A 70,420-nucleotide genomic window follows, 5' to 3' on the forward strand; every position below is an offset into this window, starting at 1 on the left:
ACATATAATATTATCAGCCAATATATTGATATCAGAATTTGTTTCACTGCCTAATATCGGTAGCCTACTAGCCCCAAAAACCCAGTATTGGTCGGGCTCTACTTTATTTTGTCATAAGATGTATTGGAATGGATGTGCTTCCAATCATGCCTTTATTAGAAGCTAGATGTTTAATATATGCAATAACAGGCTACGTGTGGTCCAGCAGGAGACATAAATTGTGTCATGTAATTGTTTACACTCTCATTATAATGTTTACTCAAAGAAGAGAGATTAAAACACAAAATGAAAACAGCTCATTGATTAGATATGGAAGTGCAATAAACTATAAAAAATTAACAGACTTTTAATGACTCACTTTGTGTTTACATATCACATGCTGCTTCTTACAGAGACAACAAGAATTTAAAGCTACTATAACTCCCTCTTAAATTCAAAATGTCAGTTTCAATTCAAATTCAAATCAGAGCCGTTATGATCTGTGAGACGTTAGTGGTTTCCTACATTTACCAGTATGACCCAGAAAAGGACATTACAGTTGTTATAAGTACACTACAGTAGGCTATATTGACTCATTCATTCTTTTTGCAGTTGCTGTAAGCAGACAAGGCCCATGCAAACTAAATATTAAGTGTAGGATTAAATGGACACAAATCAAACTTATAGGGTGCAATGTACGGCTAACGCTGATTACATGTGGCCTTGTTATCAATCACTGGAGCTCTATTGTTTATGAAGCGCTTTTCTTTTTACATGAAATGTGCTGTTACGGCCACTGGGTGTCGCTGTATTCAAAGAACGATTTGAAAATGTGATCTATGATTGACCAATGGGAGCACTTTATGCAAATGAGCTCTGAGAAGCACAAGCTTTACTACAGTGAACTCAGCCGGCAGTCAGTCAGTCAGCAGACACTCAGCAGGCACAGTCACTCTGGATATTATCCCACACCAAGTCGCTCGGATGTGCAATATGACTTTAGAAGAAACCAGTGGAGAGAGTTCTTCAGAAAGGTTATTATCATTATTATTATATTTATTGTACTGTTTTTCACTTTGCTTCTCGGTGGGTTTTTTCTTATCGTGGCTGTAACTCCTTTGCGTGTAAACTTCACCGTTAACTGTTTTTAAGACTCTTGTTTGGAGATAACGTTGCAAAGGCTTAACTTAGAGCTATTTTTATTTAACTTGTTATTTTAAGTGAGGTGTCTCATGCTGGTTTCGACTGTCTCTCGGCGTAGTTTGGTCTCACCTCTTGTAACGTTAATTCACACAAGTGCAACGTCTAGCTAACGTGCTAAAATGCTTCGGTCATGCAAGTTAACACTATTGTATGCACTGTATGTAGCTGTGTTGTGTATGTGTGCGCGTGCATGTATGATAACCTAACGTTTTCGCATTGCTAATTTTGTAACGGTAAGGCATGCAATGTTACATCATTAACCTTATATATCATCAACTCATATAAATGATATTGTATATTCTGGGCTCAAATTATTAATTGCGATTAACATCTCAACTCTTATTGTTTTTGTGTGTTTTTCTGACCAATTAATGATAAATGTGTTTAATATGTGTTTCCTCAGGATGGAATCGGTGGCCAAAGCATTAGAGGAGGTGCTGAGCTCTGCATTGCCTCAGGATTGCATCACTGTTGGAGTCTATGAGGCAGCAAAGTCACTAAATGCGTAAGTTTCAATATAACATCAATGCTGGAGGTCCAGTAAATCCACCAGAAAACAATAGTCAGACATGCATCTTTTTTCTTTTTCCTTACAATCTTTATTGTCTTGCTCTTAGGGATCCAGACAATGTGGTGTTGTGTCTGCTGGCCACAGATGATGAAGAGGATGTGGCCCTCCAGATACATTTCACCTTAATCCAGGCATTCTGCTGCGAGAATGACATCAACATCCTGCGGGTGAGCAACATGAGGCGTCTGGCAGAAATACTTGGTGGAGTGAAACCTGGAGGGGAACCCATGGACCTGCACTGTGTTCTAGTGACTGTAAGTGTCATTACTCATAGGGACTGCTACGTATTGCTCACTTCCCTTCTTTCAGTGAGGAGAATTGTTTTACCGTCATAGGCATGTGCAAGATTTTATGGCAAGGCTTTCTCAATGCTATTGTTGGTACTTGCAATGAACTGTTGCCAGATGTGGTTGTGCAATGTGAATTGTTAGAGTGTTTGCACATTTCATAAATGAGCAGATGGTAACTGCATTGTCCTTTCTTCTGCAGAACCCTCAGTCGTCACTGTGGAAGGACCCTGCACTGAGCAAAGTGAATAGATTCTGCAGAGACAGTCGCTGTTTGGATCAATGGGTGCCTGTCATTAACCTGCCCGACCGATGAAACCTGCTTGGATTTTAAATGTATTGTGTGCATTTTGGAGAAAGTTACTGCACAAGGCCTGTGTTAATGTCTGTGTTGGACTCCTTTGGAAGGGCCCCAGAGGAAGAAAGAGAAAGAGACAAGGAGGGGCAGAAAAGAATGAACACAAGGAAGAGAAACGTTCCAACAAATATTACCAGGTCAGGGTGAACTCGTGGGCCAAGGAGTGACTCAGCTGTCTGAGTTACAGGATTTCCAATGAATGACTGCGCCTTTCTCTGCTGAGAAAGAAGCCTTTACAGGAAACTGAATCATGTGAGCAGACAAGCACACGTGGTGGTGAGCACAGGCGCAGGACTGGGAATAAGCAGACAGAGCCTCAGTTGACTAGACTCCAAGAACTGGACCCACACTGGAACGGACCAGTCAGAGATGTCAGCTTGAAGAATTCCTCATGAAAATTAGACCAAATCCAAGCATTTCTTCAACAGCACATTTTATTTAAGTATTTAAGACTTGTCACTTTGATCATTCAAAAGGGAATGTTTTCACAGTTTATAATTATTATTATTTTAAGGGCAACAAAATGTTCTGATTTGTCCACTAACTGATGTTTCTATGTGTTATTAATTTAATGAATTATATTTATTGTGCATAGTTCATGGAATTTGTTAAGTTGAATAAAATAAAATAAAAAGAAACAACAGTTCTCAGGGTTTTGCCTCCATGATTTCCAACAGGTTTAGCATGCTTTTAGGAAGTCACACAATGTTGGGAAGAGTGCGTGCCTCCTGTGCCCACAGTCAGCACATATAACGCTCAACATGTTGCCACACAGGGTTTTGTTTTGTCCAGGCATGTTACTGGGCCGATACCAATATCTGCTCAATACACTTCTAGCTTATTCTGCAGCTTTCATTTCTGAGACAAGACACTAAAGGTACTGCTTTGTTTTTCTGGGTTGTCTTTAGAGGTGATTATCACCACGCTTTATCTTGACCATAAAGTTAAATATAACCACTGTTTACAGCTTAAAATAGTAACCTGTCCTGGTCTAAATCTGTCACCGGCATGAGATTAGTTGGAATCAGCTTTACTCCTACATGGGAACTGTAGTAAAATGCGACCTTTTGTACATTTTTAGGGATCCAGTTACAAAGAGAGGAGGAGAATTCCCATTGTGGTTGAATCTGAGTGGGTCGGGGCATATCGTGACAGCTCATTCTTCACAGCCTGCTCAGTCTATGCAATCAGGGCTAAATTTACTGCTGAGTGGATTAAAAATAGCAGAGAGGCAAGAAGGGGGGAGGGGGGGGGGACATGTTGAAGACCTATTGCAGTCGAAAAGAGAAAACCAGAAATTATTGGTGCTTGCACAGAGTGGGGAGGGACAAAGCCCTCTACACAGAGGTTCAAGAGACAATGGATGTATGAGTCAGGGCTATTCAGGTCTCCATTGCTAGAGCTGTACAGTACTTTGACTTAATGGCTAAAAATAGCCCCGTGAATAGAGGCGTTCCCCATGACCACTGACACACTGACAATAGTAGCATGTCTAATTAACAGGCAGCATGCGCAGAGAGACTGACCAGCTGCAGAGATGTCAATGTGCAGCCAGGGATTTGAAGGGGGAAACAAGCTTCTGTAGTGTTGCTATCAGGTGGTGGATAGCAGATGGAGATTAAGAAAAAAACTAGGCCTAAATGCAAGACAGATGAGAAGACGGGAGAGGAATGCGGGGTGTGAGAGAGCGGCCCGAGGGTTTGTAGTTGTCTTAAATTCAAGTTAAAAAATGCAGTTTATGAGTGAGATAAACAGTGCACTGAGGCTAGAACATGCAGATCTTTGGGAATGATATTACAGTTAAAGGTTAGATAAAGGTTAAGGACAAAAAGCAGCAACAAAGGAAAAGGAGAGTCTGTCTGCACACTGAACTTTGCAAGCTAAGAATTTTTATTGATGCAATGTTTCAACCTGCCTAAGCAAAAAAAAAAAAAAAAAAAAGGGTTTTCCTTTTCCACTGATATTAGAGTCCCTTTAGTTCCACAGGCTGTGGCAGAACACTTTCAATTTTCCAGTGGCTCTGCACTTTTGAAGCTGCAAATCAGCAGAACATTTTCAGTACAAAGAGTACACTTGGTTTGTAGATGAAGCACAAAAAGGCCAAAGTAAAGGTTTTAGATTAGATTTGTCTTGTGCAAGTGGAGCATAATCATACCATAAACATCAGAGAAGAATGAAAGTAAAATGGTACCTGAGATTAAATTTGACCATTAAAAGGGTGAAACACCTTGTTCTTTTCTTCTTCCTGTCACACAAGGAGGGGCCACCAAAAGTAGGTGAGATACTGGAGATACTGGATTATTGGCTTATCCTGGAGCTTCTCAACTGCGCCGACAGGTAACACAATCACTGCAAAACGAAGCTCCGACAATGCTCGTCCTATCCATCATCTGACTCCAGCGAGGGTTACATCAATGTGGGTCAACAAATATGGCCTGACCTGATTGTGAATGTAACATCACACCTGCGGAAACAGGGAAAGGAGAGAAAGGGTTGCTCGGAGAAGCGGGGATTATTGCATAACAGGCTGTCCATGGCTCTTGGCAGAGAAACACCTTTACTGAGAAATTAGAGCAAACAAGAGTGTTTATGTTCTCCTGACCTGATACTAGAGACACTCATCCACTTGTTTTTGAATTACCTGTGTTTTAAACAAAGGAATGACAGCTAGTTAATAAGAGGCCTACTTGCACTAATGTATGCAAATAAGGTCAAAGTGGTTTTGGCTGAAAAGGTTTCTCTTTCTCAGTTTGGACAGGGAAGTGTTACTATCCTTAAAATACTGACTATATGTCGTGAATATAGAAGAAACTATGTCATACTTGTCAGCCACTTGTTCTCAACCATGTTGGATGCTTGTGTAACTTGACCAAAGCCAAAAGACCAAAAGTCTACACACACAAAAAAATGTTTAAAAGAGAAATATATATGAATCAAAAAGCAAGTAGTATGTTGAGTATCAAGTTTTTCCCAAGTGAACACTTACAGGAAGCCATGCCTCAGGGACTGTATACACATTAGTGGTGTAGTTAACGTTGCCAGGAACAAAAAGATGAAACTGGCTGTGTCAGATTCTTTGTAGTCATTTCACTCTAATCAAATGTGATACCTGAACACAATACTCTATTGAAGAAATTCCATTGAAGCATTGATTGATTAGCCATTTATGGGAAATGTAATAAGCTGACAACACAATATTCAAGGACAGGTTCACAGTTCAAGTCTGTCTTAAAACAATGATCTGCACAAAAGAACACTGAAACAGGTTTTTCTTTCCAAAATCATTCCTCCTGTTCATACTGATCATGAGGAGATCCCTTCATAATGCACTAAACAATGTAAGTGATGGAGTTAAAATCCAAAATCCTCCTTCTGTGCAAAAATGTATTTAAAAGCTTATTTGAAACAAGCTTCAGCCATCCAAATGAGTCAAATCAAGTGGATATCTTTCAACATTACCGTCTGACTTAACACAGACTTAAAAAGTGCAAACCTATCCTTTAATATATCACATCACCTTCCAGAATTGCTAAGAGTTCAGCAGTTCTTATACATCCAGCAGACACATAGCAACATTAGCAATCATTGGAATCATGTTTCCTTCCATCCAACAAATGTAGGTCCAATATTCACTCTACTTTTGACTCTGTTTTGGTCTCCACCAACTCCTGATAAAAACGCTAGGCTCTTTAGCTGCTAAATCCTTTTTGTCTAACTTTAGATTACTTAAATAAATCATATAAATGACTTGTTTTCTGTATGTTTATTTGCATTTACCACAAACAGGTAAAGGTAGTATGACATAAGTTGTTCCCTAAACTTACCATGTGTCATAAAACACAGACACAGTAATTATTTTTGAACAAAAACACAACTTTACAGGTAAAAAGCGACCAAATACATCTATAACTAAAAGAACACATTCGGTTAAATTAATGTCACTAAACAGAAATTTAAAGATGAGGTTTGATTGAATCGGTTCAGTCCTGTAAAGTACATGAAACAGTTACAAGCGAGCACATACTGCGGTACATGGACATACAGTGTTTTACAGCATGTATCAACATATGGGAAATATAGTGATGCAATGTATTACTGCACATGAGCCACTTTGAAATAGGAAGTCATACACAAAGTTAATATCTAATAGTAAGATATACTCCCTTCAACTAAAGGGCCTTCATTCTTCACAGTATTAGACAACAGCACTTGTGACTAAAAGGTAGTCAAGAGGTTGAAGCAGGATCACTTCATTAAGGCCCTGGCTGGTAAAATTGCAAAATTAGTTGCTTATGTTTTCCATGAGCACCAACACACAAATGACACACAGTCACAGCTATACACCGCCCGTCCTAATAAACATACTACAACATAATAAAAATCAAGGAAAATTTTAGAGCAGTTGTAAACGTGGAATGTTTCAAACTCAAGAGTATAACAGTCATCCGGTGTTTACACATTTAAAAGTGCCTGAATAATATTACAGTAATAAGCCTCAGCTCTGCAGACAGGACAAGAGAATCTGATGGGAAAAAAACTAAACTTATGTACTGTTGTGAAATGTAAGTGACATTAAATAGGTAGATGTGATATGGTGGCACACACTGTTCTTGAATCTTTTTTTCAGCATGATGGCATCATTGTGAAACATCTAAATGAGGGAATATCTTGTACAGTGATCTCAAAAGTCCATACTGGTACTTTTATGTACTGTATGTTCTGCACATTCTTTTATAAGGTCAATGGATAACAAAATGAGGAAAAAAACGTTCTTACCAGGACAGTTCACTTATCTGATATTAAACTTCACAATCTAGACGTATTGTTTAATAGCTGTGCTTTGGATCCCAGTGAAGTAAGAAGTGATAGTCAGGGGTGTATTTTTGGAATGCAGCTATCTAGGATTGTGAAAAAAGTTTCAGGAAAGAAAACTCCTGGGTCTACATTGAAAGTGCACTGTACTATAACCTAAAAAAAATTCAATCAATATTTTAAGTGAATTGTTTGTCACTGGATAGGTTAAATTATACTTGAAGGGACATTTTGAACTCATTTCCTGTCCATAAAAAGATGAATTGTTTGCACTTTGTGTGGTAGTAAAACATTTTAAGAGCCAATTTCTAAAGACTATTATCTCCTAGCGTAACTGGACAACATGATGTAAAGCAGGAGCTGTGCATCACTGGCAATGGACCTCTGCCCTGTGCATCTATCCTCCTGCGGTGGAAAGTATAGTCTACACGTCCCACGACAGGATATCGTTATCTTGGGTGTTCATTATCAGTACCACACAAACTGCAACAACTGTTTCCTCAAGCAAGGCTGATGAAAGTAAGAGGTGAAAGCTTAAAGCCTGGATCTGATTGGATCAGCGTGATGAGGGGGCTTGTTTATGCCTGCTGTGATAATTAGAGAGTTGGGAAACTCTCCCATCCCCAGCACAGCTTCAGTTGATGTCTTCTAGATCTTGTCAGATAACAGCACAGAGAAACAAAAGTTCCCTCTGTACCTTTATACGAACGTTTAATCATCTTTTGTTTGAGCTAAAGCTTTGATCCGAGGCCTCAGCCGCTGACTTCTGCATGTTCTTTGGTGCTACTGTTATCTGACTGAAAGGCAGAGGGTAATAAACCTTTTCCAAACTACAGCAGGCATTTGTGAAAGTAAAAGGGGCGTGAGGCCTGAAGGCAAGTTGTGAACAGTGTTACTATCAGCTTTTTTTTCCCCCACATAAAAACCAGAATGAAAAAAAGCAGCAAGTGTTCAGGTGTTCTCCTACAAAACAGTGCAAGGCTTCTTGTCCTTGAAAGGGTTTTCTGAAGCAGGGACGCCCATGAGCAGCGGGTCGTTCTTGGCATGTTCTCCACAGTACCGCATCAGATCTGATGATGCCTTGGACACCTGTAAAGAAATCAATGCACACAGTGATCCACCTTGACATACATGTGGCTGAAGTAGGCCTCTCTGAGTAATATGATTATGATTATGAACGCACCTTTATTCTCTCAATGCTGGCCTCTATCCTCAGCTGCTGCACCGTCCGCCTGGCCTGAGCTATACTCTGCATTTTCGATGACATCGCAGTCTGCAGACAGCTGTGCTCAAACCTGCGTTAGGAAAAATAATAATACACTTACTGTCTGTACATTAATTAGTGCAGAAATTGCAGTTGTTATTTGCACAGAGGAAGCCAACAAAGCTGCAGTGTAATAAATCTATTCAAATGCTTCCTAGCAACATGATGTTCCTATGGGATTAAAGAAGCAAAATAAAGGTCAGGCTGCTGCTAAAAATACTGTAGAGGCTATTACTGCCTTTACACAAAGTCAACACAAGTATTGTACCCAATCAGCAACCAAGTTAACTTAGATTTGATGTTGTAATTAGTATTATATCAGTAAATTTAATAAGGACTGCCTCGTTGAGATTGATTTTTCATCTAGCGTAGCACATGCATGTGTATGGTCATGAATTCAGTTCTGCAAAGGTTAATGGTACATACAGGATGTCTAATAATTGGATTGTATACAGAAGAGAGATCACCTTTAACTCTAAACAGAACACCTAGTTCAATCTTTTGAGCAATGCTAGCAGCATGGCTGTATGGGTAGAAATGTAGGTCAGTCCACCACTTTGGTCAAGACTGAAATATCTCTCTGGTGGATGGATTGCCATTAAATTTTGTACAAACATTCATGAGAACCAGTGGATGAAACCTGCTGATTTTGGCGATCACTTTACCCTCCAGTGGCACCACAAGCTTGAATTTTTCTTTGGTTTTTAGTGAAAGTCTGGACATCTACTCATTGGATTGTCATTGAAATTTTCTAGAAGAATTTGCTCAGAAGTTATTCTGATTTATCTAGTGAAATATATAAACATCTACAAAGTTGATCAATACTAAATTGTGTGCAGACATTCATGGTCACCAGACAACGTATTCTACAGACTTGTGTCTGTAGTGCCACTTGTTGACCTTTCTGATTCGGAGTGCAATGTCTTTAAAATGTTGCTATAATTGCTATTAAATTAGGTACATTCTTGTCTCACATGGGATGAATTGTAATAACTTTCATAATACCCTGAGTTTTCCTCCAGTGCCATTATTTCAATATGTCCAATTAATTACCAAATACCTGCAAAAATAATGACATTCTCATTGGTATCAGTCGTACTTAGTTCATTTCATGCAAATTTGCAAATGTTACCATGCTAACAAGCTAAACTAAGACGATGTTGAACATTTCACCTCATAAATGTAAGCGTGGCTAACATGCTTATATTTATGAGGTGTAATGTTCAACATGTGAGCAATTGTGAGCATGGTAGTATACTGATAACAAACATTATAGTGGTGTTAGATAAAAAGCAAGGACATAAAATCATTAAGATAAATTATCAAAAATTATAAGATTGTAGATAATAAATAAATTGATCAATTAAAAGCTGCATCTTATGTTGCAACACTTATGTACAGCTTTACAATATGGCAGTATTTATAAGGAGTGAAGTTACTGCTAATTCTCTATTGTCAATAGCTGTGCAACTTCCCAGCATTGACAGTTGACTTAATCTGGAATTGACCCAATGTGCGTAAAAGCTATGGCCCAACCTAACGGATTCCTGTTTCACAATTCCACTTCCAGGATACAGAGGCTTGCTGTTACCATTTCATTACGTCACTCCCTGATCTACATGTAGGGAAGGCTGCAGTTGCAATTTTCTACCTTTCAGTCCTGCCAACTGCGGTGCAGAGCACAAAGGGGAAGCACCCTTTTGAGCCAGAACCTACTGTTTCTTTTCTGTTTTCTGCACAAATGTAATTTCATAGAGGCATGAGGAAAAAGGAAGTTTCTAATGCCAGAAGAACAACATGTATTAAAAGAAGAGCACTGTGCCAGTATGCTGTTGAGCAATAAATGATAACTTATCTGTATACCTAATAAATGTTCCACAGAAACTTGAAGCTGTTGTTCTTGGAACAATGAACAACACAGTGCAGAAAGTGGCTCTGTGGGGCTAACAAAAATGATCTTTGACATGTGGTGTGGTAAATGTTTGCTCTGTGCTTTGGTGCAGGATATTATGGAGGAGGGGGGCCCCGCTTAAACGGAAGGGAGATGAAACATGGACAACTACAGAACCGACTACAAAAAGGAGACAAGAGCATGCATCCCTCTAATCCCCCCACCCACTCCTTTCCGCTTCCTCCACAGGAAGCTGTATCGCCAGTTAGCCTCTAAAGTATAAATGATTAAATATGGGGTGGAGGCTTTAAAAATAGAAGCCCCTACACAAGAGCCAGTAACCAAGAAAACATAAAGCCTAGTCTCTGAGTGACACATGAATATGATTTCTGTTTTGTTTTTAAGGTAGCTTTTCCAGAGAATGAGGCATGACCACATTAAAAACACAAGCAGATGCAATATTTCACATTTTTTACTGTCAAGACGAGTCAACAAAATCTGCTTTCGTGGTTTTTGGTTTCTTGACCCTGCACACTCATTGTTTAAGGGAACTTAAAGCACTTCATGTTGTGGCTCTCTGGTAAACACAGCTGCAGTTTTCAAGTTCTCAGCTGCATTGGCCAAGCATGAGCAGACACAGGAAAAAGGAGAGCTGCGTCACACGAGGTCTAGTCCTCTACCCCCGACGTCTGCAGAGCCACTATGTGACGCCAGCATTTACTATTGAGAGACTTCTATAGGCTTAGAAGGAGGCTCTAAAGATGTGATTGCTTGTAAAGGATGTTAACAAGGTTAAGTGTTTTATTGCGTACTGCAGCATTATTGTTTCTTTGGTTGTTCTTGTGCCTTGAGAGTAGCACTAATATAGATTAACCTCAAAGAGTATGCACTCCACTTTTATGTTTTGAAAGATACAACAGCGTTAGGATGTACTCCTAAAAATACACTTTCATTCCACGGAATCACTCAGTGTCACATTGTTTGCTTACATACTATTGCTGCATTGCATTTATCCCAATAAGAAATTAATAAAAGTTCACATTTTTGCACTTCTATGTTCTGCACATATAAGCACAATGGTCCATTTTGCAACTTTGACTTGGATTAATGGAAGAAAGGCAGTGAGACAGACAGACAGATCAGTTAAATAGTGGTTCCAGAAAAATATAGCTGCTGCAGCATATTCCACCAGCAGTCACAGAGGTGGGGACTGTGGAGACTCTTCCCCTCAGGCCAAAGGGTGCCAGATGTGGCACACCGTCTGCAGTTGTCAGTCTGGCCGGGGTGAACAAGTTTAGAACACACACTTACAGCAGGACTGGTTCGTCCCCCTGGTGTGGGCGCACACAGACTCTGCTGTGCAGCTCTATTCAAGGAGCTGTCTGATGCAGTGAGGTCTCAAGCCTCAAATGAGGTGAATTTCAAATAATCCTCTCTCTCTCTCTGGGCAGAGTGGTGGCCAGCTTTACTGTAACCCTGCTGGTTCTGAGGGATTAAGATATTCTTACACACTACATTTATCTACCATTAATGTGTGTCACCAATGTGCCTTTTTTTTATTATGCTGTCATAATTTATAGAAAGAGATATAAAGATTCTAACCTTTCCATGGATTTCTATGGTATCAAATAAAATATTGCAAATTAAAGGAATAGTTCAGTATTTAAGGAACTATTCACTTTCTTGTTGAGATTAAGATGAGGAGATCAACACCGCTCTCATGTCCGTATGCTAAATCTGAAGCTAACACACTCGCCTGTTAGCTTAGCTTAGTTTAAGATTTAAAGCAGCTTGGCTCGGTCCAAAGGTAAATAGAGTGTAAATACTAGAAACTCTAACGCTCATTAATTAACACATATCTTGTGTTTAATCTGAGAAAAAACCCAAGTGTTAAGAGTTTTCTCCTTGCTTCCAGTCTGCTAAACTAAGCTAATTATGCTGGCTGTGTCACATTTAACATACATATAGCCTATGAGAGTGCTATCAATTTTAACTCTCAGCAAGAAAGCAAATAAGAGTATTTCCAGAGATATCAAAATACACCTTTAATGTTTAATAAGGGCACTTTCACACCACTAGTTCAATTATTCGGTCCACAGTTCACCAGGCAGTAAAATTGTTACTACTGTATGTAGCATACAGACTGCGGTGTGGTCCGCATTCACACCTGCAAACGAATCAAGATTGGTCCGATTGACGTCAAGCAGGCCGAGACCACCTCTTTTTGGAGGTCTAGGCCCGCTTGATTTGACTGATGCTTTCACACCAACGAAAACGAACCAAACTAAGAGCTTTTGGTCTGAATGGACTGTTTAGTGCACACCAACTGCTGTTGGTGTGAAAGCGACCTAAGTGAAACCTTCCCCCACCACACATGGGACCAGCTTTCTGCAATGACCACTTTAGCTTCACCCTTCATATTAATAATCTGAAACCGCAGAGGGAAAACATGAAAAATATATTTTAAGCCATTGCCTAATTGCAGTATAATTTTATCTTTGAATCAAGACCTCGGCTACTTAATGCACGAGTGAACTCAGTCCTCATGCCAGTAAAACAAACACAAACAAGCTGAGAAAGTTGTCGCTGCAGGATGTATAATACTATGTGGACTGAGCCTTTAAGATCCTTCTAGCCAAAAGAATGTCTGCAATGCCTTCAGCTGTCTGCATCCAGCATGTGTACTTATGTGTGGTGAATGTAAACATGTGGCACACTGAAAGCATTGATAAAAATATATTTGAAGTCTTACAGCAGAGCCATTGCTTTGATGTGGCGGTGGCGCTTTGCACAGGTGGGTTCCCACAGTGCCAACAGAGAGGTTCTGCAGAGTTTATGACAGCAAGTTTTGCCCTGTGGTGTGTAATTCAACACACTTCTTAGATCTGCCGCCTGAACAAATACACTAATAACTCACTTACATCAGATTAAAATTAGTAGTCAAGAGCACTTAATGTGCATTAGTGTGTTGATTGAAGGACAACACATGTGACATTGCACAAATTTCTCTTTACGTCACAATGAGGCAAATGTATGCAAAGTCAAATATAAAGTAGTTAAACTGCTGTTGCTTCAATACACCCTGTTCCATTGTTAAAACTCTTCACATATGAAACAAAAAGGTGAGTGTAGACCTGTCAAGATAACTATTTTTGTTGGACGATATATTGTCTCATACCGTAAAAACCGGAGTATCACATGTCACAGCCTATTTAGGGGGTTGTCATGCTGGGGAAAACACTTTTCTATAAAAAGGCTGGTTTATTAGAATGCACCAGCAACTATTCATTTATAAACACATATGTTTATACTTCAAAACGGTAGCTGTATGTTTACTTGAGTCCCAAAAACTCTTCATCAGTGCTGTCGCTGTGTGCAAACATTGCACCCGAGTCACTGTAAGTCTCACCAAGCTCACTGTCCTCAGACTCTGTGTCAGTCCCAGAGTCAAACAAAGCATCATCCTCTGTTCCATCCAGTGGAAAAACAACAAAGTTAGTGAATCTTTTATTCTTCAGATCTGTCATACTGTGTGTAGTTGCCACAGCTCAATAAAAGCTGCTCATCTGTGCACTTTTGCATATCATGCTTCAACATCTGCTGCTGTCTTGAACTAGTGTCCCAAAATACTTATGATCGACACACTGCATCAACACTCAGCAGTGAACCCGCCTGGTTTCATTTTTTATTTTTCTGCACAACAAACTGCATTAACAGGTCATCAATATCTATTTTCATTAGCTGCTGAAAGCAGCTGGAGCATGCAGCATGCTTTATAGGTCATACTTGTGGACGCTCACATCGTTATCTTTATAGTTACAGTTATAGTTATTGTTCTAAGTGTGGACAGCCTTTTACATACCTATAATCATATGCAGATCCAACCTCTGTCTGTATTTTACTGGTGAATAGGACACACCGGAGTACTTATACTCCCACTTTTAAATGAAAAAAAAATCCCATTTAAGGAGCCTCTTATATACCGTTTTTTATGATAATCGCGATAAATGTTGAAAATTTGAAGATCATTTTATACCACTGATATAATGATAATATAATACTATAATAATGCAAATGGAGACAGGGGGTTGGATTGGAGAGTGGGTGCTACGCTTCTGTAAAAACACAGGCTACCATTATATGCCGGGACAGTTATTTACCTTTAATTACACATAAGCGGTGCAGCTCGCTTCTACAGTCTCCACTCAGGACGTACACAGTGAGGAATGGAGGACACTACTTGCTTAGCCAATGTGACATGAATAGTCTCTTAGCTGCTAAAGTGAAGTGTGGCAATATTGAGGTCTAAAAAATGATCAAGATCATGTCCATGTATCATACTGTACGAAAGGTCGATGACGTAATTATTGTGACTGGCCTATGTCAGTGAAACATTACTAAGGCTGCCACAGTTATTCTTTAAATCATCCATTCATCTGTCAATCATTTTTATCAGCCTTTAATAAATACAATTTCAGAAAATACAGAACAATTGTCACAAGTACCAATTGTTTATCATATTTTTTTATTTGGAATTTGTTGTTTGATAAAAAAAAGGCTCAACTCAAAGTCCACTTACTAAACTTTTCTAGTGCTTTTAACCAAATCTTTATCAGCAGGTGGAGTTTGCTCAGTTGTCGTCACTCCACTTAAGTATGTAGTCAATTAATTGATTAATCAACCTTAGCGCTAGCAGTCACACTTACATCATTAAGAGTAATAAAAGACAAGTAGAGTTGGAACGATTAGTCAACTAATTAATTATGGTCATTAAGATAAAATGAATCAGAAAATTGTACTTTTTCCTGGTTTCTGGTGCCAGATTCTCAAATATGAACTTTTGCTGCTTTTGCTGTTTTATATTATTCTATATTGGATATTTTTTCAGTTTTGTGATTTTTTTTTTCTTCCTTTCTTGTCATTTTTGGCTCTGTGAACTATTTTCTGACATTTAAATGATTACTAAGATTATTAATTGATTAACCTCCTGTCCATACCGTCTGTTAAGGGATCCCTTCCTCCCTTTCAGGTGTGAAAGTTGGAGGACAATATCCACAGACATTTATTCCAAGTCAAAATAAATTCTCAACTTCCCACTATATTTGCCTATGAAGCCTCATATTTGCTTAACTTTAGAATCCATTTATGAACGGAACAAAGACTGTGGATGTGATGTGACAGTGAAAATAAGTGTAAGTTGCAGACTCAGATATTAAATGACATAAACTATGAACTGGTTTCCACAGTTATCTCACCACCAGTGAAAGCACAAACTTCAATAACTCACTGGATTTATGTTATTACTATTAAAAGACGATATGCACAATCCAAGGTGCATTTTGTTCACAGATTACACTGGTGTAATTCAGTAGCTGATAAACAGAAGGCAGACTGAGCGCTGCAGCCTAAATGATTAGTTATCAGCTGTCCACTTCCAAAAAATGCAGGGGCCATGGGACAGTGAGCAGCTCCATTATCTGTCCGGTACACTGCTAAACTGCCTGGCAACAACACCGGCAGGCTCCGCAGTCTGCTCTTGGGCCGGGATCTGTGGCTGCCTCTACAATAAGCTCTGAGGCTTAGGCACATTTGAGAGGCAAGTTAACAATGCAGACATGCTATCAGTATTGTGCCACACTCACGACTGCTATTTGGGCCATTGTGTGGGACAGAGGCACCAGGACAGAAGTCCAGAGCTTTTACAAGTTTAACTGCGCCCTCATGAGCGCTAATCTCAGACAGCCTGATGCTATCTGGGAGCCAGACTGTCCAGTGAGGCGTGCAGAGGAAAGAGACAGGCCTCCCAAAGAGAAACAAACACACAATGTCTCCTCTAACTCTTGGTGGAGACAAACTGCATGACTAACGTGGTAACACTCCAATCTGTGCTGGAACATCATCGATCACATGCTTTGATGGTGACAAGATTCAGGCGTTGTGGGTGATGCCCAAAAAAGCTTTGAAGACCTGCTGTGTGAAGTCGAAAAAAAGAAAAAAAGAAAAGGCACAAGGCGTTGGTGTTTGCGCTGAAGTCTAAAACAGGAGATGAAGGTTCCAAACCACTGAGTCACAGGCTGTGAGTGTCTCTATTGCACTCCACTGTATATCATTCCCTTGAGATGCGTGCCGGCATGCAAACACCTTTGCCGGGAGTGAGGTCACCTGTAGGACAATAGATACTAGTCCAGTTTCTGTCATTCTGTCCTTTCTTCCCACCTGGGCCCCACGTGCAGAAAAACAGGTTCCTCTGAATGTGTGTATGCGTGTATATGTGTGTTTCCCCTCACACAGCCTGCAGACAGTCCTAACCGTTTTAAAAAGTTCAAAGCTCTGAGTAATGTGCGTCTGATTTCCTGCAAAATAACTTCATCTACAGCCCTTCATACACACCCTGCAGAGAGGTAGAGTGAATAACATCCATGGATTAGGGCTCTCTTTGAAGTTTTGGCGACTCTCCTTTCATGCGTTTGGAAGTCAATAGTGAAAGACAAGCAGCAAGAAAGCTTTGAACCAGGTGCTGTGCTCCTTTACTACACATCATCATTATCATCATCATCATCATGCATGCATGTGCTGCTTTGATTGTTTTCCAGAAAAGAAAAAAGCAGTCATTTGTAATGGGAAGACATTGCTTTGATTTGACACACATGCACACGCAGGAGTGAAAGGCTGGCACATAGGAAATGCTCAGCCATGTCTGGAGCTAAATCTGGACGCCCAGATGCAACACAGTGTGCCACCAGCTGCTTCTATTAATACAGAAATGCTGTCGTGCAGATGAATGTGGGTGGGGGTTGTCATGCAAACCTGTTGCATGCAGAACAGGGACGGACTGTTCACCAGAGAGAAGCTCTTTACATTGATGCTTTGCATACTCGTACACATGCAATCCTCTTTGAACAAGGATTGTGGCTTGACATTATTTTTTTCTAAATACTCATGGGTAAATTTGTTGTTGTTATTTCTTTGTGCTGCTGCAGTGGATTTTTCCAGGGAAATTCCTGATTCCATTTCATTGTTTTGCCAGATGTATCTTGTTGACGGATCAGTTTTATGCCTAAAGTGTGTATAACCACCACCTGCATGCGCTCTACAATAACACAATTAACACTCTGAGTAAGGGCTTGGCACCAAACGTCCGAGCATTAAATCATATTTTCTGCATAAGTCATGGTGTGCAGAACATGACTCAGCAGCATATCTCCTTTTGGTTCCTTTTTGTTCCTTACAGGAAATGGACACGAATATGGCAATATATCAACCTCAGTACACATTGTCCGCTTCCTATGTTTGTTCACAACTTGTGTGTAGGGGTAGCAAGGGCACAAATCATGAAGTTCATTACCTTTGCACGTACCCAAACCAAACAAATAATCATCTAGGAGAAGACTACAGTACAGTTTATGAAGGAATTAAGTCTGATAAGTCTTGCAACCTTTAGTTATTAAAAGGAAGGTCTATTTTTTTCATGTTTCACCATAAATTTGTAAAGATTTGAGACTACTCCTTTGGCAGACTGCTTCAGGATTTAAGCCTGTGCAGTGGAGTGTAACCGACCCAAAATCTTAATAAAAAAGAGAAAATTAGGAAGACCGAAATTATATTTAAGGTCTTTGAACCTAAGTAGACCATTTTGTCCCCAAATATCTTTCAAAGCGAGGACACCCTTCCTGCTCCTCTCATTAAAAGTGGGCGGCCAACCACAAGACAGTCATGGGTATTAAATATTGGAATATCTAAGTGCCATTTACTGTTGCTTTTAAGTTACTGGCGTACAAACCGCAATACTATAAGACAGTTATTAATAATGGTAATGGACCTAAACCTAACTGGCAAATTTCAAGGGAGGTTGGTATACAAATTCTTAGAAAGGTCTCAACTGGCATGCAAAACTTAATGTATTTTTTCAGGCAGTAGATCTAAGTAGTGTGTTGAACTACAGTTTGAGACGAGTGGGTGGGAGGGTCGGCAGTTATTTCTGTCTTTTTCCAGACTGTATTATCTTCGGTTAGATATTGAAACACCTAGTAACTCTGCTGTCATCACTACATAATCCTCTGAAGATGAGACTGTCTCGACTCCTGCAAAAGGGCGCGCAGGGCTCTAAGAAAGAGGCCTCAGGGCACGGCTGAGTGTAACAGTTAATGAACCCTTAGTCAACCCTGTCTGCTCCCTGATCCGACGCTGGGCGAGCCGTCATGCCGCCTGTCTTCGCCTTATCTTGCTGTACACAGTCACTCAAAGACAATACAGACACAACAAATGGCACCAGGAGAAGAGAGCTCGAGAGCAGCTTTTTGTATTTTCGGCATCAGTAGGTGAAAAATTACAAAGTTGATGAATAGAGTGAAATATCCCCCAACTGTGACGTGGATCTGCATGTGTGCATCTGTGAATTTGTGAATGTCTGCGTGCAAGGTGGGCCTGGCTGTTATTTCCTGCCGAGTGGGAGACATAAAAGCAGCGAGATTTTTATGCTGTTGATATCAATTCACCAATGCACCAAGCCGTCTCCACCCTATCATGGGAGAAAAACTCCCACCACCACAACAACAACAAAAACCCCTGCTCTCAGCAGTTGACTGCATTTGTTGAAATCCCCCAAGGAGGGAAAAGTGAGCAGGATGAGAAAAAGAAAAAAAAAATGAGCCCACTCTCTCCCACCAATACTTCCTGGAGCCCGAGGCAGTCCTGGATCTGCCTGGGTCTCCCCGACAACTGAGCTTTGTCTAGACAGAAACCAACGCTCTGCTCACCGGATAGGAATTCAGTAAACCCACAGCCCCTCATTCTCACACCACCTTTAGCCTGCCGCTCTCACATGGCACCAAACAACCAAGTTACAGCTCTCATTGTTACAATAATCCAGCATTTCCCTCCAACCGAATGCACCACCCCGCCACTTGGGACAATAATAACAGTCAAAAGTATCCCATTGTGAAAATTGGCACAATTTGCTAAACAGGGTGCCCTTTTCAACTATGTGAGAATGTAAAACAAGCTGCAGAAGAATTCCTCTCATTCCATCACCAACACACGCCAATCATGTTCTGCTTGCTCTCCATCAAGCTTTAAAACCAGTAATATGGGATGCAAACAGTGCTGTGTGAAGGGCATAGGAGAACTGATGCGTCAATCTGGAGGCCAACATGCTTTTTTGACACGGTCTGTTGCTTAAGCATAAACATTGGTAACTACACTCACCCCCCCCCCCCCACCCCCAACACACTCACACACACACACACACACACACACACACACACACACACACACACACACACACACACACACACACACACACACACACACACACACACACACACACACACACACACACACACCTGTCCTTCCAGGCTTACCATTACACATAAAACCAGCTGACATTTTCATGCCATTCCTTCAAGTGCTCTCACCTTTTCCCCACTTCCTCCCACTCACATGCCTCACTAACGGATGCACACACACAAGAATGCATGCACACACACAAGCATTAATTTTACATGCTATGGTTTCTTTGTGTTCGTTCTTTTTTTTAATTTGTTTAGGGACAGCAGGTTTGTTACAGGTTTGTTAGATATGATGCTGACTGCACAGTCTACTAGTCTATAAGTTTTCCTATAAATTCTGCCACTTTTATATTAAAATAATTCCTCTTGCACTACTAAAATACTGTTGTCCATGAAACTATTTACTATCATTTCATTGATTTAATTTTGACAGCAAAGAAAGCTGAAACATAAACATTACTTTTTAATGCAGGGCCATAGCCAAGAGATTTCCAAGAGATGGTCAAGCACCATGGTCCCCCCAATATTCCCCCCCCCCCCACCCCCAGAAAATTACAATGTACCAGTTATATTTTCTGCACATCAAATTTATCATCCCAAAAGATCTAAATGCTGTTTTCAAGTAGAAAATAGTCCACAAAATACAAAGAACCACAGTTGCAAATCTGTAACGGTTGCATTGAGTGAAGCATAACGAAACAGCACTGAAGTCATGCTTCTATTGACTGGTTGGCCAATAGGAGTGTGCTTAACAATCACTGGCTCATTCATAACTGTTTAGCTACTGACATTTAATCATATTCATGTAGGTGTAAAGCACAGACATTATAACCTGGCACTAAATCCCATCATTCTATTGATGCTCGTGCCAATGCTGTTCAGTCCATGCGTCCTGTTTTAGATGACCTTATTAACGAGTGAGTGAGTGATTGCTGTCCACCCTGCTACTGCTGCTGCTACTGCCCACTATCCGCATTCTGAGACTTCATGGTCAGCTGGTTCTCAAACAGCTGTTAGTTCAGATGCCAAGACAGAAGCCATGAATTATTTTTGTTTTCTGCCAGGCAACGTATGTATGCCGACACGCTGAGATCTAAGCCAAGTATCTGCCTCTGAGCTGCTTGGGCCCATCGGCATTTATGACATCCGCATGCTTTGTTGTTGTGTTTGGCTCAGTTTCCTTAAACATTAGGTTCATGTGGCACATGAGTTCATTTCTTGTGGTGTTGTGCAGTATGTACTCAATGTCAAATATGATTACTCCTGTGTGGGCTGAATTGGTTTAGAGCATATTTTCCTCTGGTGGTTGCTTTCCATTAGCTCACATATGCTATGTTGCTAAGGACTAGACAGTAGGCTACTTGGTTTATGGTAAAGCCTTACCGTTGTTGATGTCATTTTTGAATCTAACACTTATACTACTGTTCTTTGCTAATTTGGCTAGCTTTAAGAAAGGAGAGGAGATTTCTCTTGCATCTGAAAGCAACATGCATGCATCTTTATATTCAAGTACATATCAGTTGTAGAATATTTTCCTTGTATCAAGATACCATTAATATGCTCATCTCATATTACATCTCATATGATAAACTTTTACTAGCATTAAAGGGATACTTCAACATGCTGGTTGCATAGATTTATGAGCAGCTCAGTTGTTTTGGCAGTTCTAATGCACACCGTGCCAATATCTATTAAGTTGGGATCAGTCCTTTTGTTTAGAAGGACTAGCTTACTCAGCAAAACCCTCATAGCTGCTTGGATTCTTTGAGATGTGTGTATGCTGTTTAACCTGTTGCTATGAATGGTCCAATGGTCAATACCTTGACATAAGTGTCTCTGACTGAAATTAAATATAGCATGGAAGTCATATTGATGTAGGTGTACAGCACAGACTTTATATCACTATCACTCTGTTGATAACACTCATGCAAACAGTTTGCTACTGCAGCTCCCTCCACAATCCCGAGCTCCTCCTTGTGTGGTATTTCATATTGTTGATTTTAACTTAGATTAACGTTTGTGTATGTTTATATGAGAGAGTTGTTCTCTAACAGAATCCTTGTTGTGGTTCAAATTCTTCAAGAGCCCTCTGAAAGAGCAGAAACCTCTTCTGCTAAAAACAGTCACTATAAATGGTCATTCCTGGATGTAAGTTTAACAGAAATTGCATTATATACAAATTCTTAAATAGTTATGTAACCTAAATTACAACAAAACATACTCTCTCACTTACCACTAGTGGTATGTGTAGCCACGATGACATTTCTATTTTGGTATGAAATAAAGGCAGATATTAACTAAAAACTGCAAAAATAGAAACATCTGCATGCCTCGATACCATGAGAGGTGAGTGAGAAAATGTGTTTTTTAACCTTTGCAAATGAGTTCAGCTGTAAACTGCTGCAAAAAAACTTGAAGCATGCAAACACTGTTGACTGAATCAACAAAATAGGACACTGAATAAGAGGTCTTGTGGTTTCTGTAGTTGAAGAGGCTGATCTAATCAGGTCATGCCCAGCACTGAGTGAAGGTGGTGGTCGGTGATAGGGAGGCTTCTTCAGGGCTGCACCTGACTGCTTATCATGACGGACAAAAGACAGTGAAAGAGAGAGAGAGAGAGAGAGAGAGAGAGAGACAGAATAAAGGGAGGGCTGGGAAAAAAACACAGCCTTCTGACCTCAGTAACAGGAATGATTCTCCCACCTCCCCCTTCTCCTTCCTGTGAACTTTGGAGCACCCCAGAGCTGAGTGAGCACTAAACTACACATAATGAGCAGCCGTGGGGGAGGCAGAGAGGAGAGGGCAATGTGCGTAAGAACTGCTGGGGTGGACACCGTGTCCAAAGTGTCCTTTTAGGGAGGTTCCACAAGTGGTTGAAGCTTTTGTCTCATGACATCTTCTTGTCTGGAAGCCACCTGATTGTAACTCTGCAGTCTTAACACATTAGTAATCTGCCCTTTGGCCCCTTATGTTATTGCCAGAGAGTGTGCATACGCTGTTAGCAGGGAGATTCAGAACAGGTATTATTAACTGAGAAAGAATGTCAACCATGCACCTCACCCAGCCCTGCACAAGGGTCACTGCAACCAAAGTGCACATTTTCACAGGAAGCACACAGGAAAAATTTCCTGTTGTCACTGAATGCAAAACTTTGGAGATTAGATGCATCATTGTATAGGTTTTCAGACATTTTGCTGGGACTACAAGTTCAACTCTGAATACATGCATGTACATTTGTGCATCAAAAAAGCCAATGGAGGATCCAGGGTTGCAACTCATGATTATTTTCATTATCAATGTATCATTTGGTCTATATACTATCAGAAAAAAAGAGAAAAATGCATGTCACAAGTGCAAACTAACATATTAAAAGTCCCTATTATGTCTGACCAAATGTTACCCAACCTAAATATATTCACTTTGCAGGAAAAGCATCATATGTTCACACCTGAGAAGCTGGTACACATTCATTTTTGTGCTTTTTTGTTTTAAAATGATTTTAAACAGTAACTCGATCAAAACAATCGACTACTGGTTTGACCTATATGAGAGCGCACATATATAACTTATAAATTACTTTGTTAGAGAAAATTCTCTGCAAAGCAACAGTGGAATATGACATGCAACACATGCAAATCAATAGTCCTTCATTGGGATTGATTGAAAGTATTAACTACATTTACCCAAGTGCTGTACTTGTACTTTATTGCAGTATGTCCATTTCATGCTATATAATACCTATATTTACATGTGATTCTTAGTCCACTATATTGATTTGGCATCTACAGTTAATTATTACTTTACAGATCAAGATTATAGATACAAAACACGTGATGACCTTAAAACATGATTTTATAGATTAAAAATGCATGAACATACATATGTATATATATGTATAAATATAATTAGCAGTGATAGTAATGAAAGCGGTTCTAGCTAAGAAGTAATTTTACTTGTGTTAGTACATGCATATAGTACATGTTGCACTGTGGTATTTTTACCTGCAGATCTAGAGTCTTTTCCAGTAAACTGAAAATGAAAGTTTCTAAAGCGGGAGGGCAAAGACCTCTCATCTTATGACGAGCTAGAGAGCAGAGAGTTCATCAGACTCTACACAACAGCACAACTCCTACTTGAAGCTGTAACATTTGTGCACAACATTGCAACATTTGTGAAACTCTGCAAAATGAGCAATGAGCAGATGGAGAATCTGACTTTCACGACCTGCACGTGTATGTTCAGTCTACGCAAATGTGCAGGGAATAATTCCTCCATTAACAGGGCGTGACATTGCGGTGTAAGAGCCGACTGTTTGTCCTCTGTGGTGGAGTCACCCGTTCACATAGGCACCAACACGTTCCCGGAAAAAAGTGCATATATTTAACACCAAGGAATGCTGCAAGACATATACGCATTAATTACACTTCAATGGCTTGCATGCAATCTGCATACCAACTGGTATAACCCATGAAATCCAGTCACAGGATTTCTTGCAGGATTTCACAAATTTTGTGTTGAGCTTGTTCGTCTCTCATGTTCAGCTGCTTTCTCAAGTGCCACGTGTGTGCTGACCGGCTGTGTCATTGTCTGGAGGTAACTCTCCGCAGCTTTTCTCCTGAGAGTGCACCAGAACATGGTTTGACAATGAAAGGTAAACAGAACGCTTTTGAATACACATCATCATGTTGCAGTCAATCATTTACATGAGTGAGAGCGTTTATGCTGCCATGAGGTCACGAAGACCTAGAAGAGTCTGCTCCTAAAAAGGGCAGGGATATGTCATTCAATGCGACATTAAGCTGCTTATTATACAAAGTGAGCAACTCATCTTCCCCCAAACCGAAGCTCTGCATCACCTCAGACAACAATGACCTATATTATGTGATATTCAAACCTGGTCTGGTGCAAAGAGTTCAAATGATGACTGAGCCTTTTTCAGTCATGCATTTTGGAGCATTATAATGCCGTATTCATTCAAAGCACCGACCAGGATCTCACAGGGAAAATATGTGAGGGCCGGTTGCAGCGGTTTGTTTTCAGAACAGTGTAACTCCAATGGAACGCGGGTGCAATGCCGAGCAGCATACCACCCTGTTTGGCCCCTAATGAACATCAATCAAAGGCGCATTTCTACAGCGGTACAGACCACCAGCTATACACTCGCAAGGCAATGCAATTAAAAGCATCTTATTTCTGGACTGGAAAATATTTCCTTTGCCACTGTCTGGTGGAGGAAAATGTTTTAGAGAAAAAAAAATCAAAGCAGGAAGAAGCAGCTTGTAGAAAAGAATCCCAGGCATGTAACCAGTGGCTGGGGCATTTTTCTGGGCAGGGTGACATCCCGACTGCTGTTTGGTCTTCCTCCCTTAACTGCCAGACTCTTATGTTTGTTAACTGGAGACTAACATTCCCTGGACGGCTCCTGCAGCAAAGATCAGGGTGGCTGGAATTCTTGGAGACACGTGGCATGGGAGCATCTCAAAGTGGACACAGCAGCACACGAACAGATAAAGCAAGCTGTGTGGACTGTTTATTGTCAGAGCCCTGCGGTCATGATTAGAGGGTTAACAGCAGACAGACTGTATACAGAAGCACTTTCCTAGCAAAGGTGCTCTTTGCACTAGCAAGAAAAAAAGCAAGAAAAAATAAGAACTGAAACAAGTCGAAGAATCTACAGCCATGCTAGCAGCTCTGTGAACATGCATGATTTTAAGCAGGTAATATTTGATGTTACACTGTCTTAATTTAGCATTTTAGCATGTTGACATTTGCTAGTTAGTGCTAAAAGCAAAGTTTAGCTGAGGTTGAAGGGAATGTCACTAGTTTTGGTCACAATAAAATGAACGTATGTTTGGTCTCACACTAAAGTATAATAGCATAATGATATAATGAAGGCGCTCAATGAAAAGTCAGGGATCACCAGTGATTACATGCATTTCTGCACCAATTTCAGGACAATGCATCAAATAGTTTGAAACATTTCACTCAAAACCACCAAATGTCAACTTCACAATGGCAACAGGGAGAAATTCAGGGAACACCAAAGTAACTACGATACATCATCTGGAGAACATGAATGTCTCTACAAAATTTCATGACAATCCATCAAATAGTTTGAAACATTTCACCCAGAACTTCAAATGTCAACCTCAAGGTGGTGCTAGAGGAAAATTCAGAGGAACACCAAAGTGACAATGGCCGAATGACTGTAACGCTGTTGCTGGTATTTAAAAATGCCGGGTTTGATTCTTGTGTCGGGCGGCTCATGACTCTTCCAGTGAAGACTCTCTGACCAATCAGTGGCCGGCAGTCTGTTAACGTCACATTTTAGTATCGGCTCGGCTCGCTTGGAACCTCGCCAAAGCAAGTACTAAAAAAATACCAGGTACTACTATCCCTAATGGAAACTCAAAAAAAATTAAACGAGTCGAGTCGAGTGCTAGAACTGCATAGTGGAAAAGCGCCAATCATCCTCTGGGAAGATGACTGTCTCTACAAAATTTCAATAGTTTTTGAGATATTTGGAACAAATTGGTGGACCTGTACACCAAAATCTGACATGAGCATCCCTGTAGAGCCACAGCGCTATCGTGGCTAAAATAACCTTTGTTGCAATATCCTCCACAGGCAGAGGTGAAGTCAGCACCTGGCAGGCAATTGTGTGAAAACTCTACCCATGGAAACAGGATCTGCAGTGACCCAGTTGTTGAGTGGGTTGTGCTGATAATATGTCACAAGGGGACAACATGGAGAGGAGGGGGGACATGGTAATTACACATCTCAAACTGCAGCAATAATTCATTCACGCTCATGGTTTTGTGTAGGCTCAATACTGGCCAGGACAGATGTGTTTTTTTTGTTCTGTTCCCACGAAGCATCACAGGAAAAACGTTTCTTTGCTAAGACGCTACATTGCACTACATTTATTATATTAATGCATGTGCTTCATATTGTAAATATTGTTCCAGGTGAAAAAAGTTGAATTCAGTAGCTGAAGGAGCCCCAGCTGCGCAAATGTGATACCTTCTGTGCCCTGTGGCAAAAAATTGATGAGGCTGTTTGTCCTACTTCAAAGCCAACATATGTCTGCATTATAGCTGTGCAGATAGGACAGATAATCTCAAGTGGTATCTGCATGCATCCAGGGCACTTAGGGGCCACCGGGTGCACAACGATCCTGGCTTTAATTCTAAGAAGCAGAGGTGCATGTGCATAAATAACATTAAGAATGTAAATCCCTGGAAGTCAAAGATTTATTTTTACAAGCAACATGGACCACATCGTAGTTCCTGTGAAAGAAGCAAGCTGCCAAATCATATCACGTGTGAGAACAGGAGGTCTTGAATGCATCCAGTTCTGTTTCTAGCAGATCAAACAGGTTTTTCTTTTGCTTACATGGAAAAAGAGTGTGACATGTGGGGTGATAGGGAAATAAACAGCTTCACATGCTGGCATATGTGCTATTTCCATCAATCTACATCAACATATGGGTGCAGATGGAACATGCACCCACCCAAAAAAAGAAAAGAAAAAAAAACAGCTTTCTGGTCATGAATGCAATACATCAGAACCGGTGATCAAGTGAGTATTAACCACATTACTTCCTGCACAGGGAAGAGCCACTCCCGCCTCTGCCCATAGCTAACCGACATGAGTAGGAGTGTGTATGTGTGTGTGTGATGGGAGAAGTGGGAGGGAGAGTTGAGGAGTGGAGGGAGGTGAGAATTGTTCAGGAAGCGGACGTAGTGCAACCGAGCAGAAGGGAGGAAGATGCCCATATATGAGCAGACGCTTATGAAACAGGATGGAAGACATGCCTGAGGAGGCCTGGGATCTCCCATGGGTGCCACAATAATGCAGTAAATGTGTACACACAGTACACAAACATACACACCCAGCCACTCAAAAGCTTAAGTTGCAATGAGCACAAATCTTCATTCAACCTGACATATCCATCATACCTGAGACCCTGCTGTTATGCAATGATCAGAACAGTGCAGTCAGGTGATGGCAGCATCCATTCTTGATAATGAAATAGATGCTACTGACCCTGCAGGCTCAGTGTCAAACCATTCTTCTGTTTGTACAAACTGCTCAGAATAAAACGTGGCCCTGCACGCTCACAAAAACAGCCCCTGTTTAACACTTGCATCTTGCCTGGGTCACTCTGACATTTAATTACAAATGTTGGAAATGGAAAGCTTTGTCTCAAACAAAGAAATTACATTTCTAAAAAATACCTTCTGACCTACACACATTATAATTCTTGCTCCTGCCATGTTGTTAACTATTCTACTAATGACACTATAGTTTACTTTAGCATATGATCTTATTTTGACATTAGCCTATGTTTCTTCTCTGGGTGTAATTCCTCCACTTATAAATCTCTTTTTTACCCCTTTAAAAATATGTTGTATTGTTCTCATGAGCAGAATATATCCTGTGTGAAGGAATGTGCATGTTATTTATTAATCTACATATGTGCAGTTCTTTAAGATTCTGCAATGTAGTGATGAACTCTTGTGCTTTATATATTCATACAGAAATGTGCAGACTTACTGTGCATGCAATAGTATGCAACTATGTTCTTGTTTTTGTGTGGGTTGTGCTAAGATGTTCAAGAGATGGAGATGGTAGACTGCCAAATGCTGCCATCATGTGGAGAAAATGTATTATTACAGAACACAAAATTGTGGCTCTCTGAAGCCTGATACCATCCTCAAACTATTCTAAAGATAAAACTATAATTTCTGTTGTGCAAATATTATTCTGTTCTCTGTAGGAGTGAGCAGGTCAGATTTTTTTGATCAGCAGGTTTTTTTGCAGCTCAAGATAGTTCACATGTGCTCAATGGCTTATGAGCACAGATTGATGGTGGTGAAAAGTTGTGATGAAATCCAGATGAAATAACTTTATGATTAACGGGGGAAGAAAGCAAAAAGAACAATTCTGCTTCACTAAAATGTTGAGCTTCTTCAGATTTAATACCTTTTTTGTTCTAAGTTACAACCTAATTTTACATCTTACTACAAAGAAAAAAAACACTCTTTTATTGAAGTAGTGTAGACATTGCTTTCATATAAAGGGATCACTGACTGATCTAATGTATCGTTAATGCTGCAATTCACATCTAGGCCTGTCACAATAACTACTTTTGTTGGACGATATATTGTCTCAGAATTAATCGCGATAAACGATATTATTGTCATTTGAAGACAATTTTATACCACTGATATAATGCAAATATAATAGCATAATAATTCAAAGGGGTTGGAAGGTTGGATTGGAGAGTGTTTGGCACACTTCTGTAAAAACCCAGACTGCCATTATGGACAGAGTTATTTACCTTTAATTACATATAAGCGGCACCGCTCACTTCTGCAGTCTCCACTCAGGACGTACACAGTGAGGAATGGAGGACACTACTTGCTTAGCCAATGTGACATAAATAGTCTCTTGGCTGCTAATGTGAAGTGTGGCAATATTGAGGTCTAAATTATGATCAAGGTCATGTCCATCTATCATACGTTAAGTCCATATACAGACATGATGATGTTGATAATTATGTTACTGTATGATTAGTCGTTAATTATTGTGACAGGCCTAATCACATCAGAACTTAAACAACAGACTCTATAGACTCCTGTAGACCTAAGAATATAGATCTAATAACAATACAAACTCCACATACTCCAGCGATTTAGTACTCTGTTTCCAAGCTTTGGGTGACTCACAAGAAACAGATTTAAAACCAATAGTCAAAATCAAAACAACAGAGGCCGAGGAATCCTTTTAGTCTCTTCGCTCTGACAACACTAGAGCCTACATTTCCCATGATCCCATACCAGCCAGTCCCATATTTTCATCAGACATTCCCTGCCTGCTAAATTCCCTCATATTTCATATTCCAAACCCCACATCTCCAGTTCAGAACAATGTGAAGATGAGAAAAATGTTCCGTCTCAGATCCCATGTTCTCAAACTTGACCAAACTCCTCCAGAGCCACAGAAAACAACTAAACTAAAATCTGTCAATTTACCCTTCAAGGCAACATGGGACACAAGTACTTAAAACAGTCACAATCTACAAAATTCTCATTTAGAATAAGAAAGAAAACTAATATGTTCTTTACCTGCCAAAGTGAGTTACAAAAAATGCATGTGCAATTTCCTGCTTGCTGCCATGAACAACAGCAATGCGAACTCTAATGTGACCACTGGAGGGCAGCACCTTCCAATCAGTTAACAAAGTCTGACCTGAGATATGAAAGACTCTTGGGTGTGTGATTAATAATGCATTGACTGGTGAAGCAGTGTTTGCAACATGATCCTTTTCACAATTACAGTACAGGCTACGGGATGCTATAGTGGCAACAGCTGACTCCAATGGGAGCCAGTCTGCAGACAGAGTCACTGACCTGTGTGGGAATAGATGTCAAGGAGCATGTACCAAGGGCTCCAATCTGTGTGACCAGCATAAATCTGGAATGAAAAGCAAAGGAAATGTGTTGGAATTACACCAAAAAGTCTAAAATTATAATGTAATAGGGTTTCAACACAGGGGAGTCAGATTTTCCAGTAAGCACGGAGATGGAAGGGTTGTGCATGTGGGGGGAAATAGAGATCTATTAATGTTCACAACATTCAAAACATTTTTCTTGAACCTCATCAGAAACACCAACATCATTTTTTCCAAATATAGAAAATGCTTTACGCATTAGTCTTCCAGCAGAGGGCAAACAAAAGCCTCCAAGTTTCAGCTCCCACAGTGTGATGAATACCAGGGCAGTGCCACCAGTTTCCCTGTCATTTAGGGGAAATGTGGAGCACTGGCAGACCAGTTCTGTTGTGGGTGGAGGCACTCAGGCCTTTTGCTCCATTTGCATTCATTACCACATTCCAGTGAAACCAGTTTGATGGCCAGTCCTTTAGTCTAAGAACTCTGTGTGTCTGTACGCTTTCAGTCAGGGCAACAAGAGGAGGCAGGACTTGCTGGCGTGAGCTGGACAGCAGACAGTCACATATACTGGTTCCTTACTGTCTACTGTGTGTGCGTTCACTTTCAGCACTTACATTTCTTCTTCATTCAAAAGCCTAATCCATCATAAACACTTTATATCAATAGTGTATACAAGAGATTTTGGACATTGTATTTGCCCTGAAAGATAATAATAATTAAGAGAAAAATAGTTCTTGACATCAGTGTCAGAGAACGATATGAAGTTGCTTAATATTCAAACATACTATACTTTATATGTTCAGATTCATTTAAGTCTGATGCCATTTGCCATCAGACTGTGTAATGTGCTGAAGTAATGTCTGTGGTTTAATTCTAGACTGTGTGCTTTTAGATTTTGTTTTACTTTTACCAGCACTTTTTGCACACCTGCTATTTTTATTTATTACATATACATCCATATATTTGTTTTATTAGTACAACTATTGGGTATTTTTAGTAATATGTTTTTATTTTTTCCACTGAATAGTCAGAAATGTGTTTTTATATGTGATGTTATATGTGGCTGTCTTAACTGTAGATGTAGCTGCTATAAACCAAGCAATTTCCTGAGAAGGATCAATAAATACATCCAGCAGACATGGAGCAAAATATGTTCTCATTTGAAGTCGTCCATCTGTGTCAATCTGATGAGTGAAAGACCAGTATCCACTCTGTTTTTAGTTCTGCTCTCCACCAACTCCTGAAGAAAACATCTGGCTACTTAGCTGCTAAATGTGCCATCATGTTCAGCAGCTAGTCGCTATATTACTGAGCAGGTGGTGTCCAGTGAGTTTTTGAGCATGCTTTTTTGCTGTAAACTGCTGCTTGCTGCTGATGACAGCAGTAAGATTGAACCAAAGCAGTGAAATTGTGAACTGTGAAACCAAAGAACAATGAGCTAAAAGACTTTACATGCTCAACAGAAGAGGGAGGACCTGCAGAGTCTGCTGATAATTATCTGTGAGTTACATTACACATATGGATCTGTACAGTTTTAAGCACCAAAGATTTATTAAATGCATTATTTATGATTTTTATTTGTAATTTTTTTCTTAGTTTTTGTTTCTTCATTGTTTTTATTCTTACTGTATGAAAGTTGCTATAAAAACAAAGTTTGATTGATTGATTGATTGATTGATTGATTGAAGGCTTTACTTTACTGGTATTCACCTCCATGTTTTATAATGCTGCAAAAGGTTTTTTTTAAACAAGCGTATGTCATTTAACTGTGATCAAATACAAAGCTGTAACTGTCTGAGCCACGCTGGCCAAAACATGTCTGAATGAATAAGAGTTTTTGAATACTTTCTGTCAGTTTGAAAGAATAGTAAGTGTGCTAATAGGGACAGAGAATAACTCTATTATATAGTGACAGTAAACAACCGATTGAATTACTGCTTGTGTGCATGTGTGTGTGAAAATATGGAAATGAACTATGTGCAGCACTGGGAGAGAGGAGACACACTGGTTTTGAAAATGAAATACATTTTCATCCTAAAGTCTAGCAGCACACAGAATGAGTGTAGTCATCAGTCTGTTAAACCAACACTGAGAGGACTGTTATTGTACAACGCTCAGACCAAACATGTTTTATCACCCGCTGTGTTTCAGTTGCTAGGTAACCCCTGACTTCCTTGACTAGTTTATAATTTACCATACTGTCCAGTAGCACTGCAGTGTAGTGGAGGCTTGTTTTGTGTTTCAAGTTAGTACGAACATGTTAATGTAGCATAACATGAAGAATATGTCATTATTATAAAGCTTTATACAAGGAGTATTTATAAATCTGTGCTTAGCTAAAGGTCCTCTAAGGTAACAGACACATGCTGGGACTATATCCAGTTCTACTTCCACACCATATTATTTATTATTCATTCATTCACTTGTGTATGTATTTATTGAAATCAAATTTTACTTTATTTACTTTATTAAAATTGACATAAATGCATATTGATTGATGTTTAACGTTGTGCAGCCACAGTTGTGTATCTCCAGAAGATATGCTACTGTTTAACCCTTACATTACTGTTCATATTATGACTTGGTTTATAATTAGTGCCTATACCAAAATCATTTTTCTTTTGGTTTATAGTGAAAATACATTCTGAATCACACTATATTATGATCAAATGTTATCTAAAACAAGAACATAACAGCCATACTTATTCCTATCAATTTACATATCTTGTTTCGGATGAGATACAAACATCACCAAACTTTAAAATGAATTAAATCATGTGATTTAATTCACATAATCTTAATGTTTAACTTCTATATCTTATTGAACTATCTTAAACAGGAACATATATCTGTGGCATAGAGGTTAATAAATTCTTACTTTTAGATTTGGAGCATTTGCCATTGTAGCTACGGTGACAAGTAATAGTAAGTAAGTAATAACAAGTAGTAATAGTAGTGATGTGTTTGATGGGTCAGACTGAATTAAAACATACTAAGAGACATACACAGTGCATCCCATCCAACTAATTAAAACATCCCTACACACGTCACCTTTTGGGAGGCGAGATGGAAGAGAAGATAATTAAATTTAATAACAATGGCTTTGTTAGGAGACTCACTCCCCCAGGCGCTTCACCGATGCACCACAGAGACCTGCACTGTTTGACTTTGTGCAATTGTGTCAGTTGAGCTGTGTGTTGTCATGCCTATAAATATCTCACTGCAGCAACATGACAAGTGGCACAATGTCAGTGAGATCATTCACAGGTCAACCTCCACCGGTTGACCAAATGTGCACCCTGTCACTCTGAAGAGACATCCTGCCTCAGAGGAAGGCAGAGAGAGAGAGAACAGTGAGACAGCAGAAACAGGTTCTATCAGTGATGGAGCTTCCTGTTTGATCTAATGAAAAGTTATCAATAAAACAAAAGAGATATTTACTTCAAATTCATTACAACCAAACTGTGTCCAGCATTGCTCTCTTGATTCAGACGGCGATGTATGTGGCTCACATTTCTACTTGCTACCTCATTATTGCTTAAAATCACAGTCACATGACCCAAAAAGGGGCTGACAGTAAGAGCTTTAACGTATTAATTAGCATTCAGTATGTGAATGCATGTGTGGCTTCACTAGTCACACAGATATGGACAGCCATGAAAGCTTAATTTTATCTGCGCTGCTAGCAGGTTGCCACGGCAACACAGTATTTGGACTACTTCACATCAGCATCACCCACCCTAGTCAAACACATCTTTGCTTTTATTCCCAAAAACTATGGGAATACCTTCTCCCCATGTGCTAAATACACTTGATATATTGCAAAGCTCTAATATATATGTATCTATAATGAACCAATCTATTGTACTTCAAACAATTTCAGTGTTTAAAAATAGTTTATCTAGTCATCATCTACACAGGAAATGTAACAGAATGTAATATTGTGGCATAAGGCAGGTAACACACACTATCATTCTTGTTATGATTACGTTTTTGCAATATTCTGACACTATTAACAATCTGGATTATTATTTTTTTAACTCAGAATATTTGTCCTCATGCAGACCTTCATAATTGTCTTATGCTACAACTTAAATGACAGCAGTTACAATTGAATTTAAAATGCAGTAAGAGCTGCTTGCTTCTTGAGTGATCAATTTGGACTTTTGTTGCACTAAGACCATCAACTCAACTTGGTTACTATGGCAATAATGTATTGCGTTTAAACTTTTAAAGCTTTCGAAAAGACAAACCATCTACAACAGATACTATACTCTTAAAATAAAAAATATATACTCTTAATTGGCAGAGTTGCTTCAATGCTGATGTATTTCAGTCTGTACTGCTAAAAACACCAATGTGTGTTAATCATTTCTAAATATAACTGAGCATATAATCTAAAGTAATAATACTGCAATATTATATTATTATGTATGTGCAGTTTGGTCTGTGGTTTCCAACATTCATCCTTATGACCCAAAGCCACAATATATTTAATTTTCAATAATATTTTACACTGAAAAGCAACAAATTCCAGATTAATTTTTGGCTTTTTTCCATTAGATATGATTTAAATGATGAATCACTTATCAATTAATGGCAATTCATTTTCTGTCAAGCCACTATGCAATTCAGCAATGAATCATTTCAGGACTTTGCTATAATCTCTCTTTATACTGCAGAGCAAAGGTGCCACAGTGGGAAGGTCTGTTAACATCATGCTGACAAAGACTAAAGTGAAACAAGTTGCTTTCATCCAGCAGTGTTTACATTTCACAGATGAATATGTTTGTTCAGTGCCTGTTTCAATCGGACCCTGAATATGAACAAAGACAAAAAGAAGAGATAATAGTGTGCATGAAATGGAAAGTGTTTGACGATATGGCCTACTGTGAAAGCCTTTTATGACTTGGTGATAAGGAGTTAATGCTTTGTGAAGTAATCATCTCTCCTGAGTGACACACACTAGCCTCCTGATACTCAGTGATGGTATAATACCTTCATCACTCTGATACGCCCCAGTGAGGAGGCTGAGAGATGACGTGTGTCAAGGCAGGAGGACATTTTTCACATATTGCTGTGGACTAATGGGGCTCGAGGCTGGCGGCGGTGGCTCCAGTGTGTTGACTGGAAGCATTCTCTGAAGGTCTTTGTGACCACAGCAGTGACGCACAGACCGGCTCCCTGGAGGCCGAGCGTGGAATTTGAGTCGAGGGATAGAGGGGAGGGAAAGGGGGGAGGCAGGGGCGGGGGGGGGGGGCAACACTCTCACAAGATTAAACAGCGCTAAGGTCTGCACCAGTGACTGTGGTGTAACCAGGCAACACAGCCAAACCCACGTCAGCACCCAAAACCCACTCAGGTGGAGTCACACTGACCTGCCAGAAGCCACGCTACTGAAAAGATCAAGAATTAGTCAAATACCTTAATAACACTCTGATTCCTTTTATGTTCTGGTCAATTATACAATTAAACAATTCACATTATATTTTAATTATGTCAAATAATCCTGTCAATGACTCCTGTGATACAACTGATGCTGTTTCAAGCACAATCACATGATTGGACACTAGTTTATCCCTAAGATGTTTAAATGATCAACAATCAATATCCATTTGATACATACAGTAAATCACATCACTATAGCAACTCAGCAGCCTAAACTTGTACCTAAGGTAACAGAAAACATTTGGTATTTGCCATGTTATTATAAAAAAGTTGTCTTTAAAATGATGTTTTGTTCTCTGATAAAGTGTTTATTGAGTTACGACAGATGTAATATAATATAAATAATCATTATAAGAGCATTTAGATGAAGCTCCAATCAGGATACATTCAAGTCTCATTCAGTGTTCATGTTTGCTGTTGCTTAATCATTGCAGGTGCAGACTGACTGAGAGTTGTTCTACACATTAAACATCTACAGTTATCACTTTAGAGCTGCAACTAAAGATTATTTTCATTACTGATTAATCTGTCGATTATTTTCTTGATTAATCAGTTATTTGTACATTTTGAGTCAATCAAAATGTCAGAAAACTGTGAAAAATGTTCATCACTGTTTCCCAAATCCTAAGGTGAAACATCAAATGTCTTGTTTTGTCACTGACTATCAGTCCACAACCCTAAGATATTCAGAATATATATATATATATATATATATATATATATATATATATATATATATATATATATATATAATCATTACTGTCATAGAAGACTAAATAACAGAACAAATTCACATTTAAAAAAAAAGATATTTTAGTTATTTTCTAAAAAAAAAAAGACATAGCTAATTTTCTCAATCTAATCAATCAATCAACAACTCACTGTAGCTCCTTAACCACTAAGTTATTTGTTTGTTTAAGTAGGTTTGGACAGTAAAAATCATTATTGATTCTGTAAAGATTAGGAGGATTAGGAGCAACTGTCTCAGAGGCTGATGGTGTCAGTGTAGAAGATGAATCCTTATAAAGCCACACACAGCACAAAGCAGCATCAATTTTCTACTACAAAGGACCAAACAGAAAACTTTATTTCAAAAAATTAAAACTAAAAAAAGTATTGAGTTTCAAGTTTTTTTTTCTTCAATAACTAAGCTCAAAGTGTTTCCATGTATGACCTAAACTTTTTATCCCTTTCTTGATTTATTATTGAATAATGATGCTGCTCAGTTCAAAGAAACAGCAGTAGATCTATGAACCTTTTTTTGTAAATGTGTAAATGACTTTGGAGTTTACCATCATCATCTTCTTCTTCTTCAGTCTGTCTGAATAAATGAGAGGCAGACTGTCCCCTCCTAATTTCACCTCTCAGGACCACCTGTTACCTACAGCCACCCATGCTGCTTATAAAACACCTGTTTACCAACCAGAGGATTTGAAGAATGGCTTTAAATTTAAAGCTTTGATATAAAATGTCATGACATTACATGGCAGATTATCACATGCAATTTATCGATCTGATTATATTTAGGATGTTTTACCTACTTTTTACATCCCTGCTAGTTTGGTTAATGTTGGAGGTCATAGTTTACCATCTGATGTTACCTAAACACATCATCATTGTTCATACATCTCCGCTGTCATTGTCATGTTACAGCTGTTACAAGATTATTCATGTAATCTTTGAGCTAACAAACTCACCTGGCCTCTCTCTCTCTCTCTCTCTCTCTCTCTCTCTCTCTCTCTGTCGGATCCGACGGAGTTTTAGTTTTTCCTCAGAGTCCAGCCATGAAACGATCCAGATGAAGCTCCTTCGATTAAGAATTGGTGTTTTGCTTGTGTCGATTGAGAAGTTTCCTCGGGGAGAAAACAAACATTCAGGCTTGTTGGTGTGAAGCAGAGTGACAGCAGCTGCTCCCTGTGGCTTCAGTCTGTGTGTGTGCTGACAGCAGCGCCCTCTGTCGGTGGTCTGCCTGCCTGCAGACAGTCAAGCCTGTGGGCCTTCTCTGAATCCCAGCTTGGAAAAAACTCCCCTCCTTACATTCTTGCCTAGTTTTGCTCAGTTCCTGGATAACTATGAGATCATGGTTATGATATTTGATTCCACAGACACTCAATAACTGAGCCAAGATAGTCTAATATTGCTGTTTGACATAACTTCAGACTACATCAAATACATTAATAAAAGATCATTTATCACTTTGGACTATGGGAAAGTGGGCAACACGGTCAAATTCCCCCAAAACTACTGTACCTCTGAACTCCTTTTATAATAATAATTAATATCTTAATATAATAACTAATGAAATATGTTTTAACTTTCTTTCATTTCCCCTGAAACAGTTTGGAGCCACTCTGGGTAGGCCCCACCTCCCACTCTGAAAACCTCTCATCTACCACATACAGTTTTCAGTGATGGCATGTAAAAGGACAGCAGAGGGAAGTAACTATTTATTCAAGTGCTGTTCTCAAGTACAGTTCTGACCTATTTGAATGTTCTCCTTGAGTATTTCTGTTTGATTCTGCTTTAAAACTTCAACTGCACTAAAAATCAGTTTTTCTTTGTGTTCCTCCAGTTCAATGTTTGAGCCTCACTGTGCAGAATGATGTATGTGCAGAATTTGACACTTGAAGGTTGTTTTAACACTCATCTGCTAAAAGTGGAACGTTTCTGTGCTAATTAAAAATCTGATTTTAAGGGGCAGGAATTAAATTAAATATATTTGCATATTCATAGATTCAAAAAATTTCTGAAGTAGTAATAATATGAAAAATCATATCAGACACGCATTATTATTCAATGTAGCAAAGATTAACTTTGAGATTTTTCATTAAGAAATATGATAAAATTATAAAAATCCAATGCATTGTTAAAGAGTAGACTAGAGGTTCCAAAACTTTCTGGATTATGACCTTTTACAAAAAAGTAATGTCTACATGGAGTATTAATGTCTATGAGCTGTTAGCAGAGATGTACTGTCCACACTTTGTTAGATTGTGTCATTTAAATAACTGTTTAGGGCCAAAAGTGGTAAAATGATTCAATGTCTCTCTCAAAAGATCAAAGGTTAACCCATAAAATGAATGTATGTAGCAGTTTGTTCTTATTCTCTACCTTAATTTAAATCACTGGTATGAACTGTACTTATATGGGATCACATTTGTGTTATAATAATTAAGCAAAGTCTCCCAAGACTTTTTTATTCACTGATTGAGATTTCTCAATCACTTTTTCAGTTTCAGTTCCGAATTGTTAAGTTTCAGTTCTCAAATGATATCATAGATTTTAAACTAGTTTCACCCTAACCAGCCCACACAGCACATCCTGGTTATGCATCAATGCATCAGCATTAACAACATTAACAATGTAATACTGTGATATTAATAGAAAACTGACAGGGAGCATCTTTCTACAAGTGTTTTTACTTTCAATACTGAATTCTTCTTCCACCACTGATGAGTGGTTTGCCCATATGAACATAGTGTTTGTATATCTAATGTTTAGTTGAGTATTGCATGTTCAAGTTTAGTATGAAGCTGTTTTTTTTAATATGACACCATCTGGCAATACTTCATTTACACTTCCTAAAACATGTATCTCTCTAACCCTGATTTCTATTTAGGTTGTGTCATTTCTCCAAACCAGACCAGACATATTTAAGACAGATTGTGACTGTGGTCAAATCACAATTAGTACCAATATAGGAGCTAAAGAGGCCAGTAAACTGAAACCAGGACTGAGAGCATGTCTGTGTTAATGGAGATGATACATGGTTGCATCTTTTTAAATTGCTCTAAAAAAAGTGTGTAAAAAAGGGCCTGAGTAGCACATTAGTGAGTTGAGATCAATCCTAAACATCTAACACAAGCTTGTACTGCTGGTATCATTTACAATACACAAGTACGACATTTCTGTAAGTTTTTTGTAGTACAGAAGAATATACAAACCTCACCATATAGGCGGATGTGCGAGTGAAAGAAATGAATGATTAACAGTCTACGGATGCAAATACTCACACTGAACTCAGCTAATCAAAAGATAAGACACAGCTATAGTAAAAGTTGTGTTCACAGTATAGAAAGAGCGTTTCACCCAATGTTAATCACCAGATACCATGTACTAATACAGTAGATAGACATAGGCGTATCTTAATTTTATTTATTTATTTAAAAGGGACATTGCACATTAATGGACACAGGTAACAATAAATACACATTGATAGCATGTCAGTGTTTATAATGTGGCCAAAAAGTTCTAGAAACAGCAAACGAATGACAAAAATAACACAAGAGAAGAGGATTTTTAAACTGAATTGGGTCTATTCCTCAGCTACCTTCCCCGTGATCCTGTAGGTCTCTGTCGGCCCCTGCTCTCCATATGTCAGTTGTGTCTCTTGGCTCTCTGGTTTCTCCAGTGTATCTGTGAGTAGTGAACATGATCTCAGACAAACAGCTGTTGCTATGAAACATGTTTGACATATTCACAACGCAAATATCTCTTTTCACTCATTGTTGCAGAACAGGATTTTTAACAACGGAGCAGAAATGTTACAGACCTGTTTGTCCACTGTCTCCTGACTTGTTCCTGTAGTGCTTGTGGGAGGGGGCATAGAGGAAAATAATGGCAAACACATACAGGTTCCACATGCCGTAGATCCCAGTGAGAAAGGCACTGTGGACTTGGAGTGTGTAGCCTCCCCAGTGCCAGTGACCGTCACTGACCTGGATACAGATAAAAAAAAACAGTTGGAATGGTTTTTAGGGGCTTAATCGTGTCAAAATAATAACTTCCATGTTGATCATAAAGGTTCCCTCTTACTTGAGTTAAGATGAAGAAGATGACAGTCATGGCTGCACATGCTAGAGTTACCAGCATCAAAAACTTGAACCTGAAGATGATACCCTGCCAACACCAGTAAGAGTGGAAAAAACAAGTGAGAATAATGCTTTGACTATTGTAGGGAAAGATCTCCTAGCATTGTTTTACTTTGTATTTGTGATGAATCAAACCTTATAACGCCGTTTCCTAGCCTCAGGCATCGCAGGAAGTTGCTGGATTTTCCCACCAATGTTCCTGAACACACAAATCACCATGCGACAAAGAGAGAGGAAGTAGAGACAAGCGGCAATCCCTGCCACAATAATGAAGGTAAGCTGTGAGGTCGGTCAAGGGAAATGGGTGGGTGACACCAAGAGACCCATTTTTAAGGTATGTTCTCATTACGCAGAATCCCACTTTTATAATACAGTGTCAATATCTGAAGGATACCACAAGGTTCGTCCCAGCCTCCGATGCCCACACGCTGTAGAAAGGGTTGGTCAAATGAACCCCCCTTTCAAAAGAAATGAAGCATATTCATATTTAATAAGACATACAACAATGGCAACCGAGACCTCATTCAACCAGTTCTGTCATTACCTTTCACTCAGGTCAAATATGAGAAGAACAGATGAACCGAACACCACAAGTCCCACCTGCCACCAGTATGCTGACAGCCGATTCCTCTGACTTTGGTCCTGTTGTTGTTTAAATAAAGAGCATGATTAGCCTGAAAGCATGGAGCAATGTATAATAGAGAACTAGAGCAAGAGGCTAACCATGAGGTGTTCCCCACAGAAGATGATCCAGAAAGAGAAGAGCGTTAAGTAGAAGACACCCTGTTGGACATCTTCAAACAGCAGCATCCACGTCCACTCAAAGCCCAAAGAGAGCCACTCCACTGGCACATTCAAGAAGGTCATGGAGATACCCAGGGCAAATATTATCCTGAAAAGGGTAGATACAGTCCAACTAGTATCCCGTGGAATCCAAAAAGTCACATTTACTCTTAAAAGTCAAATAAGTGCTGCAGGCAGAGTAATAACCTGGTTCCACCAAGCCAAACATGCACTTAAGATAAAGCATTTTTCATTACTCTTGCTCTCCACACGCTGCCCTGAGGTACTATATACCTCTGGAAGTAGGACAAAAGGGTTACCTGTGTTTTTTACCTTCTCACTGTGAGAGTGGGATGCACTCAGTGATTTAACTATAGAGCAATGCAGCAGTGTTGTATAACTTCACCTGTCAGCAGCAATAAGATATCTGAAACCTGTATAGATGTAAAGATTATATGGAGCCCCAAAGTTTTCTATAAGAAATCAATCAATAAGACATTATGATGTATATATAGAAGTGGTATGGAAAATATATTTAAATAATTAAACCAATAAAACTGTGGAATATTTGAAGAAAATATTAAAATTATTAAAACCCAACTTACCCTAAAGTAGGGTTTCCACATTTCACTTTTTATTTCTTCATGTCATTTTTCATTGTCATTTATTTCTTAGATTTTTATTTGACTTTTTATTTCAGAATCTCACTTTGTGTAACTGGGCAGTTATCACCAGTTCCCACTTTTTTTCAGCCAATCACAATTTTTGAGTACATTTTATTTAAATGCTTTGTATTTAGTGTTATCTTAATTAGCTACTTATTTATCTAATATTGACCACTTTAAGCTTCCATGGAATTATACCTTTGATATTAAAGTGTAGCAATATTCTTCATGTGACTACACAACTGTAGCGTTAAGCCAAGCAGTTGGTTGAATAAATACACTTAGTCATTCCTCCATATTGAATCATACTTTTCCAGGAGGACTGGTGATCTCGCCATGAGGCTGATCCTGTGCCAGTACCAAGCTGTAGCTAGAAATATCCAGGGGCTGAAGACAGTCTTCATGCTGATCCACACTTTGGTGAAGCCTCCATTCTGGTGGATGTCCTTAAATGGCAGGAAGACATTCAATATTTCAGTATGAGACACGCTGGATTTGGAAGTCAAACCCCATAATAGAAGTTAAATCAGAAGGATTAAACTCACCACTATATGGATGTCCTTTATTTCTCCAATTCCAACATTCACTGTGTCATTAACTGGCAAGCGTATGTTAATTAGAAAGTATTTGTGGGCCACACTCCCCAGTTCCATAAATGGTATGGGGTCACAGTGATAGAAGCGGCCTTCGTTTTCATAGATCTGCAAAATCATGGACTGTTACAAGTTATTCTGTAGAGACAAACTTTTATCATCATTTATTTTGTAAGTATTAAATGCAACCATGTAGGTTTACCTTAGGGACTTCAAATGTGCACCTGAGTGGTCTTTGCTCCACTGAGTGAAATTCCGTGGTCCACTCAGATGCCAAATCATCCCTGTACGCAAGGCCAGCATCGATAGTGACAATCACATCATCTTCTACACAGACATGGACACGACTCATGAGTCACAACTGAAGAAACAGATGTGATCTACAGTATACTCACCATTTAAATGATTAACACAAAGACACACATCTTACCGATCTGATTGATCATTTTGAATGCAATGTCAAATTGTAGAACAGCCAGCATGTACTGAAACCAGGGGCTCATCTCCTTGTTGGGAAGAGGTACATGCACAGCGAACACGATGTCATTGGCATCCAGTGTTTTTGCCAAAGGCTCGTCGAAACTGTGGATCTGCTGGCACCTGTTTGATCCCCACGGCACCAGCCAGACACGCGCCCTGTGGCGATTTATGCATTTAGTGGCCAAGTAGTGGATGGCACTGGTGGGACTGGGAGCTATGGTGAAGAGAAATGACCCAATCAGCAAAATATTTGTGATGTTTTATCAAGCGGAGACAGTAAAACTCCTAATTTTATTAGGCTGTTACAATAATCTGGTTCAAATAAACATATTCCTCATTAACTCTCAACACTTTATCATAGATACATGTAACTATTTGTAGTTGCAGCAATCAAGTAATAAAATATAACTACTTACCAATAAATGCACCAACCAAGATGGAAAGAACTTGAAAAACAAGAATAAAGAGACCCAAGAAAAGCAATTTCTTAGTGCTCATGTTCTCTATGATTGCTCCTGCCATGTCTAAAACACTATATGAGGAAGTGACTGCAAGCGAGTGGTCCCAGTAGGCTGAGTGCTCCACTACATCTGACTGTCCCAAGGGATGAAGAGTATGAGACATCAGCATCAAACAGCGTGTGCACTGAGGTGTGTAAGGGAGGTAACCATCATGTGTTTACATTCAGAACATTAAAAGGGCAATTACGGTAGACACAAAACAGTTGTCTATAAAACATGATTCCTTTATTGCTTAAAGAATACAACTTTGTAGTATAGGCGAGTGAATGTGTATCACAACTAGGTTACTTGTCTTTTACACTGAGGATTTTACCACAGTCACAATGCAAATGTTTTTTGATACTGCACCCAAGGAGAGAGAGGGAGAGGGGGGGCGGAGGGGGAATAACAAATTCAGCCTGGATATCAAAGTATCTTACAAAGTCGTAGATAGGTTAATAATCTTTAACACTGACTTGGGAGTCAGCAACGAGAACCACAGTAGCACCTACACCTTTTAAAAAACACTTACTGTGGGCTGTTAGTCTGTCCTCTATCTTTGGTTCTATGAGACAAAAATATTCTTATTCTGAAAGGTGTAGCTAATTACCAATACTGTGGGTGGTTTAAGGTACGAAAAAAAACATAAAAGTATCTGAGTGAGCTAAAATGAAACAAAAATGTCAGTTTTTTTCTCTACTTAACAAAAATTCCAATATTCACATCCTCCTCTGTTGCACAAATATACCGAGAAATGTGGGGAAGGGGGGGGGGGGTAAAAGAAAACCCTTTCTGTAAAAATGACAAGAAAGGAGGAATTAGCTGCTCTGAAATCAATCTAGAGCAGTTCTCCTAAACCACTTAAAGTGATCTAGAACAACGGATAACAAGAAGGAAGCTAATCTGGGGCAGTACCAGAAGTGAACACTTGCTGCTTTTATCACCAAAAAAAAATAAATCACTGACATATTTCAGGCGACGTTTGTCTTCAGGTGTGTCCATAACACGTCCAGAAATCTACAAAATTACTCACAACAGAATATTGAGACATAATTAAACAGAAGCAACTGGAAAAAAAAAATAAAGGGGGGAAGGAGGGCGGGGAATGAGATTAATCAACAAACTTCAACAGCCTCTTGATCTGAAGCATTTTTCAGGTACTGGTGTCTGAGGCTATCTTGAAAAATCCTCCTTTTCAGCTTTCTCTTCACTGTCCATTCCAATGTGCATTTTCCCCATGTTTTTACTGATGTAATAACCAGCGGTCACACGAGTCTCATGTCTCTGTCGATGACAGTACTGGGAGATTTGTGTGCCCACGCTGTCCCTGGAAGGGATTTTCGGACAAGTTTGAACGCCGTCCTGGGGATCACATGTCGTCCTCCTCATCTTCGTCCTGAGAGGAACCAGCCTGCTGCGCGGCGCTGGCAGATGCTGCTGCCATCTGTGCCTGCTGAGCGGCCTGCTGCATCTGCAACCACTCCTGCTGGGCAAGCTCTGCCTGCTGCTGCCGCGCCTGCACACACATACACAGTCCGACCACAGAGGAGAGATGACACACAGGAAGGCACACAAAGAGCTTATTAGACCATTAGAAAGTATCATGTTGATATAATTGTCTCATTAGAGCTCAAGTATCACAATATTTTTGACTCAAAGATATAACGTCATTATGTCTATTAGGCTGTGCTGGAGACCAGAGAGGAAGCTGTTTGTAAAAGTCTGTTTTATTTTGTAGAAACAGAATTTCTGTGGTTTCAAGTTTAGTTTCTCCTCTGTTTTTCCTCTTTTTATTTTCAAATATATGCCTCTTTTAATGGGTAGTTACAGCCATGACATATACATCTGCTGCTTTTGACTCAAGACAAGCACATCAGTTAAAGACACCTTCTTCTCATGTTGTTATGGAGATGCAAATCCCTGCCGTGCTGAGCTAATGCACCAAGTCAAACCAAGTACAGCAAAACCAGCACATGTGTAGTTACTCCTCTGAGGAGGTGCGGCTTAGCTACTGCTGAACCCACACTACACACGAAGAAGCTGCACCAACCCCGTCCCCTAGAAATTATGGCTTTGACTAAAATGCAACAGTAAATATACTTTGCAGGAAACATGGCTGCAAAATTATGGCTTCTGGCACTATAATGAGAAAATGTTATGTAGCGTATGTGTCAGTTGCAAGAATGGTACTGAGTACACACATTACATTTGTTTTGTAACAAAATATCAGATCTTGCATTGTAATAAACACTGGTAGTAACTACAGTGTTATTAAACTTTTTATGGTTATGTTTAGACACTGGAAGCACCTGGTTAAGGTTAGGTAAAGATCATAGTACACAATGACTTGATGAATAACAGGAGATATAAGCAGAAACACTATCTTTCACTAACACTTGACCAAAGTGCTTTTGTTGTGCGTCCTCCTCTCTGCTACTACAACACAGTACATAACTGTAGCTCTTCATTCATTTGATAACACTATGTCTGAGAGCAGAACACAGGCTGAGATTATGTTTGCCAACATAATATGACACTTCAGTAATATACTACATAACTTCTTGGAGAAAGAGTTAGCGGCATATACGTGTGACAACGCAATATGTCTCTTTGTGTTCAGTTATGACACTGCATCCTTCCTTCCATACTGCAGACAATTTAACTGTTCTATTTTGTGTCAGTTTGTGGTCTTCTGCGGTTTATCATATTAACAAAAGAATTGTAAAAGTAAAAACAACTTATGGAGATATTTGAAACCCTTTGTTCAGCTGATCAGTTACAAATAATGCAGGGAGGAATAGTACAAGAAGAAACAGACAGTGGTAATGATGTTTGATGAAAAGCTGCAGACAGTCAGCACACCTCTAACAGGTAAACTACTTATTTTACTTCTCTGCTGTGTAAGTGGAAAAACAGTCACGGCGTGCCAGCTCCACTCAAGTCAGGGGTGGGGTCAGTGTGACCCCACCCCAAAAACACAATGTGAAAATGCCATAATGTTACACAGGATCATTTCTACATATATCTCATTATTTGACAAGTTTTATCTGAATATCCAACCATTATATATAATTACATGTCTGAAAATAAGGAAAAGCATAATAGGACCTCTTTAAATATGTGATTTCCTTTGCTGTTTGTACACTAAACTATTGTGCTACCGTTGCCATTTCCACTTTGTGCATAAGGGTTATCCACACACGAACACAACAGCATTCATTAACTAAGTGGCGGCTGTGGCTCAGGAGGTAGAGCAGGTCGTCACTAATCGGAAGATCTGTGGTTCAATCCCCGACTCCTCCGGTCCAGAAGACACAGATGTGCGGACTGGAGACTACTGAACACCAAATTACTCCTGAAGGCTATGTCATCAGTGTTGTGAGTGAGCATGTTTATGAGCATATTGGAAACTTGCATGGCAACCTCTGCCATCAGTGTATTAATGTGTGCATGAATCAGTTAATGTGGCATGAAAGCTGCTCCATAAATGTAGCCCATTTATCATTTAACTCTCACTAAAAGAAAGAGAAAACTTCAGGGGTAAATTTTCCTCTTCAGTGACACACACAAACACTGATGACTGATTACAATCATGCAACACTTCACCTGCAAGATTTCCTGTATTGCAACACAACAGCTACTATTTTGTGGGCACTCTCAGCAATGGTGTGAAACCATCAAAGTGTCTTTCACCTCCCAGCCCACAGTGTAATAATACATAGAGAATCAACCTAGTCACTTTTAGCTTCAGATCATACCTTGGCAAACAATTCCTGCTGTTGTCTGAGGAGCTCTTCCTCTGGGATGCCTAGGTTCTCCAGTCGAGAGCTGGCCTTCCTCCTCTTCAGAGCCACAGTTTTACACTCCTGCAGGACATCTTTCACCTCAGTGATGTATGATGCGAAACCAAGACTCTCAAGAGCTGTGATGTGAAACCAAAGTGGGCAAAAGTGAAATAATTAGCGCGAGTGTTGTTAAAACTCGTGGCAAGGGGGGGGGGGGGGCGATCGACACACCCCCTCTCTTGTATTCTCAATACATTTACTATTGGGACAAACATGGAGCAGGACTCACCGTTGATAACATGCTCGGGAGATATGGTCTTCTTGTCGGACTTGTTGCATATTTCGTTAGCCTCGGAGGATATGAGGTGTATGAACTCTGTGCAGCAGTTCACCACCAGCTCCCGGGCGTCGTTGGCCACTCGTACGTTAGGGAGAGTTTCTTTAATCATTTTGTTGATAGCTGCTCTGGGGATGGTGAGGTCGTCGTCGTTTCCAGAGGAAGAAGCCATGGTGGCGAGTCAAAAACGAAAGCACAAACCAAAAAGAAATTCAAGCTTCGTCTCTCGACTAGTGTAAAGTGTTAGCAAACAGGCTCCTTTCTGAATGGACGAGGGTGAACGCACAAGTCAACGTCAACACTGAATTAAAACAAGTCAGCGAGCGTTGAGTCGTTTCCTCAAAGTTAGCCGGCTGCCTTGCTAACAGCCGTTTCTGCGCCTTCAAACTAAACGAGCTTCACGTTCTGCTCTTCCGCCGGACACGACATTAAAACAAAAAAAGTTAACGTTCAAACAACCGCTGCAGCACAAAGAAACAAACACGAAGACGGTAATACTGCGGGGAAATGTTTGGCAAACCAGCCCAGACAACCCAGAAGACAAGTGAAAGCGGAGTGTGAGAGCATGGCTAACAGACAGCCAGGCTAACAATGAGCTGCTCCTCTCGTCTCTAACTAACTATGTTGCCAGGCAGACACTGACGAGGCGGGAATAAAGTCTCCGCAGCGCTATCGCTTACTCTACCCCACACCGACCTAATGAGCCAAACATGTCAAACAACCCTAAAGCCGCTAACAATTCATTAAAACATTTTGTAATTTGTGCAACATTAGCTTCAATTTGTCCGGATGCGACGTCAAGCAAAAAGCCGGATGCGGCGTGTCCTCGACAGGTCGCCTAGCTACTGTTTACCGCCATCTGCTGCTCCTTTTGCTATGTTTTTTTCCCTCCACCCGCAATCCGTAAAGCCCCGCCTTCCCCTATCTCTGATTAGCAAGTACTCACTGCTTTCAATCGTGAGATTGGTTAGACTTAGGTATTAGGGTAAAAATATCAAGATCAGAGCCAATCAGAGGCAGTGTAGGGCGGGTCTTCGCACAACACTGGTAGGGAAATAATAAGGCGCTCTTTTTTTGGCGAATCTGTTTTTTAGTACTTCTTTGGAGTTTTATGGGAGTTGGCATCTTTTAAATCGCATGGATGCCTCCCTGTGGATTGAGTTGTCCATTGTAGGTCGGTGTGATTCTAACACAGAGTTGTAATTTTAGTCTTAATTCCTCTCAAAAATCTAAATATCAGGTTTTCACCCCTCATGTCCTCATATTTAAACTGATATCTAAACCATGCTTTCACTCCTCTAAACCCATGTAGACCTGTAATCACGGCCTTTCTTTCCTCTTTATAATTCCTGTATCAAATTTCCCTTTTCTTGGTGAATTAGTTAGTTAGTTAGTTAGTTTTATTATATAGTATTTTATTGTATTCTATTTGTATCATTATGCCTATTAAGAACCATTTTTTAAATAAAAGTGTTTCTTAATAATAAAAAAGTCCATGTGAGGCTTAGACAAACAGTTGAATCCCATATTAGGCCAGGTGTAAATACATAATCCAGTGTCACAAACACACTATGTCACTAACAAAAATTGCATTGTACTCTTCTTTTCTTTTGGCTTTAAAATGTCTTTATAAAATAAACAGCACCCCTCCATAAAGCAGTATAACAATCTGAACTATCTGAGTGCTTCTTCTAATGCATTGACTTTGCTACTGACCTTCATAGTTTTGCTTACCTCTCACATATTGTGTAATATATAGGCTTTGGGGCTTAACGAGTTGAGAGAGTTAAAGTAGTCAGTTCAGTGTTCTAGGGTGGGGTTTACAATCATTAGCAGGGGCTCAGAGCTACATGGAAAAGGAGATTACATTATCATTAGAGTCCATGGTTATTCATGTTTTATTTGTTCACATTAATTATGTTTCAGCATGTCATATAGCAAAGAAGTTTTATAGTTTAAAACAAAATAAATGCAACATTACTGAAAATCCACACAGATTCATTTATCTGACAAAAACAGCAAAGATGAGATGTGGACTCTATGAGTTGTTCTTGTCTTTGTCTTTGTCTTTGTCCAAGGTAAAGCTCTTTTGACTTCTCCAGCGTAGCAGCTTGATGAAGTTGAGACTAGCATTGAAGACTTTATCGTGTTCAAACACCATTTTGTAAAATGTGTCAATTGGGAGGTCACCATTGGGGTCAGCATATTTGAGGGTGGTCATAGGGGTGTAAACCGTGTTCGTCTGATGACGGAAAGGTGGATCCTTCATGGTGATGATCTTGTGAGTATGCTAGAAGAAAAAACAAAGAGCAAGCATAAACCATTACAGTAAATGTCTCATTCGCAGTGTATTAATGGCAAAGCAACATATGATGGGGTGAAGGATGTTTGTGGATGAATAAAGCTATACCTCTGCTATATCCTCAGGAGTCTGCCCAAGGGTTTCAAAGATTTGTTTGTAGTTCTTCAAGTAGATGTTTGTGAACATGTCAGCAGTAACTTTGTCAGCTTTGCTGAGATCAGTCTTCATGCCTTCATCATAGACTTTACGCTCAAACTCTGTTATCACCGGACCTGGCTCAATCAGACTGATACTGAGAAAAGAAAGCAGTACACACACATATTATATGCAGTCATATCCCTCTCAATAGGAAACTGAAGAACAGCAATTCACTAAATGCTACACAGAACATTTTGTGTTAAGTATATACCCCTATTCCTCTGCTACTATCTGAAATGAAACAAACCTGCTCCGCCTTAAAAAAAACACTTTGTGGTGGATGATGTTAAGACTTGCCCAGAAAAAGGGTGGTGCAAAGTTGACATACTTTGGCTGGCATATTTTTCCCTCCATGGTGTGACAATGGTGAGCTTGGTTGTGCAACATAATTGTGCAGATGATATTGATATACAACTGAGATGTGATCATTTGCAGGCATTTGCATGTCTGCAAGGGAATGTTGCTTTGATATAAAGCATTTTACCCTTACTGTTTCCAGCTATGGCAGCTCAGTGCAAGAAAAAACACCACAAACATGTGCAACAGTCTCTTTGCTGTGTGGCTGTAGCATGACAGAACCAGTATCTTACTTGAGATTAAACCTCAGGGCTTGTACTGCCATGCTTTCACAAAAGCCTTCCACTGCAAATTTAGATGCTGCATAGACATCATTGAATAAAATCCCTGAAAAACAGAAAAAAAACACATTGCTTTGTTGCCTCATTTAAATGTGAGAGTGATAAACAGATCTAACAATCCTCACCCTGGATGCCCATGACGCTGCTAATGACGACAATATGGCCTTTTTTCCTCCTCTTCATGTCAGGCAGGACTTCCTTCAGCAGCCGCACCAGTCCAAAGAAGTTGGTATCCATGACAGTCCTCATCTCATCGATAGACTGACACTCAATGGGTCCAATCAGCCCCATTCCAGCATTACTTACTATGAGAAGAAGTCAAGCACAGAAAAAATGTACAGTTGGAATATATTGGAAAACTATGCATAGTTGCAATAACAACATTCAAAGTGAAAAGCTGATAGCATAAATGTTTTTTTTACTCACTAAGAATGTCCACCCTGCGCTCAGGCAGGCTGTCCACGCAGGCTTTGATCGAGTCCTCGTCACATACATCCAGCTGTTTGATTTCCAAAGTTCTGCCCAGACTCCGACCTGCTGCCTCAACCAGCGCCTTACCCTTAGTCAGGTTCCTCATGGTTGCATAGACTACAACAAAGAAAATCAGGGATTTTGTTTGATACTTTGAAACACACCTTTTCCTCTTTTTTAAGAGTTTGCATTCTTTCTTTTGAATAACTGATTAGAATTTACAGTGTAGTTACTCAGGATAATCTGCAGGCCTTCACGCTATTTCATCTACAGAAGCAGTTCCAATAAAAACCTGTTAAATGTGAGGGGCATGGATTATCAAATCTTTGTTATGCACATCAAATCTTTTTTTGTTTGTAATTTGGGTAAACTGCTTCTATTAAAACACAGACCAAGTTTCTAACCGATTCAAAATCTTGTAATTATTCTGTTTTGTTTGATATCCATGACTTATTCAGTAAACACATTTACAGCCATATAACCACTACTAAAGCATTCTTGATAATCATGCAAATGATGATCATTTGTAATCCTTTAAGTTTTCAGTTTCCTCATTTCTACAGTCTACATTAGGGACTGTATAAAAAGTATTGGGGTAGCAGAACCATACCTTTATGACAGCTTTCTGAAATGTTCAATGGACCTTTCTTTCCACTTGAAAAAACTAAAACACCCTCTGCCCTAATATCTTAAAATAATAGAACAATGTTGAATTGGTAAAAGCTTTTTAATCATAAAAACTTAAGGTGCGTAAAGAATTTCCTGTTAGAAAATATGGCAAACATTATGCAACCATTCCAGCCATTCTATTTTTGAACCAAGTGCTACTTACTGAACAGCTATTACTATTCTCAGTGATTAAATAAACCAGGCACAGGCGGCAGCTCTTTGTAGCTCAATGGAAGGCTGGAAAATATAAATCTGGGATGATAAAAATTCAAAATACCCTCTTCCAAAAATGTCAGACTACTCCTAGTAGCAAAAAAAGAAAATACATAACACTCCACATTTTTTGATGCCTTCTAGCCTCTAGTCATTTTTGCACAGTCTCTAAACTGTCAAATTACCATTCTCTAATTTTATTTTCAGCCTGACACATTTACAAAACAGACATCTCCTCAGTCTATTTGCACACCAGTGACACATTCTCAGAAATGCACACATCCATTGTGACAAGTTAAGACCCAAAATTTGGCTGTTTTACCCATGAACCTCTTCTTCTCATCATTTGCAATGCGGACAGCCAAGGCGAGGCCAATTCCAGAGGAGCAGCCAGTGATGAGTACCACTTTCTGGTTCATTGTGCCCGATTGAAGTGTTTGTCTTGCAGATCCAGCAGCAGAGAATGACAGAACAATGGAGAGCAGGCAATAGGCGACGTGGAGGCACTTTTAAAGCCCGCTCCTTAATCCACAGGTCTGCAATTCAGCAGAAGCCTTGAACACACATGGGCTGAAGATTACCATCAAGCGTGGCCTACACGTGGTGCTGAAGCCTAGTGAGGATTTAGTCCAATGATAACAAATTTGTTGTTGCATTCAATCATGAGAAGTGAAAAATATGGTCAAAAACTTGATAGCAAAAGCTGTTGTTTCTAACTGAATGTGAACAAAATGGAATCAGAAAAGATAGTTTTCAAAAATGGTGATATCTTTATTAAAATTTGTAATGTCCAATCTAAATTTGTCTTTGCAAACCAAGCTGTGGAAAGAGAAATTTTAGGTAAAAATATATAGCCTTCTAGTTGTAAACATGCGTGACAATTAAAATGCTGTTACCTCATTAATGAAACATTTCCTTTAGGCCACACAGGATTTTGAAGACATAGTGCATAGTGCTTTTTTACAGGATTGTAAACATTTGTTAGTTCATCATTTATTGCAAATGAAAGCAAGCAAAAGTTTGGTCCAATATAGTTTGGATACTGTGAGCTTGAAATAATAAGCTTGTGTCTGTGTTTTCTTATGTCACAGTATTTTTTAAACCCACTTAGTGCATCATTTATTGAAAATGGGATGTCAAATGCATCAGCGTGACATTTCAAGCTTGCAGTACTTTACAGGTTAGTTATACTGGAAATCCAATAATACATGATAAGCAATTTATCTTTTCAGATGTCATGCAAGCTCTAGTGCTTTGTGTTCTTCTACTAACGCCCTTTGATACGGGCTTGCAGGCAGGCCAAAAGATCTTTTTCCCACATCTTGGAGTCCCAGGCATGGAACCAGCCAATGAAGGAGAGTGGCTCCTCTCCTTGCTTAATGGTGCTGATGGGAATGCCGCGACGTCCAGAGGGGTCCGAATTGATATACTCTTGGGCTGAAAGGAAAACAAGAATACATTCATGAACAAAGTCTCTCCTGTAATTTCTCCTCCTCTCTGTTATGGTTGTGTATGTCTTACCGATCTTCAGTGATCCACTTTTCTCTTCCTCATTGGCGTCCTTTCCGACCCAAACGAATACCTGATGGGAGAAACAAGCAAAAAGGATTTAGGGATAAGGGTGCAATAAAAATGGGATCTACAAAATCTGAGACTGAATTATTTCATGAAAAAAGAATGTAGCAGACCTGATCCCAGGTGTCCAGAATCATAACGTCGTCGGTCGCCAGATCCAACTGTGTGAACTCACCAGGCACCTCCTCTGCCTAACAATTACAAAGTGTATATATATACAACTTTCAATTAAGTAAATGACGATGTATGTATAATATGCAATGACTCTCTTAATGTATTAAAATTGATGAATACTCACTATCAGCCTGCCAGATTTGTTTGAACAGCCAAACAGTCGTGGAAGCTTGATTGTATTCTGCAGGGTCTTGGAGGTCTGGTAGTCCTTCTTCCCGCCCAGTGCTGCCCAGAAACCAGCTGAAGACAAAGAAAAAAAAAGTTTTCCACAGGAAACATTTTACACAATTACCTGCAGAGATCAAAGCTTGGTTTTCAACACTCACCTGGCTCCTTGGTCTCAGCTACCTCAGTGGCAGCTCCACCAAGTAAGCCGGCAACATACTTGGCTGCAACCATCTCCCCCTCAGTTCCTCCCTGTCCCTTCCACAGGAACATAGAGTTTTCTGCCTTCAGCACAAACACGTCATTAGTGTTCAGAGCAGAGGCAGTGGGCTGCACCTGTCAGTGAGACACAAAAAAAGAAAAATGGTGTGAATGATTCATCATAAAGCTCCAGTTTGTTCATATTCAGTGTTCATGTTCAAATGAGGCTGACCTCTACAGCCCGCGTGGCTTTGGTTGAGCTCTGCCGGATATGAAAGAGTCGTGTGTTGCCAGGCTTGCTCTCGCCAGACTTGCGGGAAGTTCCACCCAGATGGATGACCAAGGGCTTGTCCTTAAACACGCTCACAAGATGAGAAGGTTCTTGGCCCTGAGTGACCCGAACCTACCAGGACACAGCAGTGGAAACAGCTAAACATACATGTATGATGAAGACAGTGGTGACAGTAGTTGTTCTCCCTATGCTGGAAGTCATTAAAGGAATAGTTTGAGAGATTTAGACGAGATGATTGGTGCCATTCTTATTTACCAATCATATCAAGCTACAACCACTAGCCAGTTAGCTTAGATTAGTTTAGCGTAGTATAAAGAATGGAAACAGTGGGAAATTCATATCTTGGTTCTGTCCAAGAGTAACCAAAGCTGCCTAGCTCACTCATTAAGATTTCATATTTAATCCATATGACAATCTGGACTATTTCTTTGCTTTGTACAGTGGAGCCAGGCTAACTTGTTTCAACTCAATCTGTATGCAAAGCTAACCAGCTGCTTCCTGTATCCTCAAACGTATATGAAAGTGATATCTATCTTTTCACCAACTCTCGCCAAGAAAGTGAATAAGCCAATAAGCCAATTTCCCAAAATTATTCCTTTAAAGAAAGACCTGATTAACATTATGGATGTCTTACTTGAGTGGCTACTCCTCCCATGGAGTCATCCAGGCTGACAGTGAGAAAGGCTGAAGCGGCCAGCTCATCCTGAGTGCACTTCTGACCTTGCCTAAATAAAGTAAAGTCATAATTTATTTTAAGCAAAATAAAAAATGATGCTGCATCTGCCCCAGAGCCCCAAACCCCTCATAAGGACTTTGATAACTTTTCATCCACCACCATTAATGTGTCAAAATATTTAATTTGTGCCATTTATCCCATTAAATATCTTAACATTCACTACATGGACTGACACAAAATTGTGTACAAACATTAATGCTTCCCAGATGATGTATCCTACTGACTTGGTGATCCTACTGAATTTTCCTTTAGTTCCATCGTCAGGTCAAAATTTCAATTGCCCAGTTTTGTCAATCTAGCCTCAATTTAGTAATGTTGATGATCAAATACTTTCTTACTTGGTGTGCTCCTGCTTGGTTGGAACAAAAACCTGCAGCCACATGAACCCTTCATGGAATAGTTTGGACATCCCTGCTGTAGACTCTTAATCTTTCTTTGTTGAGTAAAGTATCTACTAAGACGGTTCCTGCAGTATTACTTCATCTTGTGGGCCTATCTTGTAGAGGGGTCTGTGTCATATTCTAATTTGAAAACCATTCAACAAATAATGAACAAATGATTGCCCCAGGACCTCTTAACAGGTAAATCCAGCCATATTCAAATGCTGCACTCACCAGGTGTAGATGATATGCTTCTCTCTTCCTCCTGCGTTGTAAGAGTACAGCACCAGATAACAGTCACCTCCAAAGAACTGTCCATAGGTGGATGGGTCCACAGCTACTTTATTACCCCCTTCCACACGCCATATCTACAGACACCCACCATTGTTACAGCACATGTTGGTTTTTGAAGAATTGAATATGCAGCACGAGTGTAGTAATTCTAGTGATCATACCTTGACTTTCCCAGAGCCATCATCCACCATGCCGTGCTGGGCAGCCATGGCGTTGTTGCTGTGGAGCTTGGAGGAGTCGAAGGGAATCTTTTCCACCCTGGCAATGCTACCGATGGTGTAGGCCTTGCTGGGACCTGTGGTCTCATCCTTGTCCAACCAGTTGAAGAAGAATTGCTTGAACAGGGTGGTCTCACCCCCTGTCGGCATGATCTGGATCTGTAAGGAAGCATATTCACCGTTTTTAGACAAGAAAGGGAGGTTGAGGCTCAAGTAGAAGACTTTTACTACATTGTCACATTACCTGAGTATTTTGGGGGTAATTCTTGTCTTTGATGAACTTGTTTGCAGCCATCAGTGCTGCTCTGCGCTCATCTGCATTTGCATTCCGCCCTGCAGTTTGGGGTGTGGTAGAGTGGTTAGACACTTAAATCTCTGGTAAAGTCTATGAATGAGTCATATATTCTCATTTAGAGCAAAGCCACACTTTTCTGACTAACAACTTGTTGCTATGGCCGATTTGAGCACTGACAATCACACAAAACAGAGTGTATCCAAAATTCACAGATGTCATGGTCTATTACCTTTCCACACAAATATCTTATTGTCCCCTCCATTGTCCAAGATGTAGCATTCACTCTGGGAAAGCATGCTTTGTTTGAATGGGACACTGTCAGACACCAAGGTTGTTGACATGGAACCAGCAGCATCTGAGATCTAGAAAAAAAACGAGATGATCAAAACATTTACATCTGAATCTTTTAAGCTGTGTGATGTTTCTCCACAGGAATTCATTCAAAAGCTGAATATTTGTGCGTATTTACCAAATAGAGAGATGCTGAGCTCTTGCTTCTCTTATCAGCTGATGCATCATCAGCAGTTCCTGGTGGGAGGTTGGGCATGGGTCCAAGCACCTATAAATAAACAACATTGTAACTTACATCCTCCCTGGCAGCCACATGAGCCAGATGAATTGTCACAGCTTAAGGCACAAATATTGACAGAGATTTTCTGAATGAATTTGTTAAAAGTGGGGGAAAAAATCCTTACTTTAAGGACAGCGTCTGGCTCAGAGCCTTCATCAATCATGTGTAATTGAGCGCGGCCTCTTCTCTCATTATCACGGATGTCAATGGCCAGCTCAGTTGTTTTCAGGCGCTCAAAGCGGTTGCTCTCACTGCCAGACCAGTGGTAGATGTCCTATGATTTGACAGAGAGGAGCGCAGGAAAAACAAATATGGTGAAACAATGCCACAAAAGTTTCCTGAACTATTTCAGTCTTTTTAGAAATTGAGAGCCTAATGTAGATCACCTTTCCCAAGTCAATGATGAAGCAGTCTCCTTTGTTGAAGCTGGACCAGGACAAGTCCACCTCTGTTCCTCTGATCTTCCGACGACCCTTGACATGCAGCAGACGCTTGACATTCATGTCGTTGGTCACCACATGCTGGAAGCCTGAAGCTACTCCACCTTTCTGTAACAGTCAAGTCAAATAATTGCCTGATATTAGATAGGATATAGCTTTATATTTATAGCACTGTACAAACATAAGTTTAATGTCAGTCTGCTCATTTAAAGCTTGGAAAGAAAGCAAATAACCATATTCCCCAAAATGTCAAACTACTCCTTTAAAGATGTTCAACTGATTCTGATTGGAGAATCAGATTGGAGAATTTCAATTTCAAATGCTTTAACACTTACTACTACTATGATGTCTGTAGTGTTTTTATGTGTTTTGGCATTGGAAAGCATGTTTCTACTTGTTTCTGCTTGTTTGCCAGTTCAAACTCTCCATGGAAACCCCTGGTGGAAAACCTGAGGGAGCAACTAACCACAGGTCCAAACATCTTAAAATAGCACTATGAGGAGTTCCCCTTCCTAAACAAACACACATTACATAAACAATGTGGAGGACATAACTTTGTTGAAATGATTTTAACACTTGCATTTATCATGCTTCACCTTGTATTTGATGCCGGACCTGAAGTAGCCCAGAAAGGTGACTGACTCATAGTTTTGAAATTCAGTAAACTGTCTCGGGGCCCCGCCCAGGAAGTCATCCAGCTGTGTCATAAAGATGGCAGCAGCCCCTCTCTCATCCTGGGAAGCTTTTTCACCTGTGGGGGGAAAAAAAAAGAATCTAAGCGAGACAGACAAATCAGTGGAATTGAAGTCTATCTTAAGCAAAAGTGTCCTTTTAGGTGTCTTCAAATAATTTAAGTCCATTACCCATCCATGAGTGAACGTTGTAGGAAGGAGCAGGGGTGGTGTAGAGCACTATGTAAGAGTCTCCAGTGAAGAAGTTTCCATGGAGTTCAGTAGGGACGGGCTTCAAATCCATTTTTTCCACACGCCACACCTGCAGGCCAGGCTTCTTTCCTGCAGTCTCAAACTCTTTGTGGTGCGCCATAGTGCTCCGGACCTGAGAGGAAACACAGCTTCATTAACATACCACTCATCAGATAAAACAAGGATAATAATCAATAACTTTATTTTAATTGTGGCACTGACTGTTTTGGACTGTTGGTCAGTAAAAACAAGCAACTTTGTGGCATCGCATTAGGCTTCATTTTTTTATAGACAACAGATGTGAATCAATACTGAAAATAACTGTTAGTTGCACACTGCATCATCACTCAAGAAAGCCTTCATTTTGCATTTGTAAAATGAATGGTGCACATAACAAAACATTCAAAAGCCCAAAGTGCAATCAAGCAGTTAAACAAATAACTAACACTAATAATGCTTCAGCAATAGTGCATTGTGTTGCTTTATTCCATTTCCATAAGCTTCTCTTTTGTCCCTACACCACAATATCCATACTGTGTTTATTGTGCAGCCTCTGTTGCTTAACCTGTAACACAGGTACTATGTGATTAATAGAAGTGTGCTCATAAAGTGGTGAATGTCACCTGATGTACCAGGGTGTGCCCTCTCCACTTTACTGTCAAAGTGCAATGCAGAGTGTTTGTGTGGTATTTTAGGGACAGGATGAGCCACTCCCCACAGGAAAAGTCTGCAGTGTTTTATAGGCTACATTATGTAATTATTATCCTGCAAAGTTCCCATCCATCACTGGCGATACAAAAAATCACACTCTAAATAAATATGTATCATGCACAAGAGAAAATCATTGCTTTCCCCAATTGTTATAATAATGAATTGATTGAGTAGTTAAATGACAGGCTATCAAGCAATCCTGGAGAAAAGTGAATAACTTTATTCATGCATTCTTACTTTGTCCTAAATACATATAATATAACCCACAAACACATATTGAATGAGTCTATTCATTGTGAAATTCATCAGCGTAAACATTATGTTTTTGCTTCCTTTGATGCAGAATCAGGCAAAGAATTGATGTCAATGAAAGTGTGGCGTGACAGGAGCCTGTTGCTGAATAATTAAGACAAACTACTTTATTATTACATTATTTCATATGTCTGTTGCCTACTTTATAAATTCTGACTGAGCTACATAGAGCTTTTCTATAGTGCTGTTCATACCCTAAAACATCCAGTACACAGATTATTAACAAATGTCCTTTACCTGGTGAGAACAGAAGACAGATGCTGGGTGTGAAGAAGCTGCTGCAATGCTGCTCTTCCAGGTTTCCGCCCAGGCAGTCTGAGCTTCGGTCTGCTATATACCCCCAGAGACACATCCTTGTTCATAACAGGAGGCGTGTCCAGCTGCATCCCGACCCAGCCCACTTCACCACTGCATGCCCTCCACACCCCTCAGCCAAGAAAATAAGATCTGCAACTTAATGCAACAATACTGGGTTAAAAATACAAACGCAGAATTTATATGCTGTTGCTCTAAAACTGAAGGAAAACATAATGATTTACCACATCTGGATTAGACTGGCGGCAGTGGACCAACACCAAATGCCAATGTTCCTTGCTTTTAATATTTCCAAATCCATCATGATCCATGTCTGAACATCATGTTCCTGCAGCAAGAATAAATGCAAAATACTTTTATGCTGTTTAATTTTGTAATGAGAGATATTTAGGCATTATTTGGAAACTTTAATCAATGCTCTCTTTCATTGTACAGCATCTGTCAGCATGTGATTAAGCCATATAGTCTGCTATCTTTTCTGTATTAAAGTAGCATGTACTAACAACTATAATGTTTATTTATATAGCACTTATAACAACCAGAGTTCACAAAGTGCTTTTACAAGGAAAGGTAAAAAGGAACAGATGACATAGCTACATGTTACATAAGTATTTATTTCATACAGATGTAAACCAACTTGCATGCAGAATGAATAAGGACAATAAAAGACACGTTCAGAAGCACTAAACACAAAGCTGCGTGTATTTGGTTATGAATTAAAGTGTTTGACAGCGTTAAGAAAAACTACAAATGTATTTAGAGCAACACAGACGCCATCCTTAATGTCATTTCCAGACACCAGAAAACAGGAACAATGGTTAAAGTTAACACTCACCATCAGGGAAACATTTAAGACAATATGTGTTAAACTATGACCAGAAGTTACCAAAGAAATGAATCATATGAGCACGGAATGGACTGTTGACTCATCCTTTTCCAACATCCGGCAGTGGACTTGTAATGGCAGAAGCAGCTGCTCTTGGATATCATTAGATCCAATTATTGTCAGCAAGGTTGAATTAATGCTTTAGAAAAGCTGCAGCCTTTGGAGAAAACTCAGTCGGAGGTCCCTAAACACACACATAAACAAATACAGGAGTAGTTTCGCAGACTGCACATTCCTTTCGCAACCTCCCATGTTACCTGAGGCCGACATTGTTCAGAAAGCATACGGCAGCGTTATAGGTAGGAGGTAAGCAGGTGATTGGTGGTTGGTTCATATATTTTGCCCTATGATATAGACTAGTATTGCCTGGTTGCATAATTACATAGTTGTTTTTTTTTTAGTATGTGCTTGAGCCTCATTGTAATTTTCTGGCATTGGGCTGTCAGCAGCTGGGATTTGTGACCATTCTGACTCCCATGTGGCAGCTTGACAGAAAGGAAAAGGCACAAATCTCTCCTCTGAGCTCCAGCGGTCGCCTCAGGTTAGGGATGGGTCCATCACTCCTACTATGAGAGCTGCATCAGCACATTCTGCTTCTTTGTGTAGTGTAGACACCGCTCACATACTGCCTGTCTAGGACATACCACAGTATCTCCACAAGACTAAACACATACACAAGTGTGCGCACACACACACACACACACACACACACACACACACACACACACACACACAGTCTAAACACAGTAGATGAATGCAAAGGCTGCCCACAGGCTACTTGTTCGAACTTGAGCAGGACTTAAACGCCCCTGCACCTATTGCATAACTGTGAATGAAGTTGCCTGCTATGATAAGCAACAGGACTGCACAATTTCGCAGACTTTTAAAGACTTAAGCAGTGCACAGCTGTATTCTGATGGAACACAGCTGTGAGGCATTGTGGCAAAGTCACGAGGTTGATAACAGGGCTTCTTCTCAGTTGAATAAAGGAAACACGCAGATACATGATTGAGTCCAAATTTCCAGAAGCCAGCACTTGCTCATGCAGATCTTTTGCAGCATTTCAAGGGATTTCAAAGCTCAGTAAAAGGCATAGTCATTTGAAATGTATCAGTTTAATCAAGCATGAATCATCTAGATATGGTTTAAGTATTAGTTTGACAGTCTGGGGAAATAAGTTTATCTGCTTTCTTGCTGGAAGGTTAGATCCGAACATTGATACCATTTTCTATCTGTACAGTCTATGTGAATCTGCACTAGCAACCAGTTTGCTTAGCTTAGCATAAAGACTGAAAACCCTTATTGACATGTATATCAGCTGGTAAGTGGATTGTTTTTTCATCTCTGAGAGCCAGGTTAGCTTTTTGGTGGTATCATTCTTCTCTTCTAACTCTCAGCAAGACATATTTCGGCAATTATTTCTATTTTTTGTGCATATTTCTCAAAATGTCAAACTATTAAAACTACAAGATATTTCTACACATATTCATTTGTAAGTAAGGGTAAACATAAGAGGTAAATAACTACTAGTGCAACCACTGAACTACAAGTTAAGGTCTATTTTAAAAAGAAATCGGAGCGCCCTGATGGTCAAGTGGTTGAAGCGCATGCCATGTAGTCGCGGTGTCCCTGGTTCGAGCCCGGTCAGGGACCTGTGCTACGGGTCATTCCCCTCTCTCTCTCCCTGTGTCCTGTTGGCCTCTCTGCCAGTTACTGACCAGAATAAAGGCATAAAAAGCCCAAAAAGAAATCTTAAAAAAGCAATATTCTTGGATTATCTTAAGCCTTCCATAACACCTTGCCCTTCATTTAATGAGATGTATATGGGATTTATTGAGGATAGGAGGAAGAAAAACAATAACCTGACGGGAATACTGTAAGGCAGAGGTATTTGTAGTTCAGTAGACTATATGAGTTCACATGAGGAGTGCAGGTGAACAGGAGGTCGGGAAAGGGGCTCGCTTCGGTTTGTAGATGAGTGTGTTCGGTACATTACTGTTTTTGTTAGTGTTGAGAGGATTTTGGAGTGGACTTTTGATTAACATTCGGCATGTGGATATGGTTTATGCCATAACAGGGCAAGGAGGGTCTAATGAAAAGAAAGTAAAGGTAGGGTAGTTGGTTTCACTTGCCCAAGTTATGAGATATCTGTCCCTGAAGTTTCAGCTGCCACCCCATTACAATGGAGGTGTATGGAATTTTGTTTATCACAGTATCAGAGGCGGTATTGTGGATAACATTTAGTATGTACAGTACAGGAAATACTGCCAATGAAAACACTAGGACATACACAAGATGCAAAACTACTACTACTATGTATTTTAAATATCTAGTAATAACAAGGCTGTGATCACCACATTCATTCTTATGCTGCTTTGGTTTCAATGAAAGCTGCAAATCTGTCATAACTCTTGTCAACAATATGTTTTTCTTTCTGACCACAATAAAAATTGCACAAACAAACTATTAAATCTACTGGAGTTGTGTCACTAGTGCTTAGCTGCAGTTCACTACGCAATACAGGAACTGAATAATATGGCAACTGAAAAGGGGTGAACAAAGAATAGAACAAAAGAACTGGTTTTCTCTCTGGAGAAAGGTATTGCAATTAAAGATGAATAGCGGCCAAGTTGTGCTAGACTTAAAAGGTATGAATACATATTAAAGTACATGTTAAACCTATAAATACCAGCTACTCAAAGCTAAGTAAAAATGGGGCAAATACTGCATACAAAGCAGGAAATCACAATGACAAATCTGTGTTCAGATCAAATTTTGCTAACTTAAGCTGCAACTCAAAGGATCCTGTTCACAATCAGATTGCAAAATTACAAAAAACACATGTGCAAATCTTGAAAGACATCTAATTTTATCTGCTTTATCTGCTACAGACTACTCAGTCATACTCTGCTGCACACTAGCATTTCTCTCTCTAATGCCAAACATTATGTATTCACATTCACAAGCATTCCTTGCTACCCACAAATTACACACAAGTGTTGAGACACACACCCATGGTTAGGTGTAAAAAAAATCCTCCAAACCGTCATGTGCTCTAGATGACGATGGTGCTTATCTAAACGTGGGAAAAAAGCACACTGTACTACAAAGTATAAAATGCACAAAAATATATTCAGATAATGACCAACACTACTGAATGGAAAGATTTTGTTTTTAAAGCGCTGATCCTAGCTGTAGTAAATGTAGGAGGATACTGTTTTATATACTTTCAAAATAAGCAGAGAAAGTAAGCAGAGAGGTCAAATGTCTTCATCAAAAGTTTATAGAAGTTTTCATTGATTTTTGATTGACATGAAAGGCTCAGGCTAACACATTTCTGCAAAAATTTCAACTCAAGACAATGTACCTACAAGGTGGAATCCTCAAAAGAATGAAGGATCCCTGACATAATAACTCTACTATACTGTTTTCCTGGGTTTTTTGGGAGTTTTTATAAACTGGGAATGACAGTCTCATGGAGATTACAAAATCTTTTTTTCGTGAGTGTACTGGCCAAGACAAGCAGCAGCACAATAAACAAGGTTGCAGACATAAAACAAACATACAACAATTTAGAATAAAAAACAAGGAGCAAATTACAAAATCATAAAACATAAAAAAAAATCATCAACATTTGTTATGAGTCATTAACATAAGGAAGCACGCAAGGGTAATAAGAATAAATAAAAACATCTACAGCCAGATGTGCTTGCCTCCAAGTCTTTCAGTGAGACCAGATCCTGAAGATTCAGGTAATTTTGGCACTCATTCCAAGCAGAGGAAGCCTGGGAGCAAAGACAATAACTTCCCATACTTTTTTAAAGGATGTAGATCCTTAGGTAACTAAGAACAGCCTTATCAGTAAAAATATGCAGATGGTAAAGTCTACAAGTTGGTCTACAACCTGAGCATGCAGAGCAATGGTGAGTATGCTTTAAAATGTACAATAAATCTCAGTGCTCCATGGTAGACAGTATCCTGCATGTGTAGGCACTGCAAAGATGCATGCACGTATACAGCATCACAATAGTCCAGCACAGACATAAAGGAGCAACATGTCTCCTATTGGACTTGGAAAAATAGACTTCTTTCTCAAATAAAAACTGAATTTCAACTTCAACCAGCTTTTTCAATGGTTGCTGAATGTGAGACTTAAATGAGATTCCTAGGTACTTGTACAGCGATAAAGACTCAATCTCAAAGACTTGTGAAGTCATAATAGTTTGAAGGTTCAGTGGCACATCATGCAAAATTAAATGAATGCCTCAGTGTAGACAGGTTGCTCAGCTTTGGATAAAATAAAACGAAATACTCCTGAGATGGTCAGACTGGAGGACTACAGTAAAACAGTGCACACATATGGCATCAGTTATCTGAAGAACAGCACCATTGTGTGGCCTTTAAGTGTTAGTAAATCCACTACTGGAGACTCTTTCCTCTGTATTATGACTAAAACTTACTTAAAATATCTCAAACTACTTGGTAATATGTTCATTATATCATATCTATATCAGCTGCCCCATTTGGTTTTCCGATAGTATACTTTATCTTATCTGTTTTATTCAAATATATTAGCAGGAAGAAATGAGTGTTTATCGGTGATGGTAGAAAGGAACGCAGTAATCAAGTAGGAATTGCCAAACTGACAGTGGAGGGACGAGACACCACAGAAACTTTTGTAAAAAGTGTGGGCGGTATGTGGTGTAATTATGAGAATAATTGCAAAATCATCAACCATTGTTTTACATACAACTATCGAACCGATTATGTTCTTGTCTGTTTGTTACCTGTGCATGCAGTCTGATTTCCCCATAAAAATAAATAACTTAATGAACTCCTTCAGAAAAGAACAAATCCTTCTCAAAATCCCAACAATCAATCTATAATGTGATGTTTCAACAGCCAGCCAAGCTGATGACAGAGATGATCCACCCTCAGTTGAATGCAACTCTATGAATAAGTGTGAGATGACAGGAGGTTATGTTAATTATTAACTGGAGGCTTTAATAGATTATTTTGTGAACTGCAAACGTAATTGATATTCTCTCTGTATACTGGAGCTGAGAATGGGAATCAGTCCATCTAATAATTGCTTTGCTTTTTGAGGTTTATGCCTCAGTAGCTGCCTTAATCTTAATGCGGTTTCATTTTGCTGATTCAAACAAAGCAGTAAAGTATAGCTGTCAGGCAAGCACTGATAAATAAATTAGGCATGCCACAATCAGATCATTGGGAATAGATGTCAGTTTGTCAGTGTTTGTGTACATGTCACTGAAAAGGAAGCCTATGAGGTTTGTACTTGTATCTGTAATGGAGCTGTCAGGTATCACACTGATTACAGTTTTCTAGACATGAGACCAGACCAATCATGATGGTCAGGCCAAATAGCAGATTCCAAGACTTTAAATATGGCAGTTGTGAATTACTGTAAATTCTACCTTGCTGCAATCATACATATCATCCCTAAGTGTGCTAACAGAATCACTTGGTTATAAATGAAATATGCTAGCCCTCAAGCTACAATTTTAATTAAAACATACTGCAGTTTTTAAACCCTTGGACATTGTTTCTATCATTAAGCAGACATGGTGCCCTCCATCATAATCCCTAGTGTAATCATAAAGTCCCACAAACTTACTATTCAGAAAAAAGCTCACAGGAAGTGGAACAAAAGGGCACATTTCAATAATGCAGCTAGAGACTGTGAACTACTTGACTCAAGATGACTATGTGGACTAGAAAAAAATGATGTGCATAGAAAACTCAATCGCCCTGTTCTAGTTTTAGATTCAGAACACCACTGGGAGCCAGATGTGCCGAGCTAACCTCCGACCATCTGCAGTGTGAAGAGCCAACCTCAGACCATCTGCAGTGTGAAGGGCTCTGACTACATTTGCTCCAGAATTCATACACTGATGTGGTGAGAGCAAGTTGTGTGCTGCAACCTGTTTTCTAATTTGGTTGCATGTAAGTCTTTACTTTAACATTTATATTGTGCTATTCAGAAGGAGTGGTGACTGCTGCTCTCCATCTGTTATCTACAGGTGTATCTCACATGTGTTTGTTGAAAGTGAAAGGGCATCTTTACCTTAAAAAAACAACCGAAATTCTCTCAAAAGCAGGCATTTTGTGGTCCTCAACAGCACATGGAATTTGCTCCATTGTCATGGAATTTTAGCCAACACTGATCAGCATAATCCATGTCCATTAAATCTGCAATATCGTATTTCGGCCACATGGGGGCAGCAGAAACAAGCTGTGAATACAACCTGAAATACTATATATGAAAATTGCCTATTTACAAATCCTGCAGACACAGAGGAAAATGTGCATTCATTTGAAGTTGTGTTTATGGTTATTCCAATGTATGAAAGTCTGATATTCACTTAGCTCTGTTTTGGCACACACACAGCATGTAATGTAAAGCACAGGCGTGTGTCTGTGTCAGTACTCCAATGGTGTCATCACTCCATGTACAGAAAAAGAAATACCAGGCTGTTGTTGCTGAGGGCCTTCTAAAAACCGATACAGTATGAGAGCAGTGTCTGTTCTAATAACTATCAATGACAGTCAACTATTTAAAGGGTGTCTGACACACAGCCTTAGGTGGACTAATGAGGGCCAGATGAGACTGTATGGATGTCATAAGTTGTGGATGTAGATGGACATCTGCAGACCAAGCTCGTTCACTGCAGATCCGAGGTTACAGTCCTGCATAGAAGTAGGTGCTCTATGAGAGGGTTGCAGTCCAAACCATCAATAGCCATGTCTGTGGTTGCAGCCCTTGAAGGTGTCATAGTGTGTGAACCGTTTGATCCAAGAGGTCTGACGGGTGCAGGGGTGTGTTATTAACAGAATAGACGGAGGAGGTGGGGGAGCTATAACTGGCTAACTGCCTAGCACTGACCACTGAGTCTGTGTTGAAATATAGCTTTAGCCTTTCTCAGTGTGTAGCTGTCAAGAGCACAGTGCTGCCCAGTGACAAGCCTCTAGCATCTCAGAGTGAAGGCTGGAGAACTGCGGTGACTAAAATATCTGAGGAGGGCTGACAGGCAAGAGAAGGTTTGAAAGAGAGACACTAAAATCAGAGTGAGAAGCAAGACTGGTGGGAAATCACTCTGACTGATAGACAAGAGAGTATGACTGAACAGCTTGTCAGTTTGTGTCTGTTTAAATGACCAAGAGAGGACAAGAATGTTTGTGTGTGCATCCATCCATCCATTCATTCATCCAAACCCCTGGGCCTCAGTCAGTCAGTCACAGACAGTCCAGTTCCACATATAATCTATCTCAAGCAAACAAAAATCTTTAAAAAAATACAATTCAATACAATTCCATTGCTACTACTAAATATAGCTCATTGGATCATTATTGCTAAAGGAATCATTTAAACAATATTTGTTTGCCCTCATGAGTCATTCTGAGTAACAAAAGGTTGAAATAATACGTATTTTTTTTTATATTAAAATATAATAACTGTGTTTTGTTGACTCAGAGAAACAGAGTGAAAGAGTTTTTAAAAGCTTTTGTAAAAAAGTTGGAGTTGTACCTGTGACACATTAAATATGTGGTGTTCAAAATAAAATGTCATTTTATCTGCGTAGTTATATTTCTGTTATTCTACGCATGGATAATTTAGTTATTAACTTCGTGAAATACTGAATGACATTTACCAGAGTACATTCATATGAATCACAATAAAAATGAAATTACTGGTTTATTCTTGAAATGAACTAATATAAGGGCATCTGTGACACTCTAATAAACATAAAAAAGCCTTTTAGGGAATTGTAATTTCTGTTTCATTATTTATTATACATTTTCAAAGAGGGTGACCTTCATATCCAGATTGCCATTCTGTGCGAATAGATGTGCGACGAACGTGTCGAATATGAGGCAGCCGTCATTCATGATGGCCGAGGCGATGTTCTCGTGGATGGAGCAGGGCCTGGCCTCCCAGGTTAGGCGGTGCTGGGGCTTGTTCAGCTCTAGCCGGTAACCAAAGTTCTCTGCTTGCTTTTCAGTCCCGATGAGCTGCACGATGGCAAAGAACTGGTGGCTGCCGCCGTACTTCCTCCGTTTCTGCAACACCAGCATGAAGTGGAAGCCGAAGCATGACTGCATCATTAGCCAGAATATCTCGCCTGGCATGTTAATGTCTATAGTCAGTATTACGACATCCTCCCCCTACAGAAAGACAGACAGGCATTTCTTAAAGCTTCAACTGTTTTTAACATTATAACATGGCCAAAAACACATGCTTACTTATGCATTTTATTCAGAATGATTCATTTTAATCAAGTTACTTTTGGGAGTGAGTTTATTTACTTCAAATACTTTCTTGTAACCTCATTTATCATTAAGCATCCACACATACTGTGTATCAACTGTTTGTAAATATGGTGATGTTGATGAAGTGGGTGTGCATGAAACTAATGGAAAATACCAACTGTTATGAGGTATACAGGGTTATATATTTAGGATAGTGAGTATGCAGGAGGCAACAGTTGCATTGTATAGGGAACAGGATATTCAGTCGCTATTTACCACTCAAAACAAACATTTACAAAATAAGCAGTGTTGCAACTCATTTGTGGTACATGGAGAAACAGGAAGAGGGGCCACAGTAGAAGCCTAACCTGCAGCGTGGGGATGGACTTGTGCTTTTGCACCAGGTGAGGCATGACACCTTCCAGACTGCCCTGCCACCTGCAGGAGGTGGCGGGGTAGGGGCAGGAGAATGGACGGAAATCACACAGCTCTTCATGCTCTCTCTTGTCGGTTTGAGGCAGGGTGACTTTGCAGCCACATGAGGCATACTTGCAGGGGAAGAGTGTAGAGATGGTCAACTTCTCTGCACCTGCCTGTTAGAAAGGACAGGTCAGTCATTCTCTTCACATAACATTGGTTAAAAATAGGAATTTTCCATTAACATAATATAAAGAGTACTTCAATAAGCATGTAGAGCAGAACATGTTTGTTTCACAATGTGTTTTTTATTGTATTTATTAGGTGAGTTTCCATATTTGCTTGATTCTTTTGTACATGTGCACATCATAAGTTCTGAGACCTTCTGTACTTTTGTTTCATTTGACAAAGTAGAAAAATGCACTTAATTTCATTTTAGGTTGGCATTGTATATCATGTTGTGTATGTATGTATAAGGTGTTTATTAAAAAAACTGAAGAAAATGGAAATGAGCAGGCCAGACATTAAAGAGAAAGGCCAATACAAATGCTATATGTGCATCCTTACACATTTTACAACATGCAGTGTGTTTAAAGTATCAATCACTCACCTCTGTTGATGAACTCATTTTGCTGCTGCTGTCACTCTTTTTTTCTACCATAGATTCCTCCATCTGTGAATAACAGTGTTGATTGACAAATAAAGACAGTAATACTACAACTGAAATCACCTACGTGCTACATACCCAATATGATATATAATACAATATACTATCGTTTAACCTTTGTGTGAACAAACAGTAGTATGTATCTTTTCTGAGACACTGAGCTGTAATGATCACATCACTTCCTGAGAGCCTCCTCGCCTGTAAACCATCAACTGCAAGTGACAAACAGCTAAATGAGACTTATTTTATCTTACCGTTTATGTGTGAATGAAGTTTTTTTAACCTCTTGTTTCATGTAGGTCTGAGTCTGAGATGTTTGACAGATGCAACAGTGGTTTCCAGGGTAACCAAAGATTAATTCAATTCAAAAACTATTTAAAAAATAAACATACAAATATCATGAAGTATTCCATGTGCTAAAACAAAAGTTCAAAGTGTGTGTGTGTGTGTGTGTGTGTGTGTGTGTGTGTTTGTGTGTGTGTGTGTGTGTGTGTGTGTTTGTGTACGTGTGTG

The 70,420-nt window shown here is 39.6% G+C and overlaps 7 protein-coding genes across 7 annotated transcripts in view; 1 reads left to right on the forward strand and 6 right to left on the reverse strand.

Annotated features, from left to right (window-relative positions):
• Positions 1–921: 921 nt before the first annotated feature.
• gadd45ab (growth arrest and DNA-damage-inducible, alpha, b) lies at positions 922–2,967 on the forward strand. Its single transcript, XM_053321931.1, has 4 exons — positions 922–1,013; positions 1,586–1,687; positions 1,800–2,007; positions 2,243–2,967. The coding sequence occupies exons 1-4, from the start codon at positions 964–966 to the stop codon at positions 2,354–2,356; spliced, it is 474 nt and encodes a 157-aa protein (XP_053177906.1). The 5' UTR covers positions 922–963; the 3' UTR covers positions 2,357–2,967.
• A 4,293-nt stretch (positions 2,968–7,260) lies between these two features.
• gng12b (guanine nucleotide binding protein (G protein), gamma 12b) lies at positions 7,261–30,138 on the reverse strand. The gene is made up of 3 exons (XM_053322048.1): positions 30,071–30,138; positions 8,394–8,505; positions 7,261–8,299 (listed from the first exon to the last, which is right to left on the reverse strand). Exons 2-3 carry the CDS (start codon positions 8,475–8,477, stop codon positions 8,174–8,176), a joined length of 210 nt encoding a protein of 69 aa, XP_053178023.1. The 5' UTR covers positions 8,478–8,505; positions 30,071–30,138; the 3' UTR covers positions 7,261–8,173.
• A 9,729-nt stretch (positions 30,139–39,867) lies between these two features.
• Positions 39,868–43,473, reverse strand: LOC128361799 (protein wntless homolog). Its single transcript, XM_053322356.1, has 12 exons — positions 43,368–43,473; positions 42,902–43,165; positions 42,674–42,798; positions 42,424–42,579; positions 42,188–42,324; positions 41,154–41,322; positions 40,975–41,072; positions 40,825–40,888; positions 40,566–40,709; positions 40,375–40,458; positions 40,112–40,277; positions 39,868–39,975 (listed from the first exon to the last, which is right to left on the reverse strand). The coding sequence occupies exons 1-12, from the start codon at positions 43,471–43,473 to the stop codon at positions 39,875–39,877; spliced, it is 1,614 nt and encodes a 537-aa protein (XP_053178331.1). The 3' UTR covers positions 39,868–39,874.
• A 207-nt stretch (positions 43,474–43,680) lies between these two features.
• On the reverse strand, positions 43,681–48,351 carry dr1 (down-regulator of transcription 1). Its single transcript, XM_053322014.1, has 3 exons — positions 47,526–48,351; positions 47,210–47,373; positions 43,681–44,967 (listed from the first exon to the last, which is right to left on the reverse strand). The coding sequence occupies exons 1-3, from the start codon at positions 47,743–47,745 to the stop codon at positions 44,821–44,823; spliced, it is 531 nt and encodes a 176-aa protein (XP_053177989.1). The 5' UTR covers positions 47,746–48,351; the 3' UTR covers positions 43,681–44,820.
• Positions 48,352–49,611: 1,260 nt separating this feature from the next.
• Positions 49,612–52,483, reverse strand: zgc:109982 (uncharacterized protein LOC553564 homolog). The gene is made up of 6 exons (XM_053322324.1): positions 52,387–52,483; positions 51,138–51,299; positions 50,837–51,016; positions 50,664–50,757; positions 49,984–50,167; positions 49,612–49,863 (listed from the first exon to the last, which is right to left on the reverse strand). The coding sequence occupies exons 1-6, from the start codon at positions 52,481–52,483 to the stop codon at positions 49,612–49,614; spliced, it is 969 nt and encodes a 322-aa protein (XP_053178299.1).
• Positions 52,484–53,163: 680 nt separating this feature from the next.
• Positions 53,164–59,651, reverse strand: scinla (scinderin like a). Its single transcript, XM_053321692.1, has 17 exons — positions 59,589–59,651; positions 58,269–58,461; positions 58,002–58,156; positions 57,352–57,513; positions 57,090–57,239; positions 56,864–56,953; positions 56,624–56,756; positions 56,344–56,432; positions 56,043–56,258; positions 55,822–55,955; positions 55,106–55,196; positions 54,412–54,582; positions 54,140–54,314; positions 53,938–54,053; positions 53,753–53,830; positions 53,586–53,646; positions 53,164–53,501 (listed from the first exon to the last, which is right to left on the reverse strand). The coding sequence occupies exons 2-17, from the start codon at positions 58,447–58,449 to the stop codon at positions 53,332–53,334; spliced, it is 2,172 nt and encodes a 723-aa protein (XP_053177667.1). The 5' UTR covers positions 58,450–58,461; positions 59,589–59,651; the 3' UTR covers positions 53,164–53,331.
• Positions 59,652–68,364: 8,713 nt separating this feature from the next.
• Positions 68,365–70,420, reverse strand: part of LOC128361771 (E3 ubiquitin-protein ligase Siah1-like) — a 2,582-nt gene continuing 526 nt past the window's right edge. The window contains exons 2-3 of the mRNA XM_053322325.1: positions 69,192–69,416; positions 68,365–68,739 (exon numbers count right to left, since the gene is read on the reverse strand). Coding sequence (XP_053178300.1) covers positions 68,365–68,739; positions 69,192–69,416 — 600 coding nt within the window. The remainder of the gene's footprint in view (positions 68,740–69,191; positions 69,417–70,420) is intronic.

This window comes from Scomber japonicus, chromosome 7, assembly GCF_027409825.1.
Source record: "Scomber japonicus isolate fScoJap1 chromosome 7, fScoJap1.pri, whole genome shotgun sequence".
In the NCBI taxonomy this organism is placed as follows: domain Eukaryota; kingdom Metazoa; phylum Chordata; class Actinopteri; order Scombriformes; family Scombridae; genus Scomber; species Scomber japonicus.

Excerpts from the sequence above, each read along its gene's own strand:
- gng12b (XM_053322048.1), bottom strand. The coding sequence starts at position 8,477 with ATGTCATCGAAAATGCAGAGTATAGCTCAGGCCAGGCGGACGGTGCAG. Across the intron at positions 8,300-8,393 it reads CCAGCATTGAGAGAATAAAG|GTGTCCAAGGCATCATCAGA; the intron begins GTGCGTTCATAA and ends ATTTCTTTACAG.
- dr1 (XM_053322014.1), bottom strand. The coding sequence starts at position 47,745 with ATGGCTTCTTCCTCTGGAAACGACGACGACCTCACCATCCCCAGAGCA. Across the intron at positions 47,374-47,525 it reads TCCCGAGCATGTTATCAACG|CTCTTGAGAGTCTTGGTTTC; the intron begins GTGAGTCCTGCT and ends TTCACATCACAG. Across the intron at positions 44,968-47,209 it reads AGCAGGAATTGTTTGCCAAG|GCGCGGCAGCAGCAGGCAGA; the intron begins GTATGATCTGAA and ends ATGTGTGTGCAG.
- gadd45ab (XM_053321931.1), top strand. The coding sequence starts at position 964 with ATGTGCAATATGACTTTAGAAGAAACCAGTGGAGAGAGTTCTTCAGAA. Across the intron at positions 1,014-1,585 it reads GGAGAGAGTTCTTCAGAAAG|GATGGAATCGGTGGCCAAAG; the intron begins GTTATTATCATT and ends GTGTTTCCTCAG. Across the intron at positions 2,008-2,242 it reads TGCACTGTGTTCTAGTGACT|AACCCTCAGTCGTCACTGTG; the intron begins GTAAGTGTCATT and ends TTTCTTCTGCAG.
- zgc:109982 (XM_053322324.1), bottom strand. The coding sequence starts at position 52,483 with ATGAACCAGAAAGTGGTACTCATCACTGGCTGCTCCTCTGGAATTGGC. Across the intron at positions 51,300-52,386 it reads TGAGAAGAAGAGGTTCATGG|TCTATGCAACCATGAGGAAC; the intron begins GTAAAACAGCCA and ends TCTTTGTTGTAG. Across the intron at positions 51,017-51,137 it reads GCGCAGGGTGGACATTCTTA|TAAGTAATGCTGGAATGGGG; the intron begins GTGAGTAAAAAA and ends TTCTTCTCATAG.
- scinla (XM_053321692.1), bottom strand. The coding sequence starts at position 58,449 with ATGGCGCACCACAAAGAGTTTGAGACTGCAGGAAAGAAGCCTGGCCTG. Across the intron at positions 57,240-57,351 it reads TCATCATTGACTTGGGAAAG|GACATCTACCACTGGTCTGG; the intron begins GTGATCTACATT and ends GTCAAATCATAG. Across the intron at positions 53,831-53,937 it reads ACAAATCTGGCAGGCTGATA|GCAGAGGAGGTGCCTGGTGA; the intron begins GTGAGTATTCAT and ends TGTAATTGTTAG.
- LOC128361799 (XM_053322356.1), bottom strand. The coding sequence starts at position 43,473 with ATGGCAGGAGCAATCATAGAGAACATGAGCACTAAGAAATTGCTTTTC. Across the intron at positions 41,073-41,153 it reads TCTGTGGGGAACACCTCATG|GACCAAAGTCAGAGGAATCG; the intron begins GTTAGCCTCTTG and ends AAACAACAACAG. Across the intron at positions 40,278-40,374 it reads TCTTCTTCATCTTAACTCAA|GTCAGTGACGGTCACTGGCA; the intron begins GTAAGAGGGAAC and ends ATCTGTATCCAG.